General features: G+C 31.9%; 7 protein-coding genes across 9 annotated transcripts in view; 4 read left to right on the forward strand and 3 right to left on the reverse strand.

The window, feature by feature from the left end:
- Positions 1-1,028: 1,028 nt before the first annotated feature.
- VIN3 (Fibronectin type III domain-containing protein) lies at positions 1,029-6,120 on the forward strand. Of its 2 annotated transcripts, XM_047326588.2 has the most exons (5): positions 1,029-1,261; positions 1,387-1,479; positions 2,450-3,125; positions 3,898-4,217; positions 4,709-6,120. In XM_047326588.2, the coding sequence occupies exons 2-5, from the start codon at positions 1,455-1,457 to the stop codon at positions 5,902-5,904; spliced, it is 2,217 nt and encodes a 738-aa protein (XP_047182544.1). In that variant the 5' UTR covers positions 1,029-1,261; positions 1,387-1,454; the 3' UTR covers positions 5,905-6,120. The 2 variants fall into 2 exon arrangements, with proteins under 2 accessions (XP_047182544.1, XP_087961425.1); XM_088105299.1 differs by lacking the exons at positions 1,029-1,261; positions 1,387-1,479 and adding an exon at positions 1,601-1,695.
- A 3,448-nt stretch (positions 6,121-9,568) lies between these two features.
- On the forward strand, positions 9,569-10,627 carry LOC124848795 (ribulose bisphosphate carboxylase small subunit, chloroplastic-like). The gene is made up of 3 exons (XM_047326587.2): positions 9,569-9,961; positions 10,039-10,170; positions 10,258-10,627. Exons 1-3 carry the CDS (start codon positions 9,815-9,817, stop codon positions 10,486-10,488), a joined length of 510 nt encoding a protein of 169 aa, XP_047182543.1. The 5' UTR covers positions 9,569-9,814; the 3' UTR covers positions 10,489-10,627.
- Positions 10,628-12,475: 1,848 nt separating this feature from the next.
- On the reverse strand, positions 12,476-20,903 carry LOC124848792 (U4/U6.U5 small nuclear ribonucleoprotein). The gene is made up of 2 exons (XM_047326580.2): positions 20,043-20,903; positions 12,476-12,771 (listed from the first exon to the last, which is right to left on the reverse strand). Exon 1 carries the CDS (start codon positions 20,783-20,785, stop codon positions 20,060-20,062), a length of 726 nt encoding a protein of 241 aa, XP_047182536.2. The 5' UTR covers positions 20,786-20,903; the 3' UTR covers positions 12,476-12,771; positions 20,043-20,059.
- Positions 20,904-31,951: 11,048 nt separating this feature from the next.
- On the forward strand, positions 31,952-36,141 carry LOC124848793 (putative receptor-like serine/threonine-protein kinase At5g57670). The gene is made up of 7 exons (XM_088105300.1): positions 31,952-32,519; positions 32,603-32,857; positions 33,002-33,159; positions 33,282-33,361; positions 33,468-33,603; positions 33,759-33,908; positions 35,729-36,141. The coding sequence occupies exons 1-7, from the start codon at positions 32,324-32,326 to the stop codon at positions 35,894-35,896; spliced, it is 1,143 nt and encodes a 380-aa protein (XP_087961426.1). The 5' UTR covers positions 31,952-32,323; the 3' UTR covers positions 35,897-36,141.
- A 5,271-nt stretch (positions 36,142-41,412) lies between these two features.
- LOC124825739 (Transducin/WD40 repeat-like superfamily protein) lies at positions 41,413-48,895 on the reverse strand. Its single transcript, XM_088105301.1, has 15 exons — positions 48,457-48,895; positions 48,175-48,357; positions 47,310-47,715; positions 47,069-47,187; positions 46,889-46,966; positions 46,119-46,259; positions 46,000-46,044; positions 45,706-45,869; positions 45,385-45,463; positions 45,223-45,308; positions 44,566-44,695; positions 43,880-44,012; positions 43,490-43,635; positions 42,556-42,745; positions 41,413-42,153 (listed from the first exon to the last, which is right to left on the reverse strand). The coding sequence occupies exons 1-15, from the start codon at positions 48,751-48,753 to the stop codon at positions 41,948-41,950; spliced, it is 2,403 nt and encodes an 800-aa protein (XP_087961427.1). The 5' UTR covers positions 48,754-48,895; the 3' UTR covers positions 41,413-41,947.
- A 2,376-nt stretch (positions 48,896-51,271) lies between these two features.
- Positions 51,272-55,619, reverse strand: LOC124825736 (hydroxyproline-rich glycoprotein family protein). Its single transcript, XM_047298432.2, has 4 exons — positions 55,296-55,619; positions 54,266-54,363; positions 51,747-51,817; positions 51,272-51,656 (listed from the first exon to the last, which is right to left on the reverse strand). The coding sequence occupies exons 1-3, from the start codon at positions 55,528-55,530 to the stop codon at positions 51,764-51,766; spliced, it is 387 nt and encodes a 128-aa protein (XP_047154388.1). The 5' UTR covers positions 55,531-55,619; the 3' UTR covers positions 51,272-51,656; positions 51,747-51,763.
- A 12,007-nt stretch (positions 55,620-67,626) lies between these two features.
- The window catches only part of HPT1 (homogentisate phytyltransferase 1), a 5,261-nt gene continuing 1,322 nt past the window's right edge, over positions 67,627-71,565 (forward strand). Inside the window, exons 1-11 of one of the 2 annotated variants that reach the window (XM_047298430.2) lie at positions 67,627-67,936; positions 68,020-68,073; positions 68,486-68,763; positions 68,896-68,979; positions 69,074-69,148; positions 69,984-70,067; positions 70,165-70,254; positions 70,660-70,761; positions 71,084-71,179; positions 71,278-71,349; positions 71,426-71,521. In XM_047298430.2, coding sequence (XP_047154386.2) covers positions 67,885-67,936; positions 68,020-68,073; positions 68,486-68,763; positions 68,896-68,979; positions 69,074-69,148; positions 69,984-70,067; positions 70,165-70,254; positions 70,660-70,761; positions 71,084-71,179; positions 71,278-71,349; positions 71,426-71,521 — 1,083 coding nt within the window. In that variant the 5' untranslated portion in view covers positions 67,627-67,884. The remainder of the gene's footprint in view (positions 67,937-68,019; positions 68,074-68,485; positions 68,764-68,895; positions 68,980-69,073; positions 69,149-69,983; positions 70,068-70,164; positions 70,255-70,659; positions 70,762-71,083; positions 71,180-71,277; positions 71,350-71,425; positions 71,522-71,565) is intronic. The other variant, XM_047298431.2, reaches the window with a different exon arrangement.

Below are 71,565 nucleotides of genomic sequence, written 5' to 3' on the forward strand. Positions count from 1 at the left end.
GTAATTTTGTGGGGGCAATTAATGTTAAATGACTATACTACCCCTAATTGACCCTGATCATCCATCACCCATGTGTGTTCCTTCCCGTACTGTCAACAACAAAATTTAACGCTCCCACCCGTTATTCAAACCTAAGCATTGGCATGGATAGTTTTGTACATCTGTCAGAAAAATAATAATAAATGTCTATACATAGTTGTTGATAATATCATATTATATATATATATATATATATATTAATTGAAATTATGATAATTATAACTTTCAAGATTTAACTTATTTTACATTGTAATCCGAGCACTGCTGGTTAAAAAGAAAATTGAGTATGAAATGAAATAAAGTTAGAGGAATTTAGATTTTAGTTGTGCATGAATGATAATATATATGAAAAAGGTGTGAAAAATGACAATGAATGGAGATGGAGAGAAATAGACAAGACATAGGTAAAATATTGTCCTAGAATGCAATGCCATGTCACACCAGAACACTCCCTTTCATATGGGTATGATGTATGAATTTATGGTGCAGGTTAGTGATGGGATATGGTGTATGTGGATGCTATACTATTTGGGATGCACCACAGAATAAATGCATTCTCGCCTAATTCATTCGGTTATATAATATTATCCTCATCCCCCACCAGAAATCAATTCAATATGGGATTTTTTTTACGTAAATTATGTTATTAAGGAATATGGAAACCACTAATTTTCTTCAAAAATATCTCATTCATATTTTTTTATACAATTTTTTTATTTCCATATACATATCTTCTCTACCCACAATTCTTGTTGGTTAATTTTAGAAAAAAACTCAATTTATTTTTTATGTGTAATCGTATTAAATAGTTAAAATAATATTTTTTTAACAAACTTGTGTGAAGTGGAAGGAGATACGGCTGTTGAAGGGTAGTTTGGTAATTTGGTAAGTTGGACTGTTCCAAATTCCAACCGAACCAACGCTGAAATGTAAAAATGTCTCGAGTGAGTGAGAATCGCAATATCAATAGCAACAGAGCCTGCAGCTGTTTTATTTATTATTTTTTATTTTTATCAAACAAACAAAGCAAACTCTTCTCTCTTTCTCTCTCGCTCTTTTCTCTATACAACTTGGGAGCTTTCTCTCTCTAAAAGCAAGGTCCTCCGTCACCACCACCACCTCCAATCTCCCACTTTTACACGCGCAGAGAAACTGTGTCTGAGACTAATTTTTCTGTTAATGGATTCCTTTTTTCTTCTACAATTCCAAGCATCTATTTTTGGTACTTGTTATTCCATTCCCTCTCTCTTAATATTTTCGGTTCTCATATTTTTTTCCCTTTAATTTATCATTTTTTTGGTTTATGAACGGCGACCCATGATGCGGGTTGGATTTTGTGTCGTGCAGGTTCGATCAAGTTTTGGGCTTTTGGCGGTAATGTGGTGGATTGAGTGATTCCTTCTTGTTGCATATCTATGGCTACAGATTCGTCTTTTGAGGGTGAATTGCTTATTTGTCACTCTGTTTCTTCTAATTTTCATATATAGTGCTCACTTTTCTGTTCTGTTGAAACTGGGGTGATTGAATTCTCTCAATAATTCTTTATCTGCGCTATGTTCAGGCTCATGAGATTTACTTTCCGCTTAATTTGACGATCCACGTAGATTAATCTGTATGGTGCTATTTTAGCATTGTGGCTTCTCTTATTTTCCTGAGGTTTGATTTAATTTATCGTGATCTCTTCCTGTTTGCCTTTTCTGAATATTGGGTGGTGATTAGCTTTTTATTTATTTTTTAGTTCATCATGATAGAGGTGTTTATGCTTGTTTTTGTTTCTTTATTTGATTTTATTTTTGTTTTTATTTTTTTTTATTTTTGTTTTTGTGATTGCGTATTTGACGTCGTAGAACTGGCTTCGTGAGAAGTGCAAAATACTTTATTGTAGTATTATAAGGGAAAAGTATGGTTAGTCAGTTTGTAATTTGGTGTACGATGGGCCAGCTAATAAATCAGCGGGTCTATGGGTTCTATATTAGGAGAATGGAGTCTCCAATAAAGGTCAAAGAAGATTATGTCCAACTGCTTAATTGTCTTACTTGACTAGTCCCTTGCACGACGTCTCCTATGTTTTTATTTCTTACAGTGTTTCAAATGGTTGGTATGTCCTTGTGGTGCAAAGTCAACTGGTTCCAGTTGTATACCTTTCGTTATATTACTTGTTTTGGCCTTCTTGGCAATATTTTTTAAGTAGTCAATGTTTTATACTATAACTAAATTGAGGCCATAACCTGGCAGCTAACTTACCGATTTATTACGTATGTAGAACGATAATTGCAATAATAATTCATTTATTCTCAAGAAATTTGAAAAAAAAAAATTATGATGACATGAGTATCTGTGGATCTAGCTTGTCTCCTTCACTACTTGGATGTTTTGATAATGATATATGTTTTCTTTTGCTTAACCTCAGGTCTTGCTCTTGATCCTTCCAAGTGCAGTAAATTGAGTATGGAGGAAAAAAGAGAACTTGTATATGAAGTATCTAAGTGGTCGCATGGTGCATCTGAGATACTGCAGTCATGGAGCCGTCAGGAGATTTTGCAAATATTGTGTGCAGAGATGGGAAAAGAGAGAAAGTATACTGGGTTGACGAAGTTGAAAATTATAGAAAATCTTCTTAAAATTGTTTCTGAAAAGAAATCAGGGGGGCATGAAACTGCGACAGACCCTGAACCACATTCTTCGCCTGCATCTGGTCAGAAACCTGCTAAAAGGCAGAGAAAATCTGAGAATCCTTCTCAGTTACCTGTTCCTGTGACCAGCATTTCAGTCAATAATGGTAGTGATTCTGTTAATACTACATACTGTAAGAACTCAGCCTGCAAAGCTACCATGAATCAAACAGATGCATTTTGTAAAAGATGTTCATGCTGCATTTGTCATCAATACGATGATAACAAAGACCCTAGCCTGTGGTTAATATGTAGTTCTGAGAATCCATTTCCTGGTGTTTCATGTGGCTTGTCATGCCACCTTGAGTGTGCTTTGAAACATGATGGTTCTGGAATTGTCAAAGATGGGGATCGTCCCAAGCTTGATGGAGGCTTCTACTGTGTTGCTTGTGGGAAAGTAAATGATTTACTCGGGTAATCATACTTATGCTTTTCAATTTCTTTAATGACATCATTTATTGATTTAAAAATTCTGCTTCTTTTTTCCCTCTGTCTATCTTGGAGTGTTTTACTACACATGCAAATAATTAATATGTAACAGGGTTTTAAAAAATTATATCAATTTTCCTGTAGTGTTTTTCTACACTTGCAAATAAATAAAATATGTAACAGGGTTCTAGAAAATTGTATTGAGTCATTTGCTGTTTGCAAAATGCATCAAAAGAATTTCAGAATAGACAAAAGTTGGGATAAAAAAGTCAATTGAGTAGTCTTAGAATACCTTTCATGCTAAAGTTCACATCTGGTCCAACTGTATAAAATGAGTCAATGATATTAAGGTGTAGGTTGTCTCTTCCCATTTTAAGAAAAAAATTCTTCCTCCCTTTTTTTTGAGTTCATAAAGCTCTAGGTTATGTATTACAGCAGATTGGATCATCGCTTTATTTAGTGCGTAATTTGCTTTAAACATGCATAGGGCTGATATTTCAGGAAAACTTAGGCTATGCTTTAAATTGGATCAGTTTTCTGAAAGAGAGAGATTGATTATTTGTTGAATGTTATTTTTGATTGCTTAGCTATGGTAAGACACTCTACTCAACATTATGGCAAAGACACTACTCTATCAAAATATGGTAAAGTTATTTTTACTGTGTGGTGTATGTGCCAAATTACTCTTAGGATGAAATTCTGGCAATGTGTAAGGTTAGATCAATCTCATCTGGGCTTGTTTATCAAAATATATTAGATGCTGGAGAAAACAACTGATGGTAGCAAAGGATACTAGACGTGTAGATATACTCTGTTATCGTGTCTCCTTAAGCCAGAGACTTTTACAAGGAACTGAAAAGTATGACGAACTTTATAAAATTGTTGATGAAGCAGTGAAGAAACTTGAACCTGAAGTGGGCCCACTCACTGGCTCACCGGTGAAGATTGGTAGGGGAATTGTGAACAGGCTTTCATCAGGACCCGAGGTTCAGAAACAATGTGGTTTTGCTCTTGAATCGCTTGATTCACTGCTTTCGAAAAGGATCTTGCCATCATCACCCAATCCAACAACTCAAGGTTGTTATTTTTTTTCTCAATTTCTATATCATTTGCAATTTCCCTTGTGATTTGTTTTATATGGAAGTAACTTCTTATGGCTTTCATTTAATTTATCTTAATTTTTAGATCTTGTTTGGGTCATTGGTAAGATATTAAAACACTTGAGTGTAAAGAAGAAATAATTTTATAAGAATGAGATTTCTGTGTTGGAATGATCTCCCAAAAGTAATTTTTGGATAATTGGAGGGGATACCAAGATTACTTTTGGGCAGATATAATAATGTTAATTTGCTTTTTGTGACCCAAAACTATTTCTGGGATCAGCCGCCTAAACACGAGACATGACCGACTTCAAAGGTCATTCTTTTGCATTTTTGTTTCAAAGCACATGAACATGGTATTGGATGCAAATACTGTGCAGTTATAGGTAGATTAATGTTTTTGTCACTGGGTTTAGATTCTCGAATAATGTTATAAGATTGATCTCTGTGTATACATCACATTTTCAGATGCACATCTGGTGGCTCCTAATATGGTGAGGTTTGAAGATGTCAGTGCTACATCCCTGACTATTATTTTGGGTTCCGAAGAACCCTCTGGTGAAAACATCGCTGCTTACACCATGTGGTATCGCAAAGCTGATGAAGTGGACTATCCGATGGAGCCGACATGCACCTCGCTGGTACCAAATAGAAGGTTCAGTGTCAGGGGTCTACTTCCAGGTACAGAATACAGATTCAAAGTTGTTCCAAATGATTCGAGGGTATCAGGTGTGTGCGAAGTTCAAATCTCAACAGAGCTTGGGGAGGATGAAGTCCCTAATTGCTCTGCAACAGAGAGAAGTCAGAGCCCAGTAACCAACTGTAGCAGCCTTTCCAATCCGTCATCAGTAGAAGATGAAACTAATAACTGCAATCCATACAGTGACCTGACCAATAACCGAGCAGGTCATTATCCATCTTTTCGCAAGGAAAGCGACCAGCTTGCTTCTGGAAATTTATCTAATGATGGTGTTAACTGTTCCAACATAGATGTTGTGGGTCTTCCTCCTGATGCAGATTCTTTGTCAGACAAGCAGCATGCTGTAGGAATGACTGCCTCCATACCCAGTTCTGATGTGCTAAAGCTGGAAGACAAGCACTCGCCGGAGGAACAAGTGACTGAGGACATCATGAGCATTGACGATGGTTTGAATTCCCGAGTTGTAACGGGTAGGGAATGTGTGCCGTGGGTAGGTAGCTCGGAAGGAGGGTTGCCAAATACTCCGTGCAAGTTGGAAAGCCTTAAGGATGGAGCAGGAAGGAGTGGAAGATCGAAGTCGATTGCGAAAGATCAAGAAAATGGATCAGGGAAAAGGGAGGGACCCCAGGATGGAAGCACATCCAAGAAGAGAAGCGGAGAAAGGCAAGATGAGGGCCGCTTGACCAATGGATTTTCGGAGCGTGATTTTGAGTATTATGTGAAGGTGATTAGGTGGTTAGAGTGTGAAGGGCACATAGAGAAGAACTTCAGGCAGAAATTTCTGACTTGGTACAGCTTAAGAGCCACCCCTCAAGAAGTTAGGATTGTGAAAATATACATTGATACATTTCTTGAAGATCCAGCATCTCTTGCAGAGCAACTTGTGGACACCTTCTCAGAATGTATATCCAGCAAGAGAATATCAGTGGTGCCATCGGGGTTCTGCATGAAGCTTTGGCATTGACCAGTTTTGTAGGTCCTGCTACTACCCTCAAGCTTCAACCCCCTCCTCCTCTCTCACTCAGTAATTCTTTAGATTTTAAATTAATATTCTTCATTTAGACAGAGTTCAAATACATATATTTATAAATTATAATTTATTTCAACATTATCATTCATATTATCATGTAAGTAAGAATTTTAGATTTACTTTTATTATACAGTTACTATTCCAGATTCACATTTTTCGTTGCGCTTTTAGGTGGGTCGCATTGAAGGATTTATGCTCAAATTAGTATTTCTATAGGTTTTTTGGTCTTTTCAAGGTGACGTGAGGCTCTCATTTAGTTAACAGTGTTCGGACTAGTGGATGGAAGATCTATTGTCAGCCTGCAACTTTAATTTCTACCATTTTGATTGTACAGGAGATATTTTGGTGTTGACAGAGACATCGTGAAGATTAAGTGAACGTGTATAGACACATTGTTCGTAAACAATCGTTAACAATAATTGTAGCTAATCATTGGTAGAGCAATAATTAGCAATAGTTAACCGTAATTGGTGCTAATCATTGGTTCAGTAATAACTAGTAAATGTTTTGTCCATAAAGGCAGACCTCAATTTTGCCAGTGCTTTAACTCTTTCGATTCTGCTTAAAGCATTTCACTGACTTTGTTAGCGAATTAGAATTTATCAGCTGTAAGTTGAGTTCTTTTGTCAAGCATGCATGAAACTGTACAAGTTAGTGATTGCGTGTTTGACCAAACTTCCTGCAAGAGTATCAATATCATGCTTTGTTGGGCCAACCTCGTCCGTGATTATTGCATGAATTGGTTAATGAAAACACGAACTTCCCAAGATATCTTCCCATTGATGACTAAATCCTTTTCAAAACAAGCAACTTCAATGAACTAAGTACGTCTTCAAAGATTTTTACACATAAAGTTAAGAAGAGAATCTTGATTACGAGCTATCTATCAACATGTGTTGAGCCTTGTTGGTCTTGGATTTATTTGTACAAGCTGTGTTTTCGTGTGAGAACACATAATTTAAAAAGTGATAGAGATGTGAGCACATATAATTTGAAAAGTATAAAGATATGAAGAACAACAACAAATTGAAGAATAAAAAGTTTGAAGGCTTCAATAAATAGCAAAACGAGATTTTTTCCCTTGTTTACATTATAAAAAGACAAATCATCCTCAAAGAAATGTTAGTAGAGGATGAATATCAAGGACAAAAAAATGTAGTGATTTGGAACATGTAGAGCATATTTTAAAGTCTAGATTGGAAGAGGCAAATGAGACCATAGAGGAATAAGATAAGCAACTTTTTTGTTGCAACATGTTTTGCTATGACTAATAACACTTCTAATGATTCGTGCATGATAGACAATAATTGCACAAATCTCATGACCAACAACTACAAATCCTTTATATAGTTGGTCAAATTCATTGTTTTCTAATTAAAAATTGGGAATAGTAATCTCATTTCATTCATGAGCAAATGAGTTTATGCTATTGAAAGTTAGGAAAACAAAAGACATTTTTAATATATTATGTGTCTAATATTGTCCAAAATCTGATCAATGTTTTACAACTTGTAAAAAAGGGTTTTAAGGTTGTATATGATACTGATTTACTTTTTTAGATTATTACATGTAAGAGAAGTTATATGAGTTTTAAATAAAAGAAAGTTTACAAGTTGGAAAAGACCTTATACGGTCTTAGACAAACTCCAAAAACCTAATATAACAAGATAAATAATCATCTTTTAAATATTGAATTTGTCAAAAATTCAAGTGAAGCTACATTATATATGTTAAGTTTGTTTAGACTTTATAGTTTAAAGTTTATTAAAGTTTCGTCATTATTTTTATTTATGTTGATGATCTACTTATGATAAGAAGTTACAAGAAACTTAAAGAGAAGTTCAACACTGTGATGCTTAAAGTGTTTAAAATGAGACTTAATAATTTATATGAATTGAAAAATGCATATAATATTTTTCAAACAAATTTAGAATCAAGAGAAAAATCATGGTGTACATGGTGATTCAATGTTTCAGATAGGAAGACAATAATTCAATGAAAATTGTTATTGGCCAGGAATTTAATCTAAATAAATTATGAAATAACTCAAGTATAAATTCTCTCCAAAAGTATATAACAAACAAATAGGGTATAAATATATTTTTATTTCTTAACTTTTATCGAAAATTGAAAAAAGTTCTCTTTTAAAACTTTGAACCAATTTAATTCTTTAACTTTAAAATTAATGAAGTTAATTCTCGAAACGAAACAACTTTAAAATATTGTTGCTAGTTTTTAACAACATGGATATGCTACGAGAGGCTCACAAAAGGAAAGATGAAAAAAAAAACATTTTTAAAGTCTTTATTATAACAATAACATTTTATTATAGTTTTATTTCGAAGACTAAATTTACTCATTTACGAAGTTGAAGAATTAAGTTGACTCAAAATTTCAAAGATACATTAATTTTAATGTTTGATAAAAATTAAAACATGAAAAACATATTTAACCTGAAAAACAATTAATCATGAAAATAGAAAACAATAATCAATCATGAAAATAGAAGAGTGTATAAACTATAATAAACATAAGATCAAACAGATAAATAATCACACAAGTAACATGGTTGAATAAAAATGTTAATGAACTTACAACAATAATTAACTATTGCACAAATATTACAACAAGATTACCTAGACCAATAGGAAGGACATGTGAACAATATTTTTTGTTATTAAGCTAGAATGTCACTTAGGTTTTTTTAGATGTACCAAGTCTCATTAGACACTAAAGGAGCAAATGAGCAACCGAGACTGTCTATCACATATTCTAGATATGACATATCATCTGGTGAAGTTAGACGGTTTAGGAAACTTGTACAAGATTTTATTGAGGCAAACTTCAAAAATCTTCACATTGGTTCAACACAATCTTTCCAACTATTTACAAAGTGAAAAAAAAATTGAATTAAAATCTCCCATGTCCTCATAGAAATATAGGATCTCAGCATTTGCTTTCTTTTCATATTTAACGTGTTAAATGTGAGACAGGCTCTCTCTCATGTGTGACTAGGGAAAGAGTATGAGTGACCTAGGGTTTCTATTGGATTTGGATTAGCCAAATTTTGCTACATTTAGCCCTAATTACATCCTACTCTCTCTGTGTAAGCCCATACAAGGAAAATTAATTTACTGCCAAAGTACAGAGGTGAAGATTATCTTACCAAACTTATTCCAACAGGAAAAAATTCGTTAAACATGTGCCCCTAACAACTTGAGATATTCCCTAGTTTGAAAGGATCTGTTTACTCTTGTTTATATAATACAATATGCATAGACTTTCATAGAACTTGATCAAACCGTCCACAATTTTGAGGTAGGCTGTACAAGAAAAGCTCCAGGATTTCATTATAACAAACGCTGCACACTGTTTATTTTATTATAATTTGAAGTAGTGTACAATTTCTTTGACAGATAATTCAGAGTCACCAAACATGTTAATCAGTGTGCTGTGGTGTAAATTGATGAAGTCGTTCCAAATTTTGGCAGTAGAGAACGTGAGTCATTCTAAAATATTCTTAAAAATGAGTTGTTGCATCTAGTTATAAAAACTATTTTCCTTATTTTATTTCAACTTGATGGTAAAAGTTTTCCAGCACCAGAAATTGGAGGGCCCCAGCCTCCACTCATCAAGTTTCAATAGAATGAAGTGTTGATGAAACCAAAGGTTGAAGCCTAATTAAACTCTCCCTTTTCCACCGTCTGCATATACTACTTTGCACATTATTTCAGGATCTCCAAATCCTATTTTCTTCCTCCTTTTGTCTGACCACAAGCCTCATTCAAGATCAAACACTGCATAACCTTTGTTTTCCATTCAAAACTTCATTCACTTGAGTAAAATGTCTGCTGGAACTTTTTCAGCTCAGGTTGCTGGGGCTGGCTTTGTTGGCTTGAAGTCCAACTCATCAAGTCTTTGCCAAAGTACAGCATCTATAACATGGAAAAGGAAGATTGCTTCCAACTCTTCTAAGACTTACTGCATGAAGGTGAAGTGATCAAATCACTTATATATATATAGATATATATGATGTGTTTATGTATATTGTGTTTAAACTTGTGACAGACATGGAATCCCATCAACAACAAGAAGTTCGAAACACTGTCCTACCTGCCACCTCTTTCAGATGAATCCATTGCAAAGGAGGTTGACTACATGATCAAAAAGGGATGGATTCCTTGCCTTGAATTTGATGAGGTTAGTAAAATAAATTAGATTAACAATAATTAGGTTTATGAGTATTTATTAGAAAAAGTAAAGATGGTAATTGGAAGATGGAAACAGTTGGGGCATATTTGTAGGGAAAACAGGCATATGCCAGGATACTATGATGGGAGGTATTGGACATTGTGGAAGCTTCCAATGTTTGGTTGCAGTGATTCTAGTGAAGTTCTGAAGGAGATCCATGAATGCAGAGAGGCATATCCAAATGCATATATACGTTGCTTAGCATTTGACAACAAGCGTCACATGCAGTCTATGGCTTTTATCATACACAAACCTTCTACCACTTGACCCTTTTTTCTTCTCTTTCTCTTTCTATCATTCACTCGCTCTCTTAAATGTAATATCAACTTTATAAGTTTGCTCATCAGACAGCTTGCAATGGTTTGAATCTTAAGTTATAATTTACCACGCATTTAGTGTAATTAAATAGCATCGTGGTGTACTTTTTCAGTTGCGTACTGCAAACGTGAGTGTTGAAGTTGAAGGTGGGATGTGAACCTTGAAACATGCTCAACAAAACGCACTGTATTTCTTATCAACTTGTTTTGGTTTGAATTAAATTGATTTTGGATTCTTCATATCAAATATTGTAAAAGAAAAGACGTAATTTAGAAGGAGAATCTGATAAATAAAATAAGTTCATTTTAAAGAATGTTTAAAACCATGGCAGGCACAAATGATCTGGTCTTTGAATATGCTCCACACACATTCTGGATTCCGTGTGTAAGGGGTTCAGGAATGGATTTTTTTCCCCAAGAAGGATCGAGGTAATTTTATTGAATAATGATTAATTTGTCCAGATATTATATCTTGGTATTATATTATTTCTTTAAATTTCTGAAACTTTTTTCAAAATTTATTTCACTTCTTTCACTTTCTTTTTATTTTGATCTATAGTCTAAAAACTTAAATGATAATAATAATAATAATTTATACCTATATATAAAGAATACTTTCTCTTCATATTTACTTTGCAATTTTACCTTTTAAATATTTTTTTAAAATAAAAAAGACATTTTATTAATATTATAACCGTTTGGTTAAATTTAACCATTTTGTTAAATTTAACTATTTTTTTAATAAGCAAATCATCTACAAAATAAATAAAAATTACTTACAATAAAATTATAAATTTATATTTAATTTTATAATTATAATAGAACAATATTAATAATTTTATTATTTTTATTATCATAAAAAATGGCGTTTTCACTATTAATAATAATAATAATAATAATAATAATAATAATAATAATAATAATAATAATATATGTTTGGGGATTAAAAGGGACATCAAAAATTAAATGAATTTTTTTCTAAAAAAATAAGAACTGTGTAATTTTTTATTGATTTCAGGAACTAACATAACAATGAGTTTTTTTGGCAAAACCAGCCCATAGATTTAAAGTGTGTTAAGTTTTTGAGATGTATTATTGGTGATGAGAAAGAAGAATAAGTGGAGTTAGTGGGTTAGAGAAATGATGGAATTAGCCCCTGCTTTCGTAGAATGTGGTCCTGCTCAACACATGGAAGCAATGACACAAGCAAATCACCATTAAACTATCAATTATATATAACATTATGTGGTTTAGTGCCAAATCAACGGTGGATCACACGTACGACTATAACTTAAAAAATATACTTTACTATATAATTAACGTTTTTATGTTGTGATGCGATAAGAGTCGTTATAAGATTCACATGAAACAAGAATGCTCAACAATAACTCTGCGACTCCTCTATCATATGCTTCTCAACTTTTGCTGCATAACATCTTCTCATCAAATCTACCATAGAACCAATTCCAGACGTCGTATAGTCAGTATGGCGCCAAAACGTGTCACTTCGGTCAACACCACTTTCAAGATTTTTCACACTAAGTGGATCTTAATTTTGATAACTTTTTTAGAAGGCTAGTTAACTAAAATTTTGGACATGATAATTACTTACTACCTTTTCAAATCTCTCTCCTAAACTTTTCCATAGTTTATATCATTTTATGACCTCGATAACTAATTTTCTCATTCCATTTGATTTTAATACTTCACTCGTGTAAATAAAGTTTGCGTTTCAAATAATGTCATCAACTTCAAACTTTCATCTAAATATTTTTATTATCTACAAGGTCACAATCGACGGTAAATGTTGAAAAAAGAAAATTCAAAATGTTCACCTAAATTCAATAGTCTCACAACATTTATCTCTCAAGTTATAGTAAATATAAACGTGTACCATACCCGTATATACTAAAACTAAATAGATTAGCAGAGCGGAGTTGGCACACTCGCAAATCACTGGTCATGCATTAATTATATTGAAATCCAGAATCACTCACTTGATAACATAAAGCATGTGCATCGCCCGTGTTAAGGCATGCCGCAAAAATATAGATACCGCATGAAAATTTGACAAATTCTATGAATTTAAGGTAAAGATAAACATGCCTACAAAGGGTATCGAGCTGAGAGTAGCACGGGATATCATACAAACTTTCATTTTGAGTTCCGCCTACCGTTTCTGGCTCCAATATTTCATAACACAATTGAACCACCACCAAAGGATATTACTCATCTGCAATGAACAAATGCAAAGTCGTTTAGGCAAACCAAAATGCGGAGTAGTGAGAAAGATGTTTCGGAGCAAGTAAACGGAGAGATCTGCGTTTTGCACTTTTTAAATGAAAATGAAAAAAGAAATTGCTAAATGGAGGGTTGCCTGATTGGTTAACTGAATGCCTATAACAAACAATATTGTAGAAATCACACCACTCTTAAGCAAGATAAGCAGCTACACGAACAGAATCCCGGTGACTGTGACTTGTTACAACAGAAAAGACATCCAACCAACACTGTCGTGCATAGACAAGACAGAAATATGAATGCAGGGAAATTAACCTTAGATGTTTCAAAGTCTAGAAACACCAATTACACAAACTAAGAATGTAATAGAACATTTTTATCAGATACTAAGATAACTAGGAGCACATGTTAATGTCAAGGGGAAGGAACAAGGCCTAATCACAGAGAAGATTAAAGAGAACTAAATAACAGAGGAAGAATAAAAATAAGAAACACCCCTGTCAACAGCAAAGAGAAGGGAAGCTAAGAAATGAGATAACGGAACACTCTAATTGTAGGTTTTCTCCTTTCTCCTATTTTCACAAATCCAAACCACCAAGAAAGGAGTCGTTTCATTTTAAAACAACCCACAGCTAAACTTGTCATCTCAGTCCTGAACTCGTTAGATTGGCCAAGTTCACAACAAGCCGACCGAGTTTACCACAAAATTACTCTACAACTGATATAACTAGAAAAGGGGTAGTGAGCTCGTGATCTAGTGCGATTTAACAAGTTAGATTGCAAGTTTAATAACCATGATTGACATGGCTTATCACTTTCAGAAGCTAACATACTGACTAATCTTTTGTTCAACAAAAGTGAGACAAACAAAAAAGAGCAGTCGAGCCACGAGCTCAATTACATAAAATCTGCTTTATCAGAGCATATATATAGTTATGACTAATAAGCCCAATCAGAATTCAAAACTTATGTCATAAGCACCCAAGCATTTGGGAAACCCTTCCTTAAAAGGTAATTTTCAAGGGGGGAAAACAAAGCCACTTAAGTACTTCACCGAGCATCTCATACAACTCAATCTAGAACTTGGCACCCTACAATACCCAAGTCCTAAAGCCCTATAACGCCTACAATCTAACCAGTAGTAGTTGCAATATAGCCTACAATATTCAATCTTAAACAAGGCTTTCAAAAAGACAAGGTTATTCTATAATGAGCCATAAAAAACATCACATTCCCATGGTTCAAAATTCACAACTTCCACTCACAGGCCTGTCAATTCTTTGATCAATTGCCTTATAGCAAAATGCATTACTAAAATGATAGAATTATGAGCTTCGTGATTACCACTGATGAGTCTTGGAACAAAGAAGAATAGATAGAATTGTAATTAATTTGCATTCTTCAGTCCTCACCTCTCGTTTCAAACTGTTCTTCTCCCTATGGTTTGTACACACGTCTAGCATCTATCACTAGGACGCATGAACATTAAATCACCAACCAGCCTAGCTTATAACAACTAAATATTCCAGTGAGTTTGACATGAACTTAACAGTTGGTTTGGTATTCTAAAATTGGAATCCATTTTGGAATATAGATGAAAGCTATTAGATGGAGCATCAACCTGGATTAGGAAACTCAGGTTGAAGATTCAAAACCAAAAGACACCCTCTGACTTAAGCACAAGACTTTGGGATAGTCCAAATATTTTTCTCTAAACAGTCATTAAAAACTATGCCATCATATTGGAAGAGAGATTCAAACTACAAGAGTCCAATAGGAGTATATCAATACTACCCTCGCCTCTCACATTCCTCTATGATTATATCAATGTTTTCTATATGTTGAAATTAAATAAACCGACTCTAAAAAACAATAGTTCAATATGAAAATATAAATTCAAAAATATCATAGAGGGTAGGCAGTTTGTCTAAAAGGGTACAACATAGGAAGGGTAAGAGTAATTTACTTACTCTAAGGTAAGCTTGATTGGAGAGTGTTTAGGTATGGATGTGACCGAGAGATTAACCTTGCTGACGTGTCTCTGCCGCCTTTGAACGTCTATGCCGCTTGCTTTCCTGCAATATGGACCGCTCGCTTGTCCTCTGATGGGTCGCTCGCGCTCCTTCAGTTTGCACCGTTCATTCTCCTTCACCAGCAGAGGGGATGTACCTGCAGAAGGCACTCCGACACTCAAGTTAGGCATAGGTTATGGAGACTTAGCTCTCAAGAAAGTGATTTTGTTATTACTGGAGTATTTTCAAGTGTGAGTAGAACGTACCTGACTTTTAGCCTTGGCCCTGTACTTATGGGTTATTACAAGCCTAATAAAATATAAACAGACTTACCTTAAACAGTTTTACCTTAAAATCCGTTCGGTTGCTTATAAACAGTTTTATGAATATCTTTAATCAGATATCTTTGAATATTTTATCCTCTGCTGGAATATTAGCCTAATAACTTAAATTCGGGCCCAAAACCTTTTAACCTGGTTTGCCCTGGTTGACGAGCATTGTGGCCCAAGAACACCCAGCACATCAAATCTAGGGGACCACCCCCCTAGTCTAGGCCATGTTCGCCCAGGAACACCTAGCGCACGCTAGCATAAAGGCAATCTACCTATTACGGAACCAGGCGGGGGGTACAAACTCTACCAGACGGTCATAAGCACATCAAGGCAACAACAACGCTCAATAACAGGTAATTACCAAATACATGTCTTAAAACGCATAAGTCGTTGACATAACAAGTACAAAGTACTTCAAACAAATTCAAAGTGCGAATAAAAAGCAAGTCAAAGTGTTCAAATTGGCAGCACATTAAAGCTATCCTATCAAGGGTTTACAATGTCAACAACATTGCTAGAGGGGGCCGCCGGATCCTCCTCCCGAACTTCCTCACAGATAGTTGTTTCCACTGTAGCTTCTTCATTTCCAATCTCAGTTGATTGGGCAGGTTTGACCTCCAGGAGAGCGCCTTCAGGAATGTCCCTTATTTATACCAAATGCCCCTGATAGACATCCTTTCTCGGGTCAAAATCAACACCTTCAGTTGATACATTTAGGAGGTGAGACACTTGTCTCAGGGCCTTCTTAAATCCTCTGGTATGCTCTTCAACGATTGCACTGACCATCTCCTCCATCAACTCCTTATCTTTAGCGGTCTTTAGGCGCAGAGCGTCCCTCTCTTCTCGGGCCTCCTTCTCTGCAGCTTTCAATGAAGCAATGGCAGTTAAAAGCTTCCTTCTTCAGCAACTCTAACTCAGCAGCAAAATGATCACGTTCTTTCTTCAATTCAGCACCGGACCTCTGCATATTTCCCATCACGATACGAGCTTCGGCCATCAGTTCCTCAGACAGTTTATGTTTCTGTTCACATTGAGAATGAGAAGCCACAACATCGTTCAGTTGTGTCTGAACTTTTTGCAGCTCAGTCCTCAAAACGCCTCTATCAGAAGCATAGGCCAGGTGCCACGTAGCCATAGCCGCTCGGCATGTGAACTTAAGAGGGTCCTGGGTCCAATAAAGGGGGAACCTAGGGCTATTATCCTCGTAGAAAAAAAAAAGGGCGACCTAGGTCAGTGATCACTACCTTAAAAAATTTGTCCTTAAATCCTTTAAAGGATTGGGAATATAGTTGCAGTATAGCATTCTCATGCTCCGAAATCAGGGAAATCCAACCCCTCTTTGCAACCGGACAGGTTCTAAAGAAATACAAGAAAAGGGCTGGAGTCGGTTTAATAGCCAAAACTTGGCACAAAGCGACAAAAGCCTGGATATATCCCCAACTGTTCGGGTGCAACTGAGAGGGGGCAACGTTTAGTGTTTTCAACAAATCCATTTGGAATACGGTAAAAGGCAACCTAACGTACATATCATAGAACAAGCAAAAATAAACATAAAAGAAAGTAGCAGCGGAGTTCTCTTTACCATGAAAAACCCTCTCATTCTCCCTGCAAGCACTCAGTTTTATGCAAGAGTTATGACCTAGGGTCCTGAGGATACAACTATGCTTTACCCAATCATGTAATACGGGTCTGCTATTAAACAAACTATGAAAGTCGCTTACATCGCGGGAAGCCCAATCGTAGCCGCTAACACTGGGAGACGATGAAAATGGCGTTTCAAGGTTTTCAATGGCGACGTTACTGTATAAAAAAGCGTTTTCACCACTGAGTATAGTGGTGATGTCACGGCAAACTCCAACGGATGAAGTCCCCGGAGCCTCGACGTTGCCGCCTTGCCCCCTTTCTTCCACGGATTCCGGCGAACATTCTAAAACAGTAGCAGAATCCATCGTTACCTGAAGAGAGGTGCAAGAGAGAAGACTAGAAGATTAATAGAAGAAGGGAGGTTGGCGCATAAATGAAAAATGACGGTTGAGTAGACCAGGGTTTTCAAAAATCCTTTCGCATTAATGAGGGAAACTGGGGCAGCCGCAAGCAAGGTGCATCGTAGGATCAGCTTAATCTTGCGGCCCTGTTTTCGAGACTCTGCAACTGCCTCAGAGGCGGGAAATCTAAACGACTATTGGGAAAATCATTCGTCTACATTAAACGGTTCGCAGTAAAGGACCTCCACGCCAAACGTCACTCTAAAGTCCTATAGTTAACCCGTCCATAAAACCGAACAGTTAACTCAGACTTGGGGGGCATTATGTATAGTATGATATCTAGGCCGAACGATTACCATCCAAGACCGATCGGTCTACCTACTGTAACAGCGCTCGTCAACCAAGTCAAACCAGGTTGGGCCACAGCGCTCGTCAACCAGGTTAAACCAGGTTGGGCCACAGTGCTCGTCAACCAGGGCAAACCAGGTTATAAGGTGTTGGGCCACAATTGGGCCAGCATTTAAGTTATTAGGCTAATATTCCAGCAGAGGATAAAATAATCAAAGATATCTGATTAAAGATATTCATAAAGTTGTTTATAAGCAACCGAAAGGTAAAACTGTTTAAGGTAAGTCTGTTTATATTTTATTAGGCTTGTGATAACCCATAAGTACAGGGCCAAGGCTAAAAGCCAGGTACGTTCTACTCACACTCAAAAATACTCCAATGATAACAAAATCACTTCCTTGAGAGCTAAGTCTCCATAACCTACACCTAACTTGAGCGTCGGAGTGCCTTCTGCAGGTACATCCTCCCTCTGCTGATGAAGGAGAACGAACGGTGCGAATTGAAGGAGCGCGAGCGACCCATCGAAGGACAAGCGAGCGGTCCATATTGCAGGAAAGCAAGCGGCATAGACGTCCAAAGGTGGCAGAGACACGTCAGCAAGGTTAATCTCTCGGTCCCGCACATTCATACAGAAACAGAGAGTAACAAGGATTAATTTTTAAGGGAGTAGAGTTTTACTAATTGTTGTGGGCATGTTTGCTAAGGAAAAATACAAGTAAACAATCACAGATATGAAACTCTTTTTTGGGGAAATAGTTTCCATAGTCGGGAGTAGGGTGTATTGAAAAGTTTCACATTGATTAGAAATAAGATCAATTCACAATATATTATTGGGTGCAAATCTCACCTTACAAAATCAGCTTATAATGTGAAGTTTGCACCTACTTCTATATTGTGAATTAGTTTTCTAGTCGATGTGGAACTTATATTGTAAATTAGTTTTCTAACATTTTTTTAAACTACTTATAAATAATTTTAAAGATAAGTGTTCATAACTCTTCTAGATTGCAGGTACCAAAAACATAATAATGGACCACCCAGAACAAAATATTGTTCCATTATATTACAAAGGTGTTTTATAAAATTCAAACACAACTAAAGTTTCATGATATGAATAAACTTGCTCTGCTCTTTGTCTACTCCCAATGTGATGACATCTCCTGCCCTTAATCCATTCATACTGCAGAATTGCTTCCATCCAGATGTCAGATAGCACTCAGATTTAGTTCTTCCTGGCCATCTAATGGAACAGGACCAGTATGCTCCATTTGAAGCTGCCAACAGATAGCGTTTTCACTTCTTCATTTTCACCAAAACTACATTCCAAGTACAATGAGGAACATGTAACCTCATATTTTGATAGTCTTCACCATTGAATGATGATAGTTTTCTGATTCATACTCATAAAAAACTATATCATTGTGATTATCATGGTCATTTCCATCCCTATTGTCAGAGAAATGTTGATTATAACTAAGTTCGATGCTAGATACTGAAAAAACCCTAAACTGGAATATGTTATGTACAATGAAATTTAGATGAAGGACATGGTTGCCCTGCAAATTACAGGACAATATCATTTGTAAAAGATGACCATACAAGAAAAACTTGTCGGTCTAACTCTTTTGAAGAACAAACATATGTTCTTCAATGTGAAGTCGACTTTAAATTTAACTCAATCTTACAAAATCAGTTTTTAAAATGATATTTGCATCCACTTATATATTGCGAATGGACCTTATTTTTAGTCAATGTAAGATTTTCAATACAACCCCTGAGACATATGCATTTTGTGCGAAAGACTAGACATTAATAGGTAGAACAATAAACTTAGCAAATAACAAATTTCGCTAAGATAAGCTCTAACTTATTACTCTGTTAAGAAGCGGACTTTAAGCCTGTAAAGATTAAAAACAAAGAGAAGAGGATGTATATGTTTTGGAGGGCTTGAATAACCCTTCTTAAGATCTTCTATTATGATAGAAATTTGATACAAGAGAAGATGGAAGATCAAAAGTCTCCACTAGACACCTAGGTACAAAGCTAGTTACAGCTGGAAGAGATTCCCAACACACTACTCCCTACTTAGATTTAATAATTACTATAACATTCTCATATTTAATAATTACTCTACCATACTTCCTACCCAACATTTAATACTTATTCTAACAGGGTGAAAGAGGAGATAACCGTGAAGTATTTTAGGAGTTATATATTGGGACAGGTCACACAGATAAAACACTAAGACAACACGATTTTGACAAAACACGCTAGCATCACAAGTGAACTATGTAACCACAACAAAATCGAGCTAAACTCGCGCTAACCATAAGCACTAAATTGCAGAATGTATAACACAATAATAACGACACACTCCATCAAACAACACAAATAACAGCTATCATCACAAATCTACACAGAGTCGCTAATTTACTATTAACCGTCACCGTCTGGAACACGAAAAAAATCCAAATTTCAATCATATGCTGACCTGAGCTAAATTCGAGTCTAATTGCAAGCGGCAACCATCAAATTCTAACATAACCCTAATATATCTGTTCCAAATGGAAAGAAAATTAAACAAACCTGAAAAAATAAAAAACCTAGCGATTCCTCTCAGCAGGCAATGGACGATTGAAGCCACCGCGGCGGTTCATGTACTGGCGCGGTTGGCGCTTGGTGACAGCTCTGACGCCGCTGACGTCAGCACCGGGAACCGGTTTCCCCTTGGTGGAGTCAAATCCGACGGGAATCCCTAGCATCTTCATCATCTCCACTTCGTCCTCGTTGCCCTCAGCTTCTCCTCCATTGTCCTTCTGTTTCTGCTGCTTCTCCTTGGCGATACCGTCCACAAAGTCCGACACCGCTTTCTTCGTCTCCTTGTGCTCCTCCTCCACGGACTCTCTCCGGTGGCGCTTCCTCGGCTGATCGGGGGTGGGAGTCCGGTGGTGGCGCCGCCGGTGGGAGCGCTCGCTGGGAGACGGTGAGCGCGCGTGGCGGGAGCGCCCACGGTCAGGCGAACGCGACCGAGATCTCTTGCTACGCACTCTGTCACGGTCACGTTCACGTTCCCGATCGCGGTCATCCTTTTCTCGTTCTCGTTCGCGGTCACGGTCGTCCTTGTCTTGCTCACGGTCGCGGTCGCCTTTGTCTCGCTCGCGGTCGCGGTCGCCTTTGTCTCGCTCGCGTTCGCCTTTGTCTCGCTCGCGGTCGCGGTCCCGGTCGTCCTTGTCTCGTCTTCGTTTTCTTTCTCTGTCCCGAGTTCGGTCACGGTCACGGTCACGGTCACGTTCACGCTCACGGTCACGTTCACGCTCACGGTCCGTCATGGTGCAGAGAGGGGGCTGAGGTTCATGGTTGGCTCTGGCAAAACCCTATAATAAATAAACAAGCCCGTCCTCTCGAACCAACAAGGGGTGCTATTGCTAATTGTTGTGCACCGGATCCTAGTTCACTATGAGATTAAAGAATTATCTTAAACCCAAAGAAAAATTGCATTTATTAACACATATGAAAGATGTGATAGTAAAACAATCGCTATTTTTAAAAGTTTTAATTCTTTAATTAAGGTATTAGTGTATTCACTTTGTTTTTATGGTAGATAATTTATTCAATTTAAAAAATTAATTGATTTAAATAATGTAATGTCTTGTTTAATAGTATAAAAATATTAAATAAAACATTATAAAAATAATATATCAAAACAAAAAGTTAAAATATATATATATAATATTAATATAATTATCTAAAATAATACTTAATATATATATATATATATATATATAAACCAATTAATATAATGCAAGTTTTCCAAAAAGGAAAGCTCATGTATAAAACCACAACAAAAAAGTTATACAATTATTATGTCATATTCTTATCTTCCACCACCAAAGATGTATTATTACTTATCTGCTTACATGTGAAATAGATCATAAAAAAGCAACAAAACACAAAAAAAAAAATAACAAGGTAAGTTATTATGCAAAAGAAATGTTCTAAATTATTTAAATTATATCAATTATAAACAATAATTCATATTAGACTCAATTATATGGATACATAGTTTGATATAGGACTTTATGGTATACATATATTTTATGAAACTATAAACATAATTAGAGATGATCATCTTACTACTTACAATGTTAGTCCCATTTACACGTAAGACCAAATAGTCTGGTCGATAGGATCTCTGGACATTATCTTCCTCCACCATTTTTCTGTATGAGTTGAATGGTTGGTAGAATATGAGTTAAATTGCTCCTCAATTGCTTAAATTTTATGTTCTCTTAATCACACAAATTCAAACAACAATTAACATAAAACAATCATCCAAATCACAGCAATCAATTTGATAATCTATATTTATCATATTCATCAATATGCAAAACATTAAATTTATTAAACTCATGCACGTCAAAACAACTAATTTCATTTACCTTAACAAAGCTTACTGACGACTTATAAGCCAAAATGTCTTATAACTCATAATCAAACAATCTCATTCTACACCTAGAAACAACGTAAACATGATCAAAGTATGTCATTAGAACCATTGATCAACAAATAATCTTACAAAATGACTTTAAAAAAACATGTAAGCTAGATTTTGACCACATACAAAGGAAGAACCAACTTGATGAAAAGAGGTAGAAAAACAACTTACTCAAATTCATAAATTGAACTTTAAAGAATAGAGAGCTGGTCACGAGAATCATTCGAATGGTCTTAAATCTTCAAACAAATATACAATAAGTTAGATATTTTAGAGAGAAAAAAACAATTTTTTTTAAAAAAAACTTATAACGTGTTTTTGAATTTTTGTATACTAAAATAATTGAGTCTCACAATTTTAATTAATATTTTAACACACTATCACTATTAAATCACAATTTTCTAAACTCTCACAAATAATTTTTATTTAAAAAGATAAAATAATAAAATAATTATTTTTATTTAAAAAATAATTAAATTAAAATTAAAAATCACTTAAACAAATATAACTATTTTAATTTAAATTAACTGTTATATAAAAAGATAAAATTAGAAAGGAAATTTCATACAAATGATAAAAAAAATTAATATATAGGTATAAATGTTAAATCCTTTGTCCATGCAAATAATTACAACAGATAATTAAGATGTAATTTTTTTTTTTAAATTTAAAGAGTGGATAGTAATATCTAATTATTGCTTTTAAAAATAAAATATAAATATTTCTGCTTTCTTCAGTAGAAAAATTGAGAATAAAAATGATGAAAAAGTGATAATGATTTCTATTTGTTTTGATTGAAAAAAGAAACATGATTAATTCGCATTTATTTTCTTTTCACTAACTGATAAAGAAAATATAAAAAAATGTGATACAGGTGAATATGAATAATATTTTTGACATGATCAACAATATTCCCATATAATCATTTCCAAATTTAAAGGCCAACTTTTTTAAAGACAACTAAAACAAAAACATTCTTTACAAAGGTTTTCATTTTATCTTTTAATTTGTGTTTGTTTTGTAAGATAAATTTATGACAGTGGAATTGAGAGAGAAAAACTGTCAAAGTGAAAAGAAGACTAAATATTTTTTCCATTAAAAATAATAATCTCTAGTTTTGTAATTAATTAAAAATTTAAATCTCTCAGCGTTTTTTATGGAACTTGGATGAACAAAATCTAAATAATAATTTAATGTAAAATGCAGGCCTCACCTAATGAAATCTCATTTTCATGACAATTATATTTATTTTGAAGTTAAGCAAATTCAAACTTTACTCACATATTCCGACTCTTTATAACTGAATATTTGCCTTCATTTTAGAAAAAGAACAAATAATTAAATAAAAGAGAGTACCTAACATACTATTCTTTTCATGCATGGAGAGAAAGAAATCCCTATGTATACTTGAATAAATTATTACACATATCTATTAAAATATAACCTCTCATAATTATTTATTAACTTAAATATGATTTTTATTTATATGTTTGTGTGTTTCCTTGGTTGCATTTGGAAATTTTATTTTATTTTCAATCTCTTTAAAATTGCAGTCTTATAAAATATATAACTTTTGTTTATAGTTATTGTGAAAATATGCATATATCTTCTTAAATTAAAATAATTTAAACAACACTTTTGTTTTAAGTTAATGCATGGTTTTTAAATTTGTATCCGTAATAACCCAATAGCATATTTATCTAGTAGAACCATTTCACTACATAATAAAAAAAGTATTTAATCGTTGGCATCAATAAATTATTGGTGAAAAAATAACAATTTAACACGTCACTATTTTCAAGTCTTAACAAGCACGTCATTTTGTTTAGATAAATCTCTAAAAATAGTACAAATACTTCCTTTATAACACATTTTATCTTTCATGGTAGATTTTTCACCGTCTATTTTTCTCTTATGAACTGAATGTCTACAAATATTTTTAAAAATATAAATATAATGAAACATAGTACAAATATGTAAAAATATAAAAAAATATGTAATAGTAAAGATAGGAAATGTAGAAAATAGTAAAAGAAATTAATAAAATGGGTAAAGTTCATGTTACAAATAATTAATAGATTTTGGTATATCAATATAATTGGGATGTCAAAATTTATAATAATATCTACCATAATTTTATTTGAAATAAAATGAGTAAAGTGAATGATACACTGAATTAAAAAAAAAAACTAGAACGAATGCAAAGTAGTGAAAAGATATAAAATACTTTAAAATAGTTGAAAACATTATAGTAATTCTGTCATTCGTTATCAATAACTTAAAACGTATAACAATTTCAAAAAAATTTATTACTAAACAATGTATATTATTTATACAACACAAATCATAAATACCTATAACTTTCATTAATATTTATTATTAATTATGATATTTCATTTCTAATTATCCCAAATAAGATTATATTAGGCATCACAACAAATTTAACACGAACATCCTAAAATTTATCAATCATTTATTATTATATCAAAATTTATTAAAAGAAAAAATAAAAGAATATAAAGTATCTTATTAAACTCGTGATAAAAATTATACTAAAAAAACATAAATAAATTATATTTATGAAAAAATTATAAATAAATGTATAATGGTAAAACATTAAATTACTTATATTGTTATTGTGAATCAAGAATAAATTAGCTAATTTATCATATTTTTTTTTTCACGAAAAAACATAAAAAACTCTGAAATGCATGTACTTAGAAAAATGCAAGCACTGGTGTTATCTCCTTCTAAGATTCTAAAGAACCATAAGTTGATCTAACCAAAATCTTTATCTCTTCCTTTTAAGCATGATCAAAAACATAAATGATAATCATAAACTCAACATAAATATAAGTCCTCACTCTTAAAAAGGCTGAAAAACTACTTACATTCATCCCAACTTCTTCTAAAAATACTAGTACATGAAGTCAAACCATAATAGTATCTAGTTGCACCATCAATATTCATCTTGAACCAATTAGTAGACGAAATTTGTTATATTACGTTCATAAATGAAATTATCTTACACTCCGTAATTTAAATATTGAAAATTTTCAACATCGAAAAATATTATTCGTATGGTTCTTAGATTTATTTTGAGACACATGCATTAACTTTTTAATTTAAAAAATAACATAATGAAATAATGAAAACTACTTTAATAGCTGTAAGTAAAGGACCATAAGGACACCTCGTAATTAAACAATCAAATTCAATGAATAAAACTTCAAATACAAAAAAGAAAATTTCAATCTATTTTTAACCGTATAATCATAAAACGGTGAAAGAACAAATAACAAGAAATTTTAACATTATTACTACATAAATAAACACGTAAAACATATAATCACTTATTTCTTTTAAACCTCTAAATCAATAGATAAACAATATATAACAACTTTCAATCAGTCAAAATTTTAATAACGGACATATTATTTAATCAAATCAACTTCCCCCCATCTACCCATTCCAATGACGTGAACTAGAATAAGATGGCGCTAGCCATGCATGCAAGTTTATTGAGTCCACCAAATCAATGTTTTGATTTTGAGTTAGATAAGTCAATTTTGGATTCATGTTTTATGTTTAATTTGAAATTATTTAAATTTGTTTATATTTGAAACATAACTTCTGCTGATAAAAAAAATTGAAACATAACTTCTAGACTACAAACATATAAGAAGCTAATTTGAATTAAAAGAACATTAACGAATTCGTTATTGGAAGTGGTTGTAACTTCATTTTCTTTTAACGTCTTTTTTTTCTTCTTATGTTTTTATAAGTTAAAGTATATGTGACCATACCATCAATTTGGATTTGAATTAAATTTTCAATTATTTATAAAATGTCATAGTTAACATTGATGGCTACAAAATATAAGTAAATCAGCCAAAGAATAAAAAAAACTAACCTTCCAGAAGCCACCTACAAATAAATTAGTTTTGACCTTTTCATCTTCATCATCCATTTTTTCCTGACAGCGTAATTAAAAGGTACAGCTGCAAATTAAAAATCAAGTAACGTCTAATATACAGAACTCCTGATAGTGGCTGCTTTGAAATCATTTTCATAAGTATGATTATAATTTTTGTTTGAGTTAATATTTTAATTCCTATAATATCATATATATATATATATATATATATATATATATATATATATTATATATAGAAACAAACACAAGACAAAAAACCATGAAAGGGTTCTGTTTTCAGAATTAAAAAAATAAAACAAATAAGACAATAGAACAAAAGTTTAAGATTTTTTATTATTCTTTTTTAAAATATACATATTATCAATATGAAAAATGAAACTGAGGTGAGGAATTACAAGACAATATAAATTATAATTGAAAATATATAAAAACATTCAAAATATGTTCAGCAAACATTAAAAGGTTATGAAATTAATTTTAATTTCACTAATTTGAATTTTCATATAATTTTGAAAACTGATTCAAACTAAATTATACATATAAGTTAGGTAAGTGGAATCAGCTAGTTGATGGAATAAGACTGGTCAAGAGGACTCTTCTTACATACAAAATAAATAATTAGAATAACTAAAGATAAATTTTCTAAGCAGTTATAGGGACAGTGTGTGAGAATACGTGTATAAATAATAGAATATAAAATATTAAATAAATATAAACGTAGATAGAAATATAAAACTTAATTTGTATTAATTTTTAAAATTATATTTAAAATTCAAATTAGTGAAGTTAAAAGTTTCAGTTTCTTTTATTTTTTCTGTTTAAAATTTTTATTTATTTTGATTTATATCAATTCATAATATTTGAATACATAAGTATTTGATGATGAAATTATAATTTTAAATATTTATATTTCGATGTCTGGGTTTTACTCAGCTTTAATATCATTTTCGAAATTCACATTTGGTAAAATTTTAATGTAAACTTCATTCACGTCTTTCTTAATTTTATCTGGCCTTTAAATTGAAACTCAAACATTTATGTGAAAATTTTTATTCTACAAATTAATTTTCTATTGTATTGACTAAAACATGTTATTTGTGCATGATTTTTATAGTTGAGAATTAGCCTTCCATGATTGGTTAAATTCAACTATAAATAATTATATTTTATCGAGTTAATTTTATAAGATTGAATTAAATTTAAATTTTAATATTTTAACATAACATTAAAATTATTCAAATAATCTATCATAGTCAAAATTAGTTAGCTTAGTGTGTAACTTGAATCTCCATGTGGATATTTCACATTAGTTTTAGTTAAAATATGTCTAAAATTTTGAATTATTAAACCAATTTTGTGAATTAGAGTTAGATTTGAATTTTACCACTTTAACTTTTATTTATATTATAATTTCAAATTTTAGAACACATTAAATTTTAGAACACATTATTAGTAAGAGTATTCTAATATGTCATTGTAGTGAATGTTAACCCTTTAGCAATAATTATACGATTTTGAAACGTGTAAAGTCAATACTAGTATTGTTTTTTATAATATAAAATATAATAGAAGGTTCTATAAAGAAGAACTAAGTTACACGTTAAAAATGCGTTTTATTCTCGTCAATCTAATAAAAAACTTATTTAAGCTTTAAAGATATTTGTCCAAATAAATACTATATTATAACATATATCAAAGGAGAGATGAAATATATTTATATTATTAGACTTAAATAATAATAAAATATTTATTAGAAAAAATGATGAGAGTTATATTATGGTATCTAATACACATGTACTGTACTGATATAATTAAAGCATATGTCATCATAAGCTAGAAAGAGATCTGTGAGATTATTAACTCAATTAATCACATTAAGAACTCATTTTCTATATTATCCAATTAAATCCGTGTATATCCATTAAAACTGAATATCCAACATCTTTGCCTCTTGTTCCAAGTATATGACAATAAATACAGGAATTGAGAAAGGTACAATGGTTTCAAACATCAATTAGAAAAAACTATCCATAACTCTAATACTGTACTAATATAATAAAATTTAAATTTGATTCAACCTTAAATTAATTGATGTCTTTGATTATTTATATAATATAAATTTGATTGATTTTATCCACAAGATCTTTAACAAAAATGAGAGCCTGGAATTCATATTAATTATATATAAGAAATAAAATAATTATGAATTTTTATTTTAAAATAAACAAGACAATCATGAATTGATAGTTTTGTAAGCAAATTTTGGGAAGCGAGTTAGGCCGAAAGTAACCTAACGATGCACGAAGATAGATGTTTGTTTGAGTGTTTAACTCTGATATCCAACAGTACAGTCGAGCAGCAGTGACAATTACAATATTGTGTCATTCCTCACTCCATAAAACTGTATTCAGTTACGAATTTAGATACTCTCTGGCCTGCCAGTTTGACCAACAAAAGAGAAGTGGAAAATGAAAAAACAAAACTGGTTGGCAGGGATGGAAAGAGACTTAAAAAATAACAAACAAAAGTTTCTTAATTTTTTAAAATTATATTAATCCAGCATCATTCGAAAACATCAGTAACATGATTTTAAAATAAATGTTTGTAAAAGTAGTTTTAGAGAAACATTAAATGCCTCACTTTTATTTCTCATTTATTACATTATATCACGTCTATTATGAAAGTTGGATTGCTTGTTCTCACTCTACCATTCATCCCACCTGAATCCTCAATCAAATCACTTAGTTGGACTTGAACAACTAAGTGATACCTTCAGAGAAATTAAACATGTTAGTTTGTATCCACCTTCTTAGGATTTCATGTTAAAAATACTAAATTTACTGTTTCATATGTAGTTTCATCCCTGTGATATAACAATTTCATTATAAATAAAAGTTGACATTATTCAAATAAAGAAGGCTCTCTGTTCAGAAAAGTGTGCATACTGGCAGAGCATGCAGAATTGTGCATCGAATTGATTAAATGGTGGTCACAAACATTTCTTGCACGCGTAAGGGAGTTTCTGATATTTGTTGGGTTATTTTGATGAACGCAAGAAGCCCGAATATCGGGTACAACACCAAAGTGTAAAGCTGGTGAGCCATATTTATTCATCCAACGCTTTTTATCACCACCAAATTATTTTATTCAAAATTCATTATTTTGTATCACTCCTTGTCTTCAGCCAATCATATTTTCACCACGTTACAAAGGCCATCTTATAAATGGAAACAAACAAATGAAAGACAAAATTCACACTTTTACGCCCCCTAAAGTGTAATATATTGTGCATTGATGTCATCCTAGTTTGTTCTTATTCTTCACATTTGAAGTATCTTATTTAAAGATAGTGTGTGATACGGATTTTTTATCATTTTCAATTTTGGGGTCTCTCAAATTTTTGTTTTTGGGACTAAAATAGACCTATGCAGAAGGTACCTAGTGAGGGAAAGTATGTGAAGCTCGTGAATAGAAAAGAGCATATCATATAGCTTGCCTTGTTGTTTCTGTTGAAATTTTCATTGGAGATTGTTCGTGTGCATCTAGCTAAGAAACTTTAATGGCCAAAGGGTGACCACACAATCATTTTTACATATATGTAGTTGGCCAGAAAAGGACTTTGTCGCTTCCAACTCCCAACATTATGGTAAAAGAAAACCCAAAAGTATCACCATTTATATATTCACCATAGTGGTCCTGTCATGCACATATATAATAGATGTATTTCTGATAGTAGATATGTCAAAGCCTCGTGATTGAATTAATTTCAAATTAAATATCACTCATAGTTTAACATGACAATTCTCTCTAGCTTGTTCAAAAAAAAAATACACAAAAAAAGTTATAAAGATTGAAATCGTAATGAGAGAAAATGCAGAACTACAATTGTCTATTTCAGAAAACCATATGTTACAGTTTATTTCAGCCATCAACTTCAAATTTAAGAAAACCGTGTTCACAAAGTAACCTTTCATAATCTAGGATAGTTTTGGTGCCTTGAAAACGACTTAGAGAAATAACATTATAACCTTAATTAACTTAAGGTTGACCAAAGTTTCAAGAAATAAGAGATGTATCAGTATCAGTGCTTAGTGACTAATATTAATATTTATGGTGAAAACTCTTGACATTTTTAGATGTTTATGTGTCTTCTTGAAGTGCCTTCGCTTGTCTCTATAGCCTCTCTGCATAACTGAGTCACGACGAATCTTTACATGTCCTGGCATAACTAGAAAAAAATATTAATGAAAATAAATCGCATCACCATATATATTATGTGCCTAAACCACTGAACAGAAAAAAAAATATCAATGCACATCCATTTGTCTTATAATAGTATTAAAGTAAAATCACGGGAAGTTCAAATGATTTAGTGATGTTGCCTGTTGTATATATAAGACATCATCAACATCAAGAGGGTATAGATTAGATAATTTGGTTAATGATAAACAAATGACATGTTCTTTTGTTACTTGAAAGGAGCACATGCATTGCCAAGAACGTACTATATCCAGTGCTGTTATTAGCTAATGATGATCATGTAGAATCTTTAAGTTTGGTGGTAGTGCGATTACTTTGATTATTCTGTAACACTGCTGAGTTTAAGAAGGAAAAAAGGATCTTTGATTTAACTGCTTCACATCTAAAGGGATTAGGTGTTTATTCATCCACTGTTTAAATACATTCAACGACTCAGATTTTCTGGTTTATTTATGTTTCTTTGTGAAGACGGTTTAATATATACACCAGAGGGTACGAGTTCTTCATCCCAAAACAAGATTGTACAGTTTCTTCATGTAGCATTAGTTTCGTTTTTGGATTAATAATTTGTCACATGCTCTTAAGACCCACCTAATTATGGACCGTGGCACATGGAACCGTTACATTATCAACATCAATTTTCCAGTTTTCAAAAGAGCTAAAAACATCCAAATCCAAACAGTAGTGAACTAACTCCTCCGGTGGAATTCATTATAGGATAACCTACCTTTTGTGATTCTTCAATGTGATATAAATTTAAAGAATTTATTAAAAAAAGTTTTACTTTGATTTCTGATTCACCTTGGATAGATTCTACTTTTATGCTTACTGCACCATTAAGAACGGTTCTTAATGTTCTTGTAAAAAACAAAATTTCTACTCAGCATTCAACTCACCTTTCTGTAATGAAAGAAATTTTCAAATTTCAAAAGTATGTATAATGAAGTCAATATTTTCTACTAGTTTTTTTTGTGCTGTAATACTGAACATTAAAAATACATTATACTGATATTTTAAAAGTTCTTTTAATATGTTTTAAAATTTCAAAATTAATGACTATGAGTATATTTAGAAGGCATAATAGAGCAATAACACAGAAAAACTTAAGATTTCATTCCTGATGGCACAGACATCAATCCTTTTTGAGTTTATAAAGTGAATTTTACGTTTTAAATGACAATTAATTTTAATCCCGTTTGGACTAATCTCATTGTAGGGTTCACATTTCAGAAAATGGAGTTATGGAGCGGTGACACAATAAATATAGCTTTTAACATAAACGTGGTCTGAAAATAATTTGACATAATAAAAACTACTTTTTCATTAGAACTCGTTTTCCATCATAAATGCAGAGTAGTTTACCTGAACCAAATGCCTTAGTTGGATATGGCCATCTACTGTAGCACCAATAGTAGCACACTCAGAGCTGACACATGGAATGAGGGTTCCCTCCAAATTTTCCTTTTTTAATATAAAAACATGAATGTATAAGGAAAATAAATCACAAGAAAAATATAAAGGCGAAATTCAATTAGATGCACAGATACATTTTTTTGTTCTTTAATTATGTTATCCTTAACTAGTTCTTAACTTGAGGTGGAGAAATTATTTAAGAAATTCACTTTCATTACATCAGCAATGGAAGAAATAGTCATGGAACACGCATGTCTAACTTCTAGATGGGATTAAGAATGACAGAGATATTTGATAAACTTATGTTACTATTACATTTGTGAAAAGCACGGGTCACTACTGGTGGCAATTAATTAGGTGAATTAACAAGATTCAAAGCAAATTAAGCAGAGAGGAAAGATAATAGGGGTGAGGCTATCCTATAAGAACCAAAATCGCAACCTCTTTATTCAATCCATATTTTTCTTTCTTCCTACTCTTCTCTCCACAGTTTAAGTTTTCTTGCCATTTGTATCTACAAAAGTTATCACAGCATAGCATGGATGGTATTGGAGAAAAAGCATTTCAGCTTCTCTAATGGTCCCTCCCTAGTACAAGGCACTTCTTCACAACACAACTTTTCCGAAGAAAACAAAACCTAGGAGAGCGCTTGTGGTCTCTCTATGTATGTGAGACCCAAACGTGGAGTTGCTTCTCTTGTTCTCTGTTTTCAATTGCTCTGCTCTGCATGAAACAGAGTACCCTGTTGGATTGTTTTTTGCAATGAGGTATATTCGGAGCAACAGCTTCAAGAGGTTCTTCTCCTTTGGAAGACGTAGTTCAAGGGAGCAAGTTCTGAGTCCTAATGGTGGAGAAAGTCACGAGACTCTTCCGTCTAAAGAAGAGCCTTCTGGAAGACCCTCTTGGAAGTGCTTCTCTTATGATGACTTGTTTGATGCCACAAATGGCTTCAGCTCAGGTAATTCAGGTTTGGTTTGAAAAATTAAGTACCTTTTTTTTTTTTTTGCTTTGTTAAAGTTTTTTTTTTTATTCTTGTGGCAGAAAATTTGGTTGGAAAGGGAGGGTATGCGGAAGTGTACAAGGGGACAATGAATGGGGGAGAAGAAATTGCTGTGAAGAGACTCACAAGAACTTCGAGGGACGAGAGAAAGGAGAAAGAGTTTTTGACAGAGATTGGTACAATTGGTCATGTGAACCACTCCAATGTGTTGCCTCTTCTGGGGTGTTGTATTGACAATGGCCTTTACCTTGTTTTTGAGTTATCTTCTAGAGGTTCTGTTGCATCCCTTCTTCACGGTAATTCCTAAACCAACATCAGCCATAAACAAATATTTTGTTTTCTTATAAAGATTGAAATTTTGGCAGCAAAAAATTGAATGCATTCTGGGTTTAACGAAATATAAATAAGGGTTTTTACCGGTGGATGGGTTTTCTTTGTAGATGAAAAGTTGCCCCCTTTAGATTGGAAAACGAGGCACAAGATAGCCATTGGAACTGCTCGCGGCCTCCACTACTTGCATAAGGGCTGCAAAAGGAGGATAATCCACCGGGACATTAAGGCATCAAACATTTTGTTAACAAAGGATTTTGAGCCACAGGTCCTTTTTTAATCTGTATTATAGTCACTTTTTCCATTTTAGTTGAATCAATATTTCAAACAAAGTTGTTTTATGGGTTTATTTTTACCGAAAGTATTGATGATGTTTTATGACCGTGGCAGATATCTGATTTTGGACTAGCAAAATGGCTTCCATCTCAGTGGACTCATCATTCCATTGCCCCAATAGAAGGGACATTTGGGTACTCATCTTTCCATGGACCCTTCAATGATAAACATGATGGATAGTATATTTTAAATAAAATACATGAATGGTTTGAAAATGGATATTTTTTGAACCTTTTGCAGACATTTGGCCCCAGAGTACTACTTGCATGGAGTTGTGGATGAGAAGACAGATGTGTTTGCCTTTGGTGTGTTCTTGCTGGAAGTAATCTCTGGCAGAAAACCAGTGGATGGGTCACACCAAAGCTTACACAGCTGGGTAAGTAATCCCTCTTTTTTCCTTTGTGACTTTGTTCTGTGGTTATGAACTTGGCGTGTTACAAGAGAAATGCCTTTTGGTTTGTTTGGTCTGATGGTGGTTAAGTCACTATTAATTAACGCTATTATCGGTAAACATGCATTTTGAACAAATAGGCCAAACCAATTTTGAACAAGGGTGGGATTGAAGAGTTGGTAGATCCAAGGCTTGAAGGGGCTTATGATGTTACACAGTTAAAAAGATTTTCCTTTGCTGCATCTCTCTGCATTCGAGCTTCTTCGACTTGGCGACCCACCATGACTGAGGTACCTTACACTTCTTTCTTCACTTCTTTCTTTCCCTTCTTTTACCACAACAATACACACATTAACAAATCATTAATAAAACAACTTACTGCTGTTGATATTTATTCATATTACATCTTAAATAATTCAATTTTATTACAAATTATAAAAAACACAAATAGACTTTATTTAATGAAAGCTAAGAGAAAGCACTTTTTGTTTTTTTAATATTTTTTAAATAATAATAAAGGGTATATTTTAAAGATCCCTTTCTTATTTAATTTTTTTGTTTTTCATTTCTTTATATAGTATCTCTGGAGGCATATGTTGTAACATATTTTATATTGTTTATTTTGAAAAGGACAAGAATCTTTTAAAAAAATCGTTTTAATAGTTGTAAAATATTTCCTGAGCGTACTTTTTTAAGACTTATTTCCTCAAAATAGTAAAAAATGCTTAGTGGACTTATACATTATTTCGTTATTAAAACAGATAAAAAAGATTAAGAATTAAACAAATGTTAATATTTTTTTGAAAAACAATCTCATTAAATAATAACTCTTTTTGAATCTCTTTTGAATCTTGTGCAAGATAATCATGAACACCAGTAAAGAAGTATTTAATATACCATACTAAATGATTTCAATTGCTTAAAGTTATTAAATATGTTGTTTTATATTATTTATAATAAAATAAACATTTTCAAAATGCTTTTTATATTTAGTTTTCTCAACAACATCTTAAAGACGACGATCCATAACATTTGCAAATAAATTGGTATCTTGGTTGTTCTTTTCATCAATGACTGGTATAACCACCACGATGTTTTGCACAAGCGAAACACATTTGATGTGTAGCAAAATTATATTGATAAGTGACACTTGTCATTTTCTTTTTTATTATTTGCCAAGTCAAATTTTTATTTTGACGTGATATTTTCTGTAGTACTAACAACGCTTCCAAGTAATTGAAAAAAAGTATTATTATTGTTTAATAATTTTACAGCGACTGTTATTCCTTTCAAGTAATATTATTATATATTGTGTAGGGTTTATTAATTATTATTATTATTATTATTATTTGATAAGCAACTATTTATTTATTGTTTAATTTTCTCAACGGCTGAATTTCTTGGTTGGGTTGAGTTAACCTTGGCAAGGATTGTGAAATTGTCACGTTATCTATTATTAGCACGTGTAGCGTGTTCACCAGTCTCATTATTGCGTTTTAGATAAGCCAGTTTCCAAGTTAGCAATAAACTATGCATATAAAGAACAGTTTTCTGGCTTGAAAGTTCAAACAATCAATTAACAAAAATATAATAATACCCTTTTTCATTTATTTAATTACGATGGCTTTCATCGTCATTCTCGGATAGATTCATCATAATTTTCTTCCATGCAAATTCATCAATCACTTGATGTTCTCTTCTACCTAATTTTATCCCTTTATGGTAACACCGCGACAACACACATAATATATGCCGATTCATATAATGAAAATGTGTAACAGAAATCGATATATATGTGTAGCTGAAATTAAAAGAGAAAATAAATGCGTAGTTCTATTAGGTTCCATGTCAAATTCATTGCAATTGTGGGCCACTTGTTCTTATTGTGAATCACGCACACAGCAATGATAGTTGGCCGTATGCATTACTGTCAGAATTGAGAAAAGTTTTTGCATAGCTTATGTGAACAATGAGTCTGCCCATTGAAAGTAGAGCACACTGACATCTATTATGTATGATAAATTGATGAGCTTTTAGAAGTTAATGTAAAAGTTGTTGCACATGATTGATGGTGTAGAAATATTGAAAAGAGTTATTTATGAATTGACAGGTATTAGAGATAATGGAAGAGGGAGAAACAGATATGGAAAAGTGGAAAATGCCAGAAGAAGAAGAGGAGGAGGAAGAAGAAGAATTCTGGGGATTTGAGGATCTGGAATATGAATACGATAGCTCATTTTCTATGTCATTACTTGATTCCATTGGAAGCACTGGTTAGGAATTAGACGGTTGTTTGAAGTGTTTGTATATATAGAAATTTGATGGGTATTTGATAGTAATTGAATGTCGGCAACTGGAGAGGAAAATGACAGAGAAGGTTGTTCTGATGCAGTAATCAATTTCAATAATATGGTAGTTTTGTGAAACAAGGTATGATGATTGGGTCCAAAATGTCTACTCGCTGCAATTTTTCCACATGATGTGACTGAACTATCAATAATATGAGGTTTTAAGCCGTTTAGACAGAGACATTCGAAAAAGATTGAGCTTGAAATGATGCTTCATGCTGTTCCAGGAAGGAGAGGCCGTGATTTCGTGGATGATTTCAATTTACATCTTAATCATATTTTCATTCCTTATATATATATATATATATATGGACCTTGAATTAAAATCACCATGTTAGTAGCTCCAACATGCGGAAACTAGTGAATGTATTTCATCTTCTAACATAATAATCCAGGAGAACTTATAAGCTTTTCTTAATCGTTGATATTTTATATTATAATAAAGTAAATAATTAAAATACAAATAAATTATAATAATGAATAAGATAAGATGATATAAATTTTGGTATTTATGAAACAACTTTTGATGTAAAATATAATTCTTTTATTAAAAAATTTTAATGATCGTTCTCATTTTAAGGTAAAATTTATTTTAATTCTAATTTATATTTGCAAAATTTATTTTATAAAATTACTATGTTAACACGAAAAAAATATTATTTTATAAAAGCTTGATTAAGTTTCTTAAGTTTATCGTTGATTTTTAATCGAGCCTTTATTATCATGTACTTAAAATTGTTGTAATTCTCAATTGAGTTATTGCTAATAATATTTTTATTGATTTGGGTGGTTCTTATTTTATTCTTTCATCTTATTACATAAAAAATTTGAGAATTTTTAATTAATAATACAATATTGGGATTAATGTAAGACGATAATTGGAAAAATATTTCATTTTTTAATATATGAAGACAATGAAATGACACAACTCAATAAAATAAGAACCATGTTATCCAATTAACGAAAAAAATAAATGATAAAAATATAATTAAATATAAAATTTAAATACCTAATAAAAAATTAACAGAACTCAATTAAAATTATACAAATTAATAATCATTTTAATTAAATCTTTTATAAATAGTACATAGTATATGATGAAACGGTCTATTAAGATGAATGATAGATATTAGATATTTTTTAATATTTAATTATATTTTATATTTATTATAATCATACTTTATTATTTTTAAATATATTAATTAAAAAATTATTTAATTACATCTATCAAATTACTTATAAACTTTTTATTCACTTCTCCCTGTTTTTTTTTTGAAAAATCACTAAACTTTTATTCTTTCACTTCCTTCCCTTTTTACTCATTGATCCAAACAAATCATGCCAAAAAAAACATTATCATGTCACAAGGCCAAACGTCTAATCACTTTGGACAAATTGCATAATTAAAAATACACTTTGGCCAGAAAAACTAATGATTAAGAAGAAACAAAGTAATCTCTCGGTCTCAAAATTTCATATATAACAATTCTATGTATATTATAACCTTAATATGATTATCACTAACTATATAATTTCTTTTATATTTCTCTTGTAATGTTATCTTCTAACATGGGAAATATTTTAATAGAAATGATATATGTCTGCTACTTAATAATAAAGAATTATTGATGGAATAAACATAGTTTTTGACTCCAACTAGCTTAGTCTTTCAGAACCAAGAAAATTTCTTTTTTTAGAATGAATGATTCAAGCATGATAAAGAACATAGGAAGAATAGGTTTCATTCATGGATTTATTTGCTGTCATGCAAGTTGTCATATGCAGAATGGCACAATTCCCCATTTTGAGAATTGGAATAGCTGTCATGTACTCGTGGATGCAAATGGTGTTATTAATTATTATAGTAAATATGAATATATCAATGGGGCATTTGAATTTGAATGAGTGTAATCTGAACAAATCCATAGACAACAGAGTATGATGTATTTTTGGTTGCATCCACAGTTTACATTTCAGCCAAAAACAAATTTTGGTTTTAAAAAACATATGTTTGATGTTAGTGGTAAGGAATTTTCACAGGAGAAGATGCTTTTTTGTTTCTATTTAAATGCTATCTTTAAAAATAAAATTTTAAATCTCCCCATATTATCATTGTTTTAGTTGTCCTATTTAAGAAACATATAAACACTTAATATTAAATATTTTTATGCATACCACATATTAACTAAATGCATTTATTTTTAATTTAATATATTCGTGTAAGAATATAAAAGATTATGTTTTAAAATTGAAAATATGTTTAAAATAATGAGATATGTTATTTTAATATTTAAAGTATATAAACGAGTTTTATTATTTTAAAACATGTTTTTTTTAATAATTTTTTAGAATTTTTTCTTCTTTTTAAAAGATATTTTACAATCTCTTTATTTTTTTTAAGACCAAATTGTAGAATTTTTTTTAGTAGTGAACTCATCAAAATCAACTGAACATTTTTTTAATAGAATAAGTTAGTTTTTTTTTTCTCTCTTTTAGTCTATTGGTTGTTCTTCTGCATGTGCCTTTTTCGGCTCACATGTGATGTTTGTGTTTTTCTTGCTAGTCTTTGTTGATTAATGATTTTAATGATGTTTCTTGATTGTATATGCATTGTTCATAGGGACAGTTTGAGTTACCTTGTGTTTAAGAGTACTTTAAGAGTCTTTGAGTTGTTGGTCGTCTTTTAGGTGAGTTGGATATGTTGACTTAAAATTATATGTGCTGAATTTGATTGATATTACATTTGGAAATGAATTGAATGGTTTGAAAATTGAATTAAGTTTTTTGTTTTTTTATTGTGGTTTGACTCTTGTGATTGATAACCGAAGAGCTAAACAATTGTTCAAATTGGTATGAGTTTAAGGTATACAAATTGTGTTGAACCATTTCTTTGGAAAAGAAATACCAACTTGAGTAATTAATCATGTCTCATTTCACTTAAATCACAAATCTGAGTGTGTTGAAATTTGGTATGACGTTGAGCGGTACTGGTGTGGTACTAAGCGCAAGTTTTATTGTGCAAGTCTAGAAGCATTCTTGCTCTAGACCACTGAACGGCCATTTTTACGGATGCTTTGACACTAAGTAGTAGTAAGGCATCACTGAAACCGTTGAGCGCCAGGATGTTGAATGACAAAAGAGTGTTGTTAAGGGCAACATTTTGTGAGAAGAATAACATTGAGCGTTAAGTCTACCCATATAACATTTAAGAGTGTTTTAGGGGTTTTCAAGTTGTTGATTGTCTTTCAAGTAAAAGAAGCTAATTGCTTTAGTGTGTGTAAGTTACAGGTCGATTTAAAATAGTATATGCTGAATGTGATTGATATTACATTTAGAATTGAATTGAATGAATTGAATGGTTTGAAAATTGAATTGAGTTTTTTTTATCTGGCAATTGTGATTTGAAATTTTAGATGCATGAAAATTAAAAGAAAAAAGCTTATAATGTCCAGAAATGTTATTTAACTATTTTACACAGATAAAAAGATATTAATTTGAAAATTTTATAGTTGAAAAACATTTTTTATATATTTATAACAATAGTTTATGTTATTAATATTTTTTTAAAAGAGTACGCATTATCACAAGAAAAATAATACGAGAAAAAAAGGTTTATTTTAAAAAAATTCAGTGCTTGCTTTGTATTTATTAATCTAAAGCATTGATCAAAGTTTATTTAAAACTTACTTGTTACAAAAAATAATAATTAAAACTTGCATATTATATTCCATTAACACCCAATAAAAAATATGACAATGTAAAATAAAAAGGAAAATTGTAATCAGTATGGTAAGTTTTAAGAATTCTTATTAAAGAATCAAATATTATTTCTTCACATATAAAAAATGCTACTGACACGTTTATATGCTGAACAAAAAAAACTAACACATTTATGTACTAATTCTTTAAGGAATACTGTTAAAACACCGATAGGCAAAATTTCACAAAATAAAATATATTGCATACAAAAATTAATGCTAAAAGAGCAGTAGTTGACGGTAATTGATGGTGCCTTATGCCTTCGGATAAAAATTTATATTATTTTAAAGTTAGATTAAGAAATCAAAACATTGCATTTATGGTATGTGTTAGTTGAACGTTGCCCCCAAACATCCTAAAAAGTCGTTGGGAAAGCAAGAAAGAATCTTAGACAAATTATGAAAATATCTTTTAGTTTTCAATGCTACTATTGAAGTGAATGTTGTTTAACGTAAGAAAAGACTAAGAGGAATTTGGTTAGTATTTTTATGATATTGGTGGTAGGTTACATGGAACGAAAGTGTTTTTCGTGCTGAAGCATGTAATTTTCAAAAGAGAATGCCAGAAGCTACCCACAAACATGTCCTACATTTAGGAAACGTAAACAGAAAGAAACACATAAGAAGTATTTTAAGAAATCATTCAATTATAAGATGCCAACAAATTACTATAGTTTTTCCCTTATAATCGTTGAATAACATTATGTCAAAGAGAAGGGATGTCACGCAAAGCAATCACTTTTTAGTTGAATAAGTTAAAGAGCTTATATAAATTGTTTAGGATATCATTGTTGAGTTTCTATGAATAAGAAAATGGATTTGTATTGTATTGCAGATAAAGTGGACAAATTTAAAAGTAAAAAATAGGAAATATCAACTATTTATTAATGAATTTTATGTTATTTTGTTATTTTAGAATTGAAACTTAATTTTCTTAATACTTAATTTATTTAGTAGTTATATTTCAATTGCGAAATTTGCAGATTGGCCTGTATGGTATATAGGTTTTGTATTGCGATTGTAGTTTGTAAAAAATAAGATGGTTTAAAATACGAACTATACAAATGAATTATTTGCAATACACAGATATTAGTTATCCTTTCACGTAGACCAATGCATGGTAGTGATTTCTTATCCACCTTGTCAGTTGCTACCAAAATGATGAAACAGTTAATTCAGAATCAATTCCATTCTATATGCATAGCTTGCACTTAACGAATGAAGAACTGGGCACAAGTAAGCCATACTGAAATGGAGTGATAGTATTAAAGAAAAAAATAATAAATACATACATTTTCTTGGTTTTATCAATTTCTGACGTGTTTTCTTAAACAATTAAACCTATGTTATAATCTGTGACAGTCGTTTGCTGTAATGATTCTTTTTCGTCCTCCCTTTGTACTTTCCATTGTTCATCCACTCATTTATCAACAAGGTACGCGGTCCTGCTATGAAATAAATACATCACAAAAAGGCTTTCTTTTTAATAAAGTGCTGCTGTCTTAGACACATTGAGGGGGAAATACAATCAAAATATATTTGAAATTAGTTTTTAATATTTCTTCTTCGATAACTAAAAATGGTTACAGTATCAATTTTTTTTTTCAATAAATACTCAATGCGCAGGCGATATTGTACAGGTTCCTAATAGCTCACCAACTAAGAATGGACATATAATTAGGTTAAAATGAATAAGCAATAAAGAGGGCAAAACTGGATTATCACTATGTATTTAGGATCAGAATTCCTAACATTTAGACGTAAGAAATAAGCACTGTAGCTTCTACAGCATTCGCAGCTATACTACCTAGACTCGTTTGAACGATTACAAGCATACAACATGGCTAAACTGCAAACTAACACCATTCATTACTCTCAAAAATTTGACCTCATCCAAGAACTTATAACCAAAGAATATATAAATTAAAAAGGTCACACTAGCAAGGCAAAATCGGTGTTGGAAGGTGGATCTGAGGCAACAACTTAAAAGCCGAAATCTTTTGTTGTCCCATCTTTTCCTGCATCAGCTAATTTCACTCATCATGTGAAAATGGCAAATTGCTAATGCCAGACCGAACCTGCAGAGGGTGGAAGGTAGTGTTTGGACCAGTCTTGAAGGGCACATACAAAATATCTTAAAGCCCGGTCTTTATGTCTCTTGAGCTCCGCTGAGTGACGTCAAAGAAAAATATAATCCACTGACGGTTTCGTGTATGTAGAGTGTCATTCTACAGTCGTTGTCCTTTTCTCCAACAAGGACTCCAAAAATTCCGAGCACAATTTGGTGAGGGGAGGCAACGAATGGGATGATCCACTAAATATGGTCTCCCAGGGCCTCTCGGAAGCAGCAGATGGAATTGGTGAAGCTATGTTCCTTTTCAAATCAAACTTGGGTAGCTCTCCATAAATTGACGTGTATCCAGATTGTCCTGAAATTCAGGCCATAAAATGCAATCTATTTATGAAGGACTTCTTTAAAGTACAAGCTACCTCATTGCTAAAATGAACAACTAATATTTAAGTCGAGACAACAAAAGGAATGTGAAATTTGTTTAACAATATAACCAATTTAATTCTTTCTTTCTTTATGGCACGTTTCGAATATGAGTGTTAGAGGTGTCAATTTAGGCTCTACATAATTAAACAATAATGTTGAAGATCATTTCAAATAAAACCAGACTTAAGCATTCATTTTAATCGTAGGGCCATGATTTTCTCTTCTCACTTTCATCTTATGGGTTAGAACTTGAACGTATGACCTTTTGTCTTCGTCCCTAAACATCAAGTAGAAAAGTATAAAACCAAACAGAACACAATAAAAGTCATCACACCTGTTTCTTCAAACACACGATCTTCGTGCCCGGTGATACTAAGCTCACGGGCTTCTTTGCCATATGGATGAAAGATGACATATTCACGATCTCCGTTTATATATACAAGCAGCGGCTGTGATGCTCTCCCGTCAGTAATTGTTGATTCAGATGGATCTCCTTTGAGAAAAGCAAGTCCCCCTCCCTTGGCCTGAATGAGATAAACAAGACAGGAAGAACATGCAAAGCAACATAAATTGTCAAGCAAACGAGAGAAAAGCAAGTCCCCTCCCCTATATCAAACATTTATTATGTTGGCACTAGCACCAGAGCTACAGCACTGCAGATATTGGATGAATGGTAATTTGCCACCAATGGCGTGGCACATCTTGCCATTTTACTTTGTGCAAACCTAAAATAGCCATGGTAGATATTGGTGGTTTGGGATTGATTGAATTTTATATATATTTAGGACTTAAAAAAATAAATTATAGGGATTTGGTAACGGGAATTTAAATCCCGAAATTTCTTTGTTCCAAACTTCATATTTACTTTCTAGTTTCTATTTTTATAATATAGCATGTTGTTTCTTGTCTATTAACATGCCTGTGATATAGACCGCTATGGTTAGTTATTTTTTCACAATACAAAATCCAAAAGGCTAAGTAGATTTTTGCTTTTCAATGATGGACCACCATGTGCGAATGATAACACTGCTTTTGTTGGTCAAAACTGTGATGCTGTTCAAGGGTAAATGCAGTTTCACTAAATTATGCACTGTAATAACCCATATTTGGTAACACGAAAATAAAATAAAATATATTTCTTCGTTTAATAGAAGTTAAATAGAAATTAACGCCCTGAGGGTACTAGAAATGTGCATTAAAACCACTGAATAGTTTATACTCTATTTTTTAACTGCAGTTAAAATTTCACAGGTGTAATAGATTTGTACCTTGCTTACAGACCAGGAAGCCACAGGAACAGGATCTTTCACGTTGAATAACAAGATAATCCCATCACCTTTAAATGTACAATCATTCGATTCCGGAAGGAGAACAAGGGCAGCAAAATATGACAAATCTATTGCAGAGGAGACAGCTGCAAAAATATGCATCATAATTCTGTCAGATCAACACAACTCTCATCACGTAATCGCAAATTTATAAAGATAAAACGGTATCCACTAAATGGAAGAACATGCATGAAAAATATCAACCAATGATTTAGACAGTTCTACTGATTGCAAGACGGACAAGAATTCAAATGATACATGATTTCTAAAATTGAATACAAGAGACATATAGTCAGTGTATCATAAGGAAAAGAAATAAAATCGTCAAACCTTCTATTTGGAGTCTGTATGACCAAGATGCAGCTAACTTTGACATACTCCAAACAGACAGCTGCGGTTTTGAACCATGTGATACGGACAGAAGATAATCTGAGCTTCCAGCAAAGACAAGCCTCGTGATAGGCTAGTGAAAAATACAACAAATTAGAGATAATGGGGGATGAGGTACTTCGTGAATCCTAAAGCAATATCATAGCTATGCACACTCAAATACAACAAATGGAAATTATTTTCTCGCCTGTTTTCTTATTCTTGTATAAAATAATTGGCTGCATGTCCTGTCAGTGAATTATTATGGGGCTTCTAAAACTAACAAAGTTTGAGGACTAAAATGAAATTTATTCATAATTCCAATGAACAAAAACATATTTAAGCCTCTTTATTTTTATTTTTTCTTAGTCTAATGGTCCAGAATTTGATGTTTTGATGCATACTGCTAGATACAGACCAAACACAATTGCAGGCTGTTCTGCCTCCTATACCAGGCCTTAAATCGTTAAGAAAAGTCAACAGTTAAACACATAACACAAGTGCTAGCAAATAGTCATTATAAACTTCACATATTACATCAGTATGTTTTATTTATAAACAAGAACACGCTTATAATGTGTTTAGAAGCAAAGGCATGATAATAATAGTAATAAAAAAATAATATGACCAGGGTTCAAGAAGATTACCATCGGAGTTTCCCCTATAACAGCAACAAGGACATTATTATTAGGATCCCACAATGTAATAACAGTGTCTGCTGCAACAGCCAGCACAGAACCATCAGCTGAAAAAGCAGCAGCTCTCATGGCTTTATTTCTGCAGAGGCGTGATGTATCCACACATCATAAAATCAGTCAGTTGTATAATCAACTTATTTCAAACAGAAGACAACAGCTAAATCATATTCTGATCATCCTGCGGAAGACTATAATTATATTCTTAATTTTTCAAATCAGTAAGTAATCCTCTTGAAGTGCTGCCAAGGGCCAAATTACAACATTATGCAATACTTCAAGCGGAAAAACCAACAAAGTAATAAAACAGCTGCACACAATAAGGCATTCAGCAAGGAATCTCTGGAACCCAAAGAGAACTCCATGCCACTATTAATCATCTTCATTGTATTTAAAAATAAATGTAGGAGAAAGACTTTGTTCTTATCTGATATCCATAGCCAGTGACCCATCCAATATTTAAATGATAACTAATATGTTCAATAATGTTATCCCCTTTATTACAAATTTAGGGCTCATTAGATTAACAAAGATTTTGGTAGATGTTTTCCATAAAGTCTATAGCCTAAAAAACAATTGAGTTAATTATAATATAATGCAATTATATACTTGTATGACCCAACAGCATGACACATCCAACCAGAAGTCTGAAGCATCTGGCCTTTGTGCTCAATTTCTTCCTTGCAGACCCATACCTGAAACATGTAGAAGAAAACTAAATAAGCACCAGAAACTAATACTAAGCATGAATAATTAACTATCCATAATTACCTTGAAATCTCCACCATACGATGAGCTTACAGCCATGTGTCGAGTTGGATGGAAAGCAACAGCAGAAATATGAGCGTCCCTATCAATAAGAAGATATGCGTCAACTCCATTTTCTAATATATCTAAAGGCACTAGCCGCTCAAAGTTCAGCAAGGTAGAAGTGCAGTTATAGAAGAGTTTGTAGAATAGTTTTAAAAAACCAATCACAACATTGAAAAACATTGAATACGCCATACTATTACATTATGAGGTCCATTGATATAACCATGATACAGCTTTGAGATTTTCAATTTTTATCAATGAAAAAATCCATGTACAAACCTGTGAGGTTCATAAATAAGGGTGGATACTGAAAATCTCTGTTTATCATCCAAATCCCAGAACTTCAAACAAACAAGACCTCCTATTCCATCTTCAGGAAGTTTGATTTCCACTGTACCCATCATAGAGCCATCGATGGACAGCTCCACCAAGCTCACCACCAGCTGTAACCACAATATTCCTTTTAACAAATTAATCATCAATCAAATCCTTTATAAACCGAGACAAAATGTCACAATAAGATTGTGAATTTATAAAATCAAATTAGAAGAATTACATGTAACAAGCACATACCGTGATCTCATCAACTGGTTGATGGTTTCTTTCACATACTTGAACCTGCAGAAAAACAAATTCCAACATTATAAATTTGATATGGCTAATTTAAAAAGAAAAAGCAAATAAGGTACTACCTCATAAACTCCCCGATTAGCAAACAAGCTGTAGAATTGGATGCGATAGTTTTCTGTCTGTACAGCCACTGAGCCAGAAGTGCAGTCAAAGGAAACTCGGCTAGAAAGACCTTCACATATATCTTGAGAAGACAAAGGGGGCTGCACACACAAAGAAAAAGTAAAGGTAAATGCAAGCACATGGCTAAATACTAATAAACTGACATAAATGCAAGTTGTTCCATCCGGATTTTTTTTAGAAAGAAAAGATGTCCAAGCATGGAAGTTTTTATACTTTCTCAGAAAAGGATAATAGAGAGAAAACTTTAAAGATATGAAAGGTAAACTGTGTTCTTGAAAAGTCAAACAAAATGGGATTCATATAGCCAATAAAAAATGTAAACTAACAGACTAACAAACTGACCTATCAAAACAAAGTAACCAAGTAACTAACTATAACAAATAGACATATAACAACAAACTGACTCAGTACCGAAAATTATCAAGATTACAAACTACTCTAATACTCAGAAAAGTTTGAGGTGGAAATGAGTTAAAAAATTAACCTCATAAAAATAAAATATTTTCTTTAAACTAGCCATGATGTTTCAAGCTTACAAGCCCGAGTTTAGGAGAAACTTAAATGGTTGATCGTTTAACTTTCCAATTAACAATAATTTCTAAAATGAAGCTATATAATCAAAATCAGTGGTTTTCCAGCGTATAAGGAATGACAAGTACATGTTGAGCAGAAAAATATGAATACAAAGAGAACAATCATAGCAACTAACCTTGATACCAGAAATAGACTTTATTATTTCCATTGAAGGCATTTTCAATATATGTATTTGATTATCTGCACATGATAACTGCAGGCCTTTAATTAGTTAAACAATTTAAAGAAGTAGTTGTCAGGACAGACCACGAGACTTCTAATTCTATATGTTCAACTAAATATTAGTAATCCTTACTGCAGAGAGGGATGAATCAGGAGAATCTACAAAATAAAGAAGTGGAGACCCAATTCTTGGTAAAGATTTCTTGTTTCCTGTGTCTAACTGCCAAAGCATAAGAACCCCTTCCTTCCCACCTGATATCAAATGAAGTCATATAAACAATAAATTACATGCTCGACATGCATAACAAAGTTCGAACATATATATGACCCAGTTCAATGACTCCTTTCATTTACTTTAGGCAATATAATTTTACCTGAGTAGAGGTAGGCTCCATCTGAAGAGAAAGATAAATGACTCACTCCAGAAGAGTGCCAATGCCACGTGCAACATGATTCAGCATCATCATTTTCCCTCACCCCAGGTTTATCATCGTTATTTGTCGGTCTTCCATTCACTAATACACTACTGTTGAGGAATTTCTGAGCTCCAAATCCTCTCCAAATTAAAATTCTTCCAGTTACATCACCGGCAGCCACAATTCTCTCTGTAGGGTGGAATGCAAGAACTGTAAAGGTCTTTGTGTGATGCAGGGTAATCTTCTTAGACACAGCAGAATCAGAATCCATTTTAGGAACTTTCCATATATGAAGTTTTCGCTTGTCTTTTATACCCAAAAATTTTCCCGAGGGACTAATGGTTAGAGATTCTGGTTGTTCAGTCTGTCAAAAAGTGAGAAAGCATGGATGTACTTAAGAAAGAACAAAAAATGTTAATAATTAAAGTGCATTCTCATACATATTGACTGACTACGTCCAAGGATGAACCAATGAACAGAAATCACACCATTTCTGATTCAAGGGCATATTACTACAAGTAGACATTGTTTAGAAAACCACAACCTTCAGGCGGGGGTTCTCAATTACAATGTTCCCAAATAACAAATATAAAATAAGCAGTCCAAATGAAGTAAAATTTGACTATAGCTCGTTCGCCTCCTTCCCCCTCCATTATTTTTCCTTAAAAAATGCCTTTAATTCACGGGTGTTGTTCCACAATAAGAAATAAAAAGAAACAAATACTCCCACGAAATATGTGCGCAGAATGCGCTCATTGAGGTTGAGTTTTTCACAGTCCAACCTTTCATAATGCAATCATTCATTCTTAAGAAAAAAAATCACCTCTCTCAATATTAGGCTGCTAACAGTATGAAAGTTGGTCAAATTACACTTCCTGATCTGTCCAAAACGTGGCTTGGGGCGATTGTCCTGTGCATTTATACTTTCAACAGACACGTAAGCAATAACATTGGGCGACGACTTGGCATCTTTTTCTTCCCTAGTGGACAATGCCGAAGGCACCACCTGTATAGGATATACAATGTATCAAAACTAAACACTAGTTTCCTTTACTCGCATTTAAATTCTGAATAGGCACCAAGAATTAATAAATGAATGTTTTACCAAGGAGAAAATGGGAAAGCGAAGGTCAAGAATCTTGACGCATTCGGGAACGGAGTAATCCCATTGGCGAATTGTTCCGTCGACAGAGGCAGTCCAACAGTATGATAGCAACGAGGCAGTGGTGGGAACCACGACGACTGCGGTAACGAGGGCGGTGTGACCTTGGAGTGAGGAAACGAGGGAGCCGGTGGCGGTGCTGAAGACGGAGACGGAAGTGCCGCTGCAAACGAAAAGGCGCTTCCCGTCCTTAGAAAAGGCAGGAGCGGAAGAAACATAGTTTAGCCCTCCGCGTATCATGCTGCCGAAACGCTGAGTTATAGGCAGCAACTGGAACTGTGAGGGAGAAAGAAGAAAAGAGAAGACAATAGAAACGAAGGTAGAAGAAGAGAAGAGAGCCGGCACCACCTTTACTAGGGTTTTTGGGCCCTGATTTCGATTTTAAGCGAGGTTTTAGTTGCCTCGCGCCATGTTTATTCGGTTTTTTTTTCATAATTATATAAATAAAAGGTTGAATATTATTTTTATATTTAAATTATTTTAAAATAATTATGTTGTATTTTTAAATTAAACTATATATTTATCTGATCAGTATTTATACCTATATATCTATGATTCTTTTGTTATTCACGTTTATTTTTCAATTTTATCTTTTAAACGACTTTTTTAATTAAAATAATTATTTTAAGTAATTATTTATTTAAATTTAAATTTTTTTAATGTGATCACTATTTTAAATTTAATTATTTCATTTAATTAAAAAATTACCTATAAAATAAAAAAATTATTTATAATAAAATCATTAAAATTATTTATATTTAATTTAATAATTATAATAATAACAACAATAATAATTTTGTGATCTTTTATTATCATAAAAAAATAAGGTTAAATATACTTTTAGTTCCTAAACTATTAAGCGAATTTGTTTTTAGTCTCTCTCAGTAAGGTACATTTTAGTCCTCCTCCTTCAAAAAACCTTAATTTTTGGTCCTTCATGAGGATAAAAAAATAACGTTTTTTTTAAAATAAAATGACTAAAATGTACTTTGAAAGAGGAACTAAAAACAAATTCGCTTGATACTTTAGGGATTAAAAATATATTTAACCCAAAAAAAAATAACATTCATGTATGTAATGCATGTATTTTCATTAATATTTTATAAAAATAATATAAAGTTTTTTTCTATAAATTTTATGTACAAATTTATTATGAAATATAACATTATCTTAAAAAAGGGTTAAATATGTAAAAAATAATATTTCTTTTATAAAAGTGTTATAAAAGAAAAACAAAATAAAATTGAGAAAAGAAGAAAGAAACGCGCAAAAAGGATTTGATGTAGAAGTCAAGAAATGTATTGACCATAACTGTTGAAGATGGAGAAGAAAAGAGTACCGGTAGAAACAAGAAAAAAAAATTTCAGGTTTTACCAATGTTTTTTCTTTTAATTTTAATTAGAGTAAAAAACAAAATTTGAATTGACCTGCTTTCACGTGACACACTGTTAGTCACATCACACAAAAATTAACACCGTTAATTATACCGAATGAAAAAATACAATTTTCTTATAGATAAGGATTAAAATGTACAAAGTTTAAGTGAAAGACTAAAAATAAAAACGTTTAATAGTTGAGGGACTAAAATCCTTTATAAAAAATATATTCAAATAAGTATATAATTTGATTTAAAAACAAAGTATAACTTTTTTAAATAGTTTACGAATGAAAATCATATTTAATCTTAATTCATGATAAAAGAGGTATAGGGTGACAGTTGCTTCCTGCTATAAATGCCTTCAATTTCTTTCGATATTCCAGAGCCCATTGTCACTGATATTCCAGAGCCCATTGTCACTGATACCGCCACCACCGGACAGAAGAAAAAACAAAATACTGAGAGAATCCATTCCGAAAAAATTTTTCCAAAAAAATATTTCGTATTTTCTGAGAAGTTCTTTCACAACTCATTTCAATGTTCTGGAAAATTCATTTTGGAAAATATTATACATGATCCAGATGCTACATTCTGGACATTTGTTCAGAAAAATGTGTTCCAAAATGTATTTCAAATGTTCCAAAAAATTTATTCTGAAAATCTCGTTTCCAAAATTTTCTTCTGGAAATTCTGTTTCGGAATTGTTATTCGGAAAATTCCGGAATTCAATCCGATTTTAAAAATAGATGGGTGCAGGAAGCAATATCTCAGACTGGTAAAAACTTATTCGAATGGGGAAAGTGTTGGGCCTTATGAAGGATTGGGTCAGGGCACCTTTTTTGAGTGGCCCAAATCACAATGAACATGTGCTTGATACGCACCATTAATGAAAAATAGAATTTCTCATCACAAAATATGAAAAAAAGTAGTCACTTTTCGTACAATGTAATTAATATACTGAAATACATTCTCAATATTAAGCAATTTTGAACAACCTCTACAGCTTAGAAACTTATATTTAATTTTACTAACTAAAACCTACATTTATAACTCATAAAAATGACGTCAAGAACAAATAAAAAATAGTTGAACTAAACCTACTTTTGTTTAGATTTGAATAAAAATAGTTTAACTTTGTGTGTGTGTGTATATATATATATATATATATATATATATATATATATATATATATATATATATATATTACTTAATTTCAATTAATTATCTCTTAAATTAAGTTTTTTAATATCCCAAATTCAGGATACCAATCTCCACTCCTGCGTTTTAATAACTAAGATTCTCCGCACACAGGATCCCAACATAAACCCTTTATGCATACACCTTTATGATCTTTAAACGGTGAGATGAAAACTAGTTAACTACGGATAACTAATGGTTTTTCTTTTCAATATCTAATAATCAGTATGCTTGCATAGGGTTTTCGCAGAGTTTACTCCAAAACAGGGCAAATAAAATGCTTACGAGACAACCCTGCCATCAAGAGAAGCCCAAAAACATGACCCAGACGACACCACAAAAACAAAACATTTGCCCCAGAAAATAACTTGGTAATTAGATTACAGGTAGCAGAGACTGTCCAATCAGACTCAACTGGCAGCAGTTGGAAAATAACCATTGAATCATATCAATGGATGTTGATCGAATAACTTTGATATATCAGACCCATTCATTCTACTCCACATGTAAATACAAAGGTATAAATATACTCAAAGTAAGTGTCTTCACACCTCACTTTGAAATAATCCTGCATAATGATACGAATCATCAAGTTAAAAGGAATTATGCATACAATTCAAGGATAAATAAATTGCCAAATTAAGATAGTCCTTCTTACCACCGACTCTAGGCATGTCAGACATTCTGTAGTTTGCTCGATACCTCTTTCATTTTGATGTCTCCTTTTTCCTACAGTCAAAATCTCTATTTGTTAGAAGTGAGAAAAAGAAACTCATGTTGCTTATTGTGCAGGTCAGATGAGAATTCACTTATGCTATTGAAACAAGGAGCCATATCGTATATAATGAAAATGTATCAGAAAATCTTGTGTTTGCTTACAAAGAGGGAGTGATCATTGGCACTGGATAACAATAAACTTATTTAGAATTAAAATAAAAATGCTCATTCCTCAGAATGAAAAGGCACCATACTCCCAATCAGAAAGGTCAAACTCCCAGATTGTTTTCCATAATTATACAACACCATAGCATATTGCATTGTAAGGCATATTGACTAGTTCATACATTTAGAGATGAAGGAAAATCCACGTAAAAAGTCTATAACAGAATCCATAGTAAAATTGTGGCATAAAGGGCCTTTACATTGAGAGAAGTAACACAGAAGGGGTCCATTATCTCTCTCAACCTCTTCTTTTCTCAGGACACTTTTCACCGGACTCCAAATTGTACTTCCCTAAGTATCAATTTTGGTTGTTAAAACTGAAACTGGACACTTCCTCCTAACTTTCACGAGATTAAATCATAGATCAATTAGCAAAATAAAATGGTATGAAAATACTTACTACTCAATCGCAAAGAACCAGAGATGGCACCACGCGTTTTTAAGTTGAGTATAATTGATTTTTGACACAATTACTATTGAACTGTTAAACGTAATTTGGACGCGTCCACATAAATTTCAGCCAGATACATTATACTGAAACATGTGTCATAGTGGGAGGAAATTTTTTGGTGGTTTGCTAAATGGGCACAAAAAGGTCTTTAGTTAACATGTCTATTTTAGCTTTGACAGTAGCTTCTACATTAACTCACAAAAAATATGCTGCCAAAAGGCAGACTTAATTCTGTTAAATGCCTTTTATCTTTGACAAACTCAAACCAAAGACCCTTCTAAATGTTTTCTACATTAAGTATCACAGCGGAGTACGAAATCCATGATATGATAAATAGCAATCATCCCTAAATATTGAAACCACACGCAACATCTTCTTAAAACTTCAACTCAAAATCGAAAACAAAGAACATAGGCCGCCTGTAAGATTAAGTCTCATGCGACTCCATTAAAAACCTTGCATAATAATCCCTCTTACTAGCAAGTCAATGCAGCACAGCACCTATAATACTGATGCTCTCCGATGCTCAAACACAACTTAACAATATCCAACTTTAATAGTTGTTTGAAATTTATTTTTTACCGCAAGCAATGAGGAACTTATACTTTTAAGATTAAACAGACTTCCTGAAAAAAGATTGTACAAGTACAACTATTCAAGCATTGCTGATGCTTATAAATAGTTTAAAAGCGAGGTAAATGGCACATTACCAGGACATAACATAAAACTAACTAACCCCTGTCCATATCTACTGGATATATCAGAAGTCCAACAAGAAAAAGGTTCTTGTTGAAATAAAAGTCCAACTGGTATATTAGCATATCAGAAGTCTTAAAACAAGTGATGTTAGCATATCAACATAACAGGTCAAATCATAATTACCTGATACACAATACTCTTCAGTGTGGGTACAGGTACCTGGTCAGGTATCTGGTATGCAGCAAGCTACTATGCCAAATATATGACATGTGGGGGATACACTTAGTTCGTACATTTGGCTTTTCAACAATTTTATACTTACATAAGGTAATGTAATATTTATTTTATCAATCATAATTACATAACATAAACTTATTCATGATTTACTTTAGTTATTAGTATAACACTTTTTTTTTAGAAAAAGTGAAATCCTTTCGACTGATAAACTCACGAACAATTCAATTGAGGAGTAATTAACCATTTATAACAGTTTTACAATTTTTACCGTTTATTATTTCAACTACAGCCCCATTTAGTCTCCCTAGGAAACTCTGGAGTGGAGTCATCACATTTCTTTTTATAAGGCAAATGGAATCATCGCAGTTATTGAGAGACAGTACAGTACATTTCCACTCTCCTCATCTCGCTACCTCGTCCATTTAGTAGGTGAAATTCAGCTTTACAGGACATGGGGTCCTGGTCACAAGATACATCTTCTCCTATTCTTTCTCCTTCTCATCCTTCCACATCGGTGTTTTCCATCCACCCCAAAAGTCAAACTAGCAAATTCCAAACCCAAAGTCTCTATTGGAGGCTCCACCACCCTACATCCTCTGCCTCAACTTTGGCTCAACATGTTTAATGTATCAAATTGCAAATTAGAAAAACCCAATTCACAAAAGAACCATGAATAGGCAGCCATGAACCAATTTGGGGTTCTCAGATGAAACCACCAAATTTGGTGGTAACAATGATCTAAATTAAACAACCAAAGGGAGCCACATCAAAAACAAGAAAAAGAATATCCAATTATAAAAGGACACAGACACTGATCTTGCAAATATTAGTACCACGCAATTGCTTACCATTCCCTTGCTCTCATAATAATCATCAAGAGCCCACTGATATTTTGACTGATTTAATCCAAACCAACGTGCCACATGGTCATCCAAACTTGAGTGAGCTGTAAAAGGAAAGTCCATGGGTATTGTAAGATAATAGTAGCGGTTCTCAGAATAAACAAGACAAGGAAAAGCCTCAATCAAAGACCTATTGTATTATAGGATCTGAAATCAAAATAAAAAAGGAGGGCAATACATGTTGATTCATACATTTTTATGCAATGAAAAATAACATTATAAATAGAGAGTGCACTACACCAACCATACTGAAAAGCAATACACAAATAGGCACAACCAGTTAGAGCCATTTACTTCTTTTACTAGAATAAGGAAAACGTCATTTGCAGAGTTACCATAAAATGCTCAGCCACAGTTTCCACTGCCATGGCCGTTCTTCAAATTACTTAATCCATGGCATGTTTGTTTTCACTTCAGCAAACCAGAGAAATGCAAAACAAAGGACCCACCCACGGTTATCTCCAATCACTATGTAACCAAGTCACCAAATACTCCAGTTTTCTTACCCCCCAAACAATACACGTTTTGTAAAGAAACACCAAACTTCCAGGCAGTATTTGGTAGGAGTCTTAAACAAAACTGAACAAAAGAAGAAGAATATGTGTTTTGTCCAAAATAGTAAACAAAACACCAACAAGAATGCCAAGACCCAAAAAGATTCCCACAAGACTAGGTCATACATTAGAATAACTCTGGAGTCGCACGCATAATATATATTTCTGGTATCAAATCAAGGTGTTTCTAAAAGTAGATGGAATTATGATTAAACCATTTACCAAAAATAAACGTTCACAACAGTCACACTCTTTTAAACAACTCAATTCAAATTCCAAATAACCCATAAACAGCTTTAACTTACCAACTTTAGGCCTTACTTATAATTTTAATTTTATATTTTATAAATGTTTGACACATTATGTTTTCGTCGACACAGAATCTAACCTAACCTAAGAGCTGAAAAGAGTAAAGTACGTACCGGTTTGAACCTTGGTAACGGCATTTCTGAAGATGCCAAAAAGGGAATCGTCGGAACCGGACACGGGTTTGGGGGAAGGAACGGTTTTAGGAATCTGAGGCGGCGGAGGGGCGATCTTGGTGGCGGTAGAGGGGTCTTCGGAGGGTTTTGGTGTCGACGGCGGCGTCATGAAAACAGTGTAAGGACCGATTTTTCCGATGACCGGTGGCGGCGTAGATTCCGCGTTAATCGGCATTTTGGTCGGAGAGAGAGTGTGAAAGTAATGTTAGTTGAAAGAGGGAGTGTTGTGTGTGATATGTTGGATCTCTTGTCTTCCTATCTTAGTTGTACTTCACAAGTTCTTTTTTTTTTTTCATTCTTTTCTTTCTCTCAACTCCACATTTATTTATTTAGTTTTATTACTGTCACGCATTAAAGTAATTAACTTTTTAATGATAAAGGTTCATAAAAGTGGAAATGTAATGCAAAAACTTCAGTGGCAATTTCTCTATGCTTTTCAATAATAAACCTTTTATGAGATGCTTCTTGGGTAAACCTTTTATCATCTATTCAAGGAATTTCTCTATACGTTTAATCTAACAATACCAAAAAAAAAACACTTGTTGCCACTGTAAAATTATAAACGATTTTAGATGTACTGGAGTTAAATTGATTTTTTGCAATTAAAGTAATTACCATGCAATAAAAAAAAAACTGTTTCAATTTATCCAAAAAAGTTTCCACGATTAAATTGGTGTTAAATTATAAGAAATAGTTAAAGATGCTAGCATTAACACAGGCGTGTTTAATAAAATTTATTTAAAAAAAACATTGTAATAAATATTAAAATAAAAGTATGACTAAATTTATATTGAAAGAATAAATAATTTAATATAAAAATAACTAACATAGTAGGAAGATGGATGAGCAGAGGTTCGAGCTCGACCTATTTATTGATATAATTAATAATTTATTTGTTTTCCATCACATCCTCTAAATTATGCATGAAAGAGATTGTGATAATCGATAGGAAGAGTATAAATTGTGTTATTTTTTGTTTTAGTTATGTGAAGATTTAATTACATACGTGGAAATATAGGCGTTTACGGTAAAAAAAAAGTTATAATAATATTTGAAATTGTTTGTTATCATATAGTTAAAAATCATAAAGTTATTTGATAATAATAATAATAAATATAAATATAAATAATTAAGTATTGTAATGTTATTAAAATAAAAAATAGCAAATTTTATTTTGAAATGATAAAAATTTAAAATTATAAAATTATAAAATTATAAAATATATATATTGAAAAAATAATTATAAAAAGGTTAAATAGTTCTTTTATAAATAATAAAATAAATGAAACGACTCATATTTGTAAGAATAAAATGTTTAATAATATGTACTACCCTAGTGATTAGAAAAATAATCCTTTGTAATGGTTATACATAAATCACCATCAAGTTTCAAACAAATCATAATTGTGGGTAACAATATGATTGCCATTTTACTTCAATTCATTGTACATTCAATAAAGTTTTTTCAATGGAAAAATGGAGAAACTGCCATTTTAAAATTGAGATCACAAAGAACAGTCTTCAGAAAGAAAAAAAATAATCACATAAGAATCTCTATCATAATACAAAAAATAGGACTTAAATCTTAATTAGAATTAATTTCAGTGACCTAACTTATTTTAGATCAAAGCCCTTCTGTTTCCACAATCCAACAAAATTTTTCCTATTAATTTACTTATACTTTTAATTTTGTGTCTAGATATTCAGAGCTTTGAAATAAACTTGAGATATTAAAAAAATAGAAATCCATAAATTAATGTAAAATTAATATTTTCTTAAGAATGTGTAGATTGTGGGATTATAAATTTTAAATATTCTATTTTAAGTAAATTTGGAATAAATACTAATTAAAATAATTCGATCACTGTATTTTGTAGAGAGAGAGAAGGTGGAGAATTTAGGTAAAATGATTTTTAGCAAATCTTAATTTTAATTGACTGAAATATATACAACGTAAATTTTGTACTTTTGGTGCAGTTTGGCATCAATCAACATGTATTACAAATACAATCTAACTTATTTAGTACCCTTTTGAAAAAAAAATCTCACTCAATTAAATATATATAATTCACAGTAGAAACTAAAAGCATATTTAATTTTAATAATAATAATAATAATTGGAATTAACATCCTTTTTACCATTAATATTCTTCTCAGTAACAATATTTTTTGTTAATATGATTTTTTATACTGTTAATTAATCGGATAATTTTTAAAATCATTTTAAAAGGTTATAAACATTAAAATTGTAGTAGTCTGTGATTGAATGACGATGGACAGTTGTTTTATACTTTAGTTTAAACAGTGGTGTGTGTGCTCTCACTTTGGGCTTGGGCCTTAATTTTATGCTTTGTTTAGAGTATATCGCCTTAGTGCTGCTGAGCCATTAAAACAAAAGTTTCTCTCTTCCTAGACTTCCATTATTATTTTATTAGCGACACACATTGATAAAAGAGTAAAATATTATTTATTAGTGTAACAGATGTCATTATCATTGTCACCATCTTTACTTCTCTGTTGTTGTAATTAAATTTGAGATTTAATTTGTAAAATTATAACATTTCATGATTTTATATAGTATTTTCGACTCCGATTTCACTCTTGATATGGTATGAAAAAATTGTCAGAATAGTTAAATAAAATCATATAAAGTGCTTGTTGAAATAAAATTTTAAATTTAATTAAAAATTAATGTAATTCAAATTTATCTTATTATGAATTTTAATTAAAATCAAATTCAAATTCAATTAACAATTATGGATATTGTGTTTTTCTGCTATACCCCTTCTTAATTTCAATTAAAATAAAATTTAACATATATATATATATATATAATATTTTATAAAATGTAAAATATATTATTTGTGTTATAATTTAAGAAGTAAGATTTCTTGAACATCCTGCTATAATATTTATTTTAACTATTTCAGTCCTTTATGGTTCAATTTTTACTATAATATTTAAATTGAGGTAAATTCATTTCAAAGAATATTTATTGAAAGTAATCATTTATTAAATGCTATTAGAGTTAAAGGTTAGTTTCTGTTATTGATTTAAACAAATAAAACATAATTCATGTATGTAAAGTCTTCCTAATCAAAGATACATGTAAGCGTTTTCCATAGTATGAACGTGTTATATAAATTGATACTTGTGAAGAAGTGTATGGATATAGAAGTGACTCGCTTTTTTAGAGAAAGATTGAGAATCCAAGTGTGAATCTAAATTTCACATTAGATAAAAATGAGAAAGTAAAGCACCATAGAAAAACGAAAATCTATTAACTTATTGTCTTAAGATTTTAGATTGAGAATAATATGAAGGTTTTAGATTGAGAATAATATAAATTCCTTGTGTGAACTCATATCTCAATGTTGTGTTTTCTTAGTGAACCACCTTCCTTAATAAACATCACACGAATTTAAAAACTTATTAAGTGTCTCATATTTTCAAAAAACCTTATACTAAAAATCCTAATATGAAAATTATATTGCAGAAACCATGAAAATTTCAGGAAATGCGTTCTAGATTTCTAAAACAAACAATTCAGAAGACACTTTTACAAAGTGTTAAACAGGCCTTCTAAAAATGACAGGTGCAATTAGAAATTATAGAAGTGTTAGAAGAAAAGCCTAAACAAGAAACACTGTGCCCAAAATTATGTCCTTTCTAATGGTCTAAACAGAAAGAAAATGAAAGAAGAAAAATCTTGACTCATCCTGACCATTCACATTGTATAATGTATTGTACAAACAGAACAAACAAGAAAGGGATAACAATTTAGGTGTGGTGTCACTTATCACGGTTCAATTTATTATTTTCATAATATATATTTAATTTTAAATGTTTATCCAACAAGTAAAATAAATTTCGTTTTAGATAATAAAGTACAATGATGTTAATGATAAAAAAGATCACCATAAAGTCAATAATAAAAACATAAAATATAGTAAGAATATGTCTCTAATATATAAATACAAAACATCACATGTCTTGTTAAATTTAAAAGAAAAAGTCTCTTAGGAACTCGACAGAAAGATGTTTAGATCTCTTTACGTTTCTTGCTTCCTTAATTTCAATTGCTGAAAGCTGCAGCAGGGGTCACTATTGGAGGTTTGGAAACTTTTCATTTGCATTATTGTACTGTTTTCTGACCTTAAAAGAAAAACCTCGTTTTGTCATTTATTAATTAAGATTTTACAATTTCTTATGTGTAGCGGTCAAAACAAGATAAGATACGGGTCAGACTGAAAGAAAGAAACACATAAATGGCTAGACAATAACGAGGTATTGCGCAACATTCAATTGTGTGCAAGCTGTTCGATGCAATTACTATTGAACAAATCAATCCAAGCTATTGCTTTGTTTGAAAAATAGAAGAAATCTCCTTGCATATTATATTGTGTTGGAAATCTATTTATAATAAAAATATTGATAGTTATCCAGTTGATTTTTTTTTAATTGTTGATTCAATTATTTTTAATTTAAGTGTAAAAGCTTAAATTTTGAACTTTTGTTGTTGTTATTTGATTTTTAAAATTTCAGATTTGTAGAGTTCAATTTTGACAAATAGTTTTTTTAGATAAAAAATACACGGGCTAGCTTTTAGTTTCTTTATAGTTTCCTGTAGTTAATCATGGTTTTAGTTTTATTTTACTGTTTTAAAGTTTTAAGAATTGTTTTGTTGTACTGTTTTGAGTTTTTTTATAGGTTCACATAGTCATATTTTGTCTCTTTAGTTCTTTTGAGTACATAAGGATAGTTTAAGGTTAGTTTGATGATTAGAATTTGTTGGTATAACTATTTTACTGTTTTGGTAGTATTAAGAGTAGATATTAAATTAGTTGTATGTTTCTAGTTATTTTTATTAGTTTTAGCACATTTTTAGGGTTTCAGTAGTGAATTTTTAAATTTTTATATATTTTTGTAGCTTTTGGTTTTGTTTAGAGGTCTCTTTTCCCATCCAAAACTTTTTTAAACAATTACATTGGATTTTACTTTTCCAGTTTAATACAATTTTAGAGTTTAGCTACTAGTCAATATGCTATTTTTTCATTTTTTAGGTTTGTCCATGTGAAATTTATAATTTTATATAATTTTATATAATTTTGTTAGTTTTCTTTGTTTCTAGTTTTAGCTTTACTTAACTGTTTAAAACTAGTAGGAACTAATTTAGATAAACTTTGGTTTGCACATGATGCTACTTTATCGTTAGTGTCATTGTTGGACTCGTCTTTGATTTTGGGATCAATCGAGCGAGACACAAATTCAATCGGTAGTGTGGCCAGTATAAATACAAATAAGGTCACACTTGTCAATAATACTGAGGTCGATATTGCATTGGACATTAATTATGATAAATGAAGGGGATGTGACCGCTTAATCGCTTCTAGTCCTTGTGGGTTATGACTAGGTGTCTCGCAAGATAGAGGAGTATGTCACCTGCTTTCACATGGGACGACAACTGGTGGATTGAGAGACTTTGTCCAATACAAAAAAAATGCCAAGTATTTTCAACCTCGTCGTTTGTAAGGGCACAAATAGGTTTTTCATGGGAAAGAGATTGCCCTAATGACTTCTTCTTCTTCATGTACGTTTGTTTTTCAAATACCTGCTCGTTCGTATTCTCTTTGACGATTTTCAGATGGGTGTGTTCAGGGAGCTTAATTTGGCACCAACTCAGCTGCACCCGAACAACTAGACTTTTATGCAAGCGTTCGAGGTGCTTTGCTTAGTTTTTGACCTCACTCTCACTCCCCCCATATTTATGCATTACTTCTGCACACGTCCAAACGCTAAAAAAGGCTGAGTCTTCCTTGTATCTAGAAGGGGAGGTTGTTATTTACCTTGTACACCTCTTCCTTTGAGGAAATTTAGACTAAGTAATTCAAGGTTGGTATAAAAAAGGTCGGCCAACCTAAGTTTTTTTATGAGGTCGGTCGATCTAAGTTTCCTTCATATATATTGGACTAAGAGTCCTAGAAAAATAACTTTGTGGCATAAGTTGATAATGACACTTGACAAAGTAGAAGTAGTGGATACAATTTATCAACTACCCCACTGCTTCCTATCAATACTCATTCTCACGGTAGGCGCCAAAAATTTACGGAGTGTAAGGTCAATGTCAATGGTCAAATGTCCACTAGTGTGTCTAATGGTTAAAAGTTGTCTTCAACTCTAATGTTGTGTTCACTTGGGGGTGATTGGGGGAGATGATTTGGAGGAGAGTGATTGAATGAATTTGAGGGTAAATTTTTTTGTGTTTATTTGAGTGAATTTAGAGGTAATTGAGAGTGAATTTAGAGGTAAAGTTTGTGAGAATTAGTGTAGGATTTGATTGATGTGACAGTTTTAAAAAAAATTGTTTAATTGGTAAAAATTGAAGATTACCAAAATGTTCCTAGTTATTAAAATAATATAAAATGATAATTGTTAATGATATATTTAATTGTAAAAATGTTTATAAAAACTACAAATTTAAAAATAATTATTAAAATTAATTTTTAAAAAGTAAAAAAATATAATTTAGTAAAATGAATTTGTTTTATTATTATTTTTATTATTATTATCATTATTTATTATTGTTATTATTACTATTATTTTTTTGTTATTATTATTATTATTCTTTGTTATTATTATTATTATTTTTATTAGTTATTATTATTATTATTTATTATTATTGTTATTATTAGGATTAGGATTATTATTATTATTATTATTATTATTATTATTATTAATATTATTAGTACTTAGCCAAAGCAAATTAGGCTCTTGAATATTTCAAAAATTGAAACCCAATCTCACTTTTCTCTACCACTTTTACACTGCAATACTCCACTTACAAAAACCTTCATAATGGAACTCATTAATAATACTCCTCGCCGGAAATGAAGTCACCGCCGGCAAACCCGACCAAACACGCAGGCAAGTTTTCGACCACAACTTTACCATGTTAATTGACCTCATTCTACATGGCTCAACACCAACAACCACCACTGGTTTCTCGATTCACCACCCCTTCAACCCACCACCACAACAACAACACCATCACAACCTTCAGTAGCCCTTTTACGACCCACGCTTCTTCCAAAGTGCGTCCTCCGCTTTCTTCTCGCCACCACCTTCGGTGCTCTCACTTAACCCATCGTGCTGGAACCGAGTACCATATTTTGGGAACCAAATACATAATGTTTGGAACCAAATAAAAGGAAGTAAAAACCGAATACAGGTTCCATATAAATTCCTCATACGCCTGGAACCGAATACGGGTGGTCTGTGAACCGAATACGCCTCAAACAATTCACTATTCTTCATCTTCTTCGGCTTCAAAAGTCATCTTCATCTTTCAACCAGTTTGTTATTCATTGTGAGTCTATAGTGACCATATAAATCACTGTTCTTCTCATGTTTTTATTATTATTAAAATATTAGATTGAGTTCTTTGTTATCAGAACAAAATATGTGTGATAATTGGAACTGAAATTATAAATTACGTAGAGGGTAAATGAGACTTTGCACAACCAATCCCTCCAAACCGTTCCTTCCATTTCTTTTCAAGTGAACACAAAAATCACTTCATTTCTTCGCTCTCAATCACCTCTGAACAATAAATTTTGTTCAAGTGAACACAACATAAGTGTTTTTGTAACCGTATAGAAAGTACCTGTAGAAGACACTAAGATGTCAAAGTCAACTTAACGTTTGATATTCCGTATATTAATGATGTAGTAAATACATATTACATACCTCATTACCTCAAACTTATATTTATAAATTTTGAAATGAATTTTTGATTATGACCTAATTACGACCCAATTAATAGTAGGTTTAATCATTTTGGACATCCCTATTTGTGCAGAATCATCTCAAATAGGTCCTCATATTTTAATTTATCTCAATTAGGTCCCTTTTTGTGAAAAATTGACTCAATTTGGACCTTGTCGTTAAGTGGGCTAGACGACGTTAAAAATTTTGTGTCGTGGCTTGCTGGCTAAACAATTTTAATTACGTTGCACAGTGTGGTGGAATTTATTTTATTTTAAGTTTTAAATAAAATCTCAAATTCAAACAAATTGTATCAAGTGTCCCGTTTGGATATTGTTACCTCTCTCACTCTCTCTCCGGTGCCATGGAAACCAGTAGCCCCCAAAGTTGTTTTCTCTTCCTCCTCCTTCGCTCTTCCAGCATCAAACTCACAATGGCCGAATAAAATAAAATAAAAAAGAAAAAGAGAAAGACGAAGATGAGTAAGATTGTGGGTGTGTCTGAATGTGCCAAAAAAAACTTAGCTAAAAGCATGCTAATTGTTCTTTCATCACTACACTCATTATTAGCTCAAAAACAAGCATAACTAGTTTATTCACGGTAGGTGCTTCACAGGCTCTTTCGATGTTTTTGTTGGAGCGAAATGATTGTTTCAGCTAAATTACATTCCACAAATATTGTTCTAAGGGTTAAATTTTTGTAAGAGTTAACAAAGTCTTAAGGGGGCAGAAAATAGTAACAAAACAATTCTACCTCCCTTGACAAATCACAACCCAGTTCCTTCCCACCTTCATTCATCAAAGTAAAGTTTGCTCATATAAACTCTCATAGGAAATCCGAAGAGGATCTTTCTGAAAAATAGGATAAATTACAACTGTTACTCAATTCAAAACTTTACATGACCCTAAACAAAAATGAGAGTAAAGAAAAGCATTCAGATACCTCCGGTTATCTCTGAGCTAGAGTTAGAAACTAATTTCTCAGGACATTTTCTTCCAGATACCCTTCTATACACACAAAACACTAAAATCCCAACCCAAGAGGTAACTTGGAATAAGGAATCCATCAATCATCTACCCTCAATCAGATCAACAATCTCCCCAACGAACTTCCCAAATTTAGAAACCAAAAAAATGAAATAAAAAAGGAAAGGAAACGCCAAAACTCTAACATCGCATCACATCACCAAAGTAACCAAATTGAAGATTGTAACAACAAGAAGCGCACACTCCGGTTCAACCCACAACCCACCAGGCTTGTAAAAAATGGACAATTCGAAATCGGTAGCTTTTAGCTTAGCATCCTCATCAATAACCCTCACGGACTAGAACATTGCGAACAAAACCCAAAAAAGAAATTTCCCAAACTCAATACCTTAAAATTCTCAACATGAACCCTAACCCCAATATCGCAATAGGAAAACTTCAAAACGCATTTCAATCTGCAGAAAAGAAGCACAATAACCATCCCAATTCGCAAAAATCAGATAACGAACACTAACTCCTAAAACCCAATCAAAATCAGAAAAGGAAAGGGGAAGGAAGCTTCCTCCTCGCCCCGCGAATCAGAACGGAGGGAAGAAGAAGAAACGCGCCCTTGCGCCCTCACCGCATCCCGTTGCGCCTCTGGCACACTTTCACCAAGCTCTAGTCGCCTCCGCCGTCAACCACCGGCTACACCCTTGTTGCGTCGTCGAAAATTACCTGCTCAGTCTAATTCATGACGACTCTTATGAAATAGAGATTTTATTTAAAACTCAAAATAAAACAAATTCCAGCACACTGTGTCATGTGATTAAAAATTGTGTAGTAAACAAGTCAATATACACAAATTTTAACGTCGTTCACTGAATTTAATAGTAAAGTCAAAATTGGCTCAATTTTACAAAGAATGAATCTAATTGAGATAAAAAAATAAAAAAAACCTATTTGGAACGATTATGTACAAACAGTAACCTCCGATAATTAAATCTTAATAGTAATCCTACTTAGATTCTTCGATAGTTTGATTTTGATAATAATTTACTTATGCATCTCAAATGAAAACTTATCGTCCGAATGTTTTGCCTAACCGAATTATTACTGTACATATAAAAAAGTTAAAACAGAAAAAGTTAAAAGAGAAAAGGGTGAGGAGTTATTAGGGAAGTTAGAAAATCAAAAGAGAAAAGGGTGAGGAGTTATTAGGGAAGTTAGAAAATCAATGGATTAATACCTAATAGACATTTCAGTTTTAGCATGAGCTTCTGTATATGTTATGTATTAATTATAGTGCATGCAATTAAATGAAGGCATTTAATAACATTGAAAAACTCTCTCTTTATGTGACTCTATCACTTATTCTTTATAGAGTTTATTAATCAGTATTTTAAAAAGTAAAAAAAATTGAACAAGAAACAAATGAAGTGTACTAAATCAAGAGGTAAAGGTCCAGAAAGCATCTTGAGTCACAGTGAGAAACTTGATTGTTGCGATCCATTCTCACACACAATCAAAGAAAATGACAAAGAAAATGACAGCGAAAGTTTTGAGAATAAGGAGAGTTCGTCACGTCCAAGGATAATAATTTTGCCTTATGTTGATGTTTTTGTTTTATTTGATAGTTATAATTCATAAAAATTAATCAGATATTTTTGATGAATAAATTACGTGAAAACATTAAACATATTTTACTTAAGAAAACATGTTATCTATATTTTAATGTAATAATTTTTGTTTTCAACTTTTCCACAACATAATTTACTCATATAATTTTTTCCTCCATTTATACATTTTCTATTTTCTTTTACTTTTTTAACTTTATGATAAAAACAATTGGCACTTCAATTATAAATTTTGTTCAACAAGTTTTATGTATAATTCACTAACAAACTACTATGTATATAATCTTTAAATAATCAATGAAGATATAGTAAAGTTTACGACGTAGACGTAAAGCTAATTTGAAATATGCTTATATCTAAACATATGGATAGAAAAATCTAGACATCAAATCAGACACAACACGTTGTTACACGTGACATGAGAATGGATCCGTTTTCTTTAAATGGATTAAATTTCACAGATCCGTTTTCTTTAAATGGATTAAATTTCACAGATCCGTTTTCTTTAATTGGATTAAAATTTAAGTTTGGCTAGTTAGAGATTTGAGTTAAAGAAATTACAAATTTTACTATAGAATAAAAATGAATTCGCTTCACTAAAAATTTGGTTTATTTTGAATTAAATTTTTGATGAAATTGAATTACTTTAAATATTAAATTATATTAAAAAATAAAAAATTTAAATGTTTTCGTATTTTTAAATATATTTAAATTATATTTGGAGTTTAAAAACATTTTGAGTTATGTTTAAATTAGATTTTATTTAGATTTTAATTAAAAAATATTTATAAATTTTAGAGATTGAAAAGAAAAAATTCTAAATAATTAAACTAATCCATTAACTTGTTGTAAATTAGATTCAATTTTTTCAAATTTATTAATAACTGAACCAGATTAAATGAATTTATTAACTTTAATAATTTAGAGCCATATCATATTTATTGAATATATAGTATTAGGTTAGGGTTGGAGATAGAAGAAAAGGCGAGGTGCAATGCTCCTTGATATTGTTGGGTTTGTTGATTGAGAATCCACGTGGTATGCCACGTGACATCTTAGTTTAGTTTCTTTCATGGTGAAGTTTAGGTGAATAGAGAGCGCGTTATGAAGAAAAAAATAAAATCTATTTTGGTAGTATGTGCTCAGACTACAGCAGGAGAGGGAGAACGATGTACACAAAACTGAAAAATACATAACACCTGATATATCTATTAAAATATTCTTATTATATTTTATAATTAAAAAAATTAAGAAAAATATTTATAATTCATTAAATATAAAAATTTAATCTTAATGAACTTAAATTAATCAAATAAAAATAAACTAAACATAATAAATTTAATTAAATATAAAAATAAAATATAATCAAATAAATTAATGTAATAGAAATTAAATTATTTAAATATAAAAAAACATGTCAAAAATTAAAATTAAATATAATGTAATATGATTATTGTAAAATATAAACTAAAATTAACTATTATGTAATATTATGTTATATTTTTAATTTTAATATGATTATTGTAAAATATAATTTAAAATTTTATTTTTTACTTAAGTAAAAGTTTAATTTATACTTTATTTTTATATCTAACAAAACTTTAATTTATTATTTAAAAAATATAGATTCAAAGTATAAAATTTGTAATTTTCTGTTCAAGAATTTAAGAGTAAAATAAATAAAAATATAAAAGTGGTTCAATTAAAAAAACAAAACATAATAATTATATAATTATCTAATAAATCGTATATAGATTTAAATTTAAATTAAAAAATATTTGAATTAAATTTTAGTTTGACATAAAAAAATATGTAAAACTTAAGAAAAAACAGAGTTTAATAAAATATTAAATTATTAATATAATTAAACTATAGATATAATTGTGAAAATAGTCTTATGTTTTTCACTTTTTTTCTTTGCAAAGCTGCAACCGCGTAGCAGCTCGCGCGTCCACCGCTTCTGAAAACTGGGCCTAGAGAAGTGGTTGTATTTTCTCCACTGCGTCCGACAACCGGGCCTGTCTGGTCCAGAGAAGGGTGTCTGCAACCGAGTCTTTCACTCCGACGAGTGTCCGCAACGCATCGGGAGCGGGGCGTGTAGGAGCTTCATAGGCAGTGTGTTTGGGTTCATGTAACTCAAAATCCACCTTATTCAAAGTATACATGGATTCAGTGCTTTTTCGATGTCTGCCTCATGCTTCTTCTCACACCGCTGGTATTTATTTCTCTATCTCTGTGTTTTTTCTTCTGAGGCAAATTTTGATCTGTTTTCCGACGTCTAACAGCAACCGTTTGTAGTGACAGGTGGAGATTTCTGTAGGACTAGACATTGTGCTGCCATCTCTTATGCAAGTAAGTTTGATAATCAGATACCCTTTTTTTTTTCTCCCAATTATTATTGTAATTATTAATATGGAAAACACCACTGACTTTTTTTTTCAAAAAAAAAAAAAGAGATTAAAAAAAAACGAGACTATTCTTGGAAGTTAGGTGTGACCTTACTGAGATAAAATTTAGGTTTGGAAGTGTGAGTTATTTACTGTTACTTCTATGTCATTGAGAAGATAGCTTTGTCCATCTATACATTTTGAGAACTGTATACTTCTTGGTAGAGCGGTGTATAATTTTTCCTTTTCAGTAAGTTTGGATAGTGATTCTAAAACTCTCCCGGTACATTGTTTTGGTTCATCCTAAAACAGGAAATTATTTGTGTTTTGTATTATGCATGATTACTGGTACTAACATCTGATATTTGGTAGTCTAGGTTCTTATGGGCCAAATGCTTCGTGCAACCAAAGGAAAGTCCAAAATGAATATAGTTGTTTGAGACTTCGGAAGCCAAGTTTGAACCACCATTACAAAGGCATTGGGGGAGGGTATACGTTTCAAAAATATGACATAAAATTTGTTGTGAAAGCCACCTCTGAAAAATCTTTTGGGTCGGAATCTCAAGCTTTTGATCCAAAAAGCGTTTTGGACTCTGTCAAAAATTCCTTGGATGCTTTCTACAGGTTTTCAAGGCCACATACAGTTATTGGCACAGTTAAGTTCAAGCTTTTGTAAAATATATCTTGGAACTATTTCTCGAATGCTTAATACAATGAGTTTGCACTTCAAGATAATTCTAATATTCTGAAGGTTTTAAAATGGTTCTCTTTTTCTGTGCTTGAACAGGCATTAAGCATAATTTCTGTGTCTCTCCTTGCCGTTGAGAAAATATCAGACATATCGCCATTATTTTTTACTGGTGTGTTGGAGGTGAGACTCCAAATATGTTGTTTTCCTTTAAATAGCTAATTGCTCCTCCCTTCTAGCTTCGCCGATACTTTTTGACTTCTTTTATATGTTTCAGGCTGTGGTTGCTGCCTTGTTTATGAATATTTATATCGTTGGTTTGAATCAATTATCTGATGTTGAAATCGACAAGGTATGAAACTTACTAATAGATATAAATAATTGAGATAGCTCATGAATTACTATTTTTCCACTGTCTTCCAGGCTTCTCAATTTTTTCTGCATGTTAAAGTAGTGAAAACTAGGTATAGGGTTAATTCCCCTTGTGTAGAAAATACACATAGGGTGAATATTTATAATGAAGAATAATGAAGAAAATATAGGCTAAGCCCAGATACACATAATATTGTAACTAACAATATCTAACACTTTACAAGCAATGTATTTATTATACTGACAGAAATCTTTATCTAAATTTGGATGGATATTAAGATTCCTACAGACTAAGTGCATACAAGAGTCTCTCTGCTCACATGAACAATTTGAGCAGTTTATATAATTTTGACCATTGAATGTGGTTAAAACATTATTTTGTTAAGCTAAGCTTTGAATGTGACTAAAAGTTGCAACCTTTTACAGCTTGAAAAGTTTCAGGGGAACTACCATATGGATTGTATTATTATTCATCCATGCTGTGAAAAATTGACTCAGTAATATGTCCCTTGTGGCTTCATAAGAAAGCTAACGTTTGAGTTGAACATTTGAGTGAGAGTTGCTAAGAGAGAAACCTCTGAGTTGTAATCTCTGATATAGTGAATTTCTCTGTGGACATAGCCTGGAGTTCGTTAATACTTCAATCGAACTACGTTAACTTTTGTATGTTTACCGTTCTTTCTCTTCCTCTATTTACCTTCTATCATTTCCAACACTTGGGATTTATCTCTGTTTTCTAGTTTGTTTGTGTGGTAAGACATTTATAAGTGAATTTGTTAGCTATTCCATAACACATGCTTTGTGTTCTGTTCCAGATAAACAAGCCATATCTTCCATTGGCATCTGGGGAATATTCCTTTGGAACTGGTGTTGCTATTGTTTCATCCTTTTCAATTTTGGTACCATATCGATTCGTTTGTTTTTCAATGATATTGGTCAAGACAAAATGTATTGACTGGGTGGAAGGAAGTTTATTGTTTTAATTTTTTTCTGCAGAGTTTCTGGCTTGGCTGGATAGTAGGTTCATGGCCATTATTTTGGGCGCTTTTCGTAAGTTTTGTGCTAGGGACTGCTTATTCAATCAATGTGAGTTATTTTGGACGGCGTTCAATCTCCTTTTCCCCGCTCATATTAAAAGCATAGTTAAGAGTCATGGTATGTCTAAATTCTAAGATCGTGCCTGTTCTTGGTCTTGCACAGTACTTGCATTGTTAAATTACATGGCAATAAATGTCAAATATTATCCTTTTTTTTCCTTTTGAAAATAAAATCAATTCAAACTAAAGGTAGGATTTTTGAGTTGAAATTGGTTAGCATTGTGATTCAAATTTTAGAAATGGCAATTAATAATATGGAAAATTAAGAGGACAATAATAGTCGTGCTGTCTGATATTGATTTTTCTCATAAAAATATTGACTGCGTTTATACTTGTATTGTAACTGAGTGCTGACAACATTATTTACAAATTTTGTCGTTTTGAAAAACTTCAGGTGCCTCTATTGAGATGGAAGAGATTTGCAGTCCTTGCAGCTATGTGCATTCTTGCTGTTCGGGCTGTAATAGTTCAACTTGCATTTTTCCTTCACATGCAGGTTATGTCCTATAGCTATCGGTTCATTTTAATGACTTCTCGTTTTGAATTATGTTTTTGCTATGCTGGATTCGTGATAAACTATTTGGAACTCCCGTCAATTTGAATTAATCGATCTTCACCATCTTGTCCTAGTGAGGTCTATATTCTCTAATTACTGTTGTTACATTACGACAAAAGGAATAAAAGATGGAAGGAACCAATGCATTTTCCCAACATAGTGTTATAGTATCTAACTATTATGTCATAACTTTCCTTACAACAAATCAATATCCCACGGAAGTTTGATGTTTTTGGTTGCTAATTCTTGTAACAACGTCCAGACTCACGTGTACAAGAGGCCACCTGTCTTTTCAAGACCACTGATTTTTGCTACTGCATTCATGAGCTTCTTCTCTGTAGTTATAGCACTGTTTAAGGTAAAGACCTTTAATTTCTTATGGAATACGTTTGTTTTCACTGTCAAATTTTTTGTTCTCTGTGTGTCCTAATGTAAAACTCTGGGTTCAATTTTTAGGATATTCCTGACATTGAAGGGGATAAAATATTTGGCATCCAATCCTTTTCAGTACGGTTAGGTCAGAAGCCGGTATGTTATACCATCTCAGCAGAATTGCTTCTGCCCTCTTACATCTCTTTTTTGTACCTAACTAGCCTTTTTGCAGGTATTCTGGACTTGTGTATCTCTCCTTGAAATAGCTTACGGGGTGGCCCTCCTGGTGGGAGCTTCATCTCCCTGTCTTTGGAGCAAAATTTTCACGGTATTTTACTTATTAGTGATTACATGTATACACCTGCAGTTATG

Source organism: Vigna umbellata, chromosome 1, assembly GCF_029865625.1.
Source record: "Vigna umbellata cultivar VRB3 chromosome 1, Vumbellata_1.0, whole genome shotgun sequence".
Lineage (NCBI taxonomy): Eukaryota > Viridiplantae > Streptophyta > Magnoliopsida > Fabales > Fabaceae > Vigna > Vigna umbellata.

What these genes read in the sequence shown, in the direction of transcription:
- VIN3 (XM_047326588.2), top strand. Translation starts at nt 1,455, where the DNA reads ATGGCTACAGATTCGTCTTTTGAGG. An exon ending in TACAGATTCGTCTTTTGAGG is followed by an intron (nt 1,480 to 2,449) that starts GTGAATTGCTTA and finishes GCTTAACCTCAG; the next exon opens with GTCTTGCTCTTGATCCTTCC. An exon ending in ACCCAATCCAACAACTCAAG is followed by an intron (nt 4,218 to 4,708) that starts GTTGTTATTTTT and finishes TCACATTTTCAG; the next exon opens with ATGCACATCTGGTGGCTCCT.
- LOC124848795 (XM_047326587.2), top strand. Translation starts at nt 9,815, where the DNA reads ATGTCTGCTGGAACTTTTTCAGCTCAGGTTGCTGGGGCTGGCTTTGTT. An exon ending in CTAAGACTTACTGCATGAAG is followed by an intron (nt 9,962 to 10,038) that starts GTGAAGTGATCA and finishes AACTTGTGACAG; the next exon opens with ACATGGAATCCCATCAACAA. An exon ending in CTTGCCTTGAATTTGATGAG is followed by an intron (nt 10,171 to 10,257) that starts GTTAGTAAAATA and finishes AGATGGAAACAG; the next exon opens with TTGGGGCATATTTGTAGGGA.
- LOC124848792 (XM_047326580.2), bottom strand. Translation starts at nt 20,785, where the DNA reads ATGACGGACCGTGAGCGTGAACGTGACCGTGAGCGTGAACGTGACCGT.
- LOC124848793 (XM_088105300.1), top strand. Translation starts at nt 32,324, where the DNA reads ATGAGGTATATTCGGAGCAACAGCTTCAAGAGGTTCTTCTCCTTTGGA. An exon ending in TGTTGCATCCCTTCTTCACG is followed by an intron (nt 32,858 to 33,001) that starts GTAATTCCTAAA and finishes TTTTCTTTGTAG; the next exon opens with ATGAAAAGTTGCCCCCTTTA. An exon ending in CCAATAGAAGGGACATTTGG is followed by an intron (nt 33,362 to 33,467) that starts GTACTCATCTTT and finishes AACCTTTTGCAG; the next exon opens with ACATTTGGCCCCAGAGTACT.
- LOC124825739 (XM_088105301.1), bottom strand. Translation starts at nt 48,753, where the DNA reads ATGATACGCGGAGGGCTAAACTATGTTTCTTCCGCTCCTGCCTTTTCT. An exon ending in CGTATGGTGGAGATTTCAAG is followed by an intron (nt 45,309 to 45,384) that starts GTAATTATGGAT and finishes TACATGTTTCAG; the next exon opens with GTATGGGTCTGCAAGGAAGA. An exon ending in ATACAGACTCCAAATAGAAG is followed by an intron (nt 43,636 to 43,879) that starts GTTTGACGATTT and finishes ATATTTTTGCAG; the next exon opens with CTGTCTCCTCTGCAATAGAT.
- LOC124825736 (XM_047298432.2), bottom strand. Translation starts at nt 55,530, where the DNA reads ATGCCGATTAACGCGGAATCTACGCCGCCACCGGTCATCGGAAAAATC. An exon ending in CGTTACCAAGGTTCAAACCG is followed by an intron (nt 54,364 to 55,295) that starts GTACGTACTTTA and finishes TTCCTTTTACAG; the next exon opens with CTCACTCAAGTTTGGATGAC. An exon ending in ATTATGAGAGCAAGGGAATG is followed by an intron (nt 51,818 to 54,265) that starts GTAAGCAATTGC and finishes TTTTGACTGTAG; the next exon opens with GAAAAAGGAGACATCAAAAT.